This window comes from Sturnira hondurensis, unplaced genomic scaffold (genome assembly GCF_014824575.4).
Source record: "Sturnira hondurensis isolate 20B ecotype Veracruz unplaced genomic scaffold, ASM1482457v3 Scaffold0005279, whole genome shotgun sequence".
NCBI classification, from domain to species: domain Eukaryota; kingdom Metazoa; phylum Chordata; class Mammalia; order Chiroptera; family Phyllostomidae; genus Sturnira; species Sturnira hondurensis.
This window is the reverse complement of record NW_028077910.1, coordinates 9,470,425-9,542,513: the sequence shown is the minus strand read 5'-3', so window position 1 is coordinate 9,542,513 and position 72,089 is coordinate 9,470,425. Positions and strand designations below refer to the sequence as shown.

The 72,089-nt window shown below is 37.7% G+C and overlaps 1 protein-coding gene across 1 annotated transcript; it reads right to left on the bottom strand.

The window, feature by feature from the left end:
- Positions 1-44,930: 44,930 nt before the first annotated feature.
- On the bottom strand, positions 44,931-71,700 carry SERPINI2 (serpin family I member 2). The gene is made up of 8 exons (XM_037046602.1): positions 71,446-71,700; positions 66,215-66,445; positions 64,621-64,815; positions 64,349-64,541; positions 56,142-56,239; positions 52,218-52,304; positions 49,277-49,366; positions 44,931-45,137 (listed from the first exon to the last, which is right to left on the bottom strand). Exons 1-8 carry the CDS (start codon positions 71,690-71,692, stop codon positions 45,061-45,063), a joined length of 1,218 nt encoding a protein of 405 aa, XP_036902497.1. The 5' UTR covers positions 71,693-71,700; the 3' UTR covers positions 44,931-45,060.
- Positions 71,701-72,089: the final 389 nt, after the last annotated feature.

Genomic DNA, 72,089 nt, shown 5'->3' with positions numbered 1-72,089 from the left:
TTGTCCAACAAAAATGCAATTCAGAAGTAAGGACTAAATGAAGACATTTTTAAAAAGAAAAAGTCTAAATGAAGTTGCAAAAAAACCCTTATAATATTGACTTTGGTTAGAAGAAACACCCTTTATAAATGTCTTTCTTTTTTCTTACTGCACATAATTTTCAATAGGATGTTTACCAGGAAACTGGATAACTCCAAACTTTTCCCAGACTCCTTCCAATCCCCCTTAACCCTTTCCTTCCCAGGGGTACATCCCCCACGTGGTCCAGGCTGCTCAGTATTTATGCCTTGTGCCTGGCTCAGTGGGGGCAAGACCCCTGATGGGTGCACCCTCATCTCAGGAACAGGATTTACATATTTCTCCTTCTGCGCAGTTTCTCCTCAGTTTACAACACTGCCTCTCCTTCTGCTTGCTGCTCTTTAAATGTTTGTTTTTCAGGATTGTATCTATGCCCTTCTCTTTCTTTCTTCTTTATTAAATTTATTGGGGTGACATTGGTTAATAAAATCATACAGGTTTTATGTGGACAGTTCTACAATATGTCATCCATATATTTTATTGTGTGTTCACCACCCCAAGTCAAGTCTCCTTCCTTCACCATTAATCCCGCTATACCCTCTCCTTGAAGTTATTTTTGATATCAAGCCCTTCTCTCTGGAAGGGAGGTGGAACAGATAGAATACCAGCAATTCAATCTCCACTTCACTTCTTGGCTCCTCAGCCTCTTTTTATAGGCAGACGTTGGTGATCAGTTCACGACTGCAAAACTAGTTCTCTAGCTTCTCCTTTTTACAAGTCCTGAAATGCATCCTTCCTTTGAAATGGAACGTCTACATCCTTCATGCCTTGGCAGATACTAAATATCACATCCCATTACATATGTGTGGAATTTTCTAAATTGTCAAGAATAGCTGAGCTTTAGAGCCCACATAAAATTACAAAAAGATTTCTCAAAAACCTAAATTAGTATGATGTGAATATATTCAATTGTGTCTGAAGGGCTAAACTTAAAAGAAGGAAAAGAGAGAAACTCATAGTTAGGAGATGACATTGTCCTTTTGTAATATTTTTCAGCACTATAATTTCTGGCTGTCACCCATGACACAGAATTCTTCAGTAAGTAAATTTTCATAACATAAGGCAATTATTACTGATGTTTCACAAGTGTAGGAAAGTCTTCACATTATATGATAAATTTCTGCTTCCTACAGTGTGAAATTCTTTCTCAGTTGAAAAATAAATACACAGCCTTGTTGGATGGGCATAGTTTCACCTACTGAGGATCCATCCAACACTTGTTCTATCATAGACTCTGCCCTCAGATGGATACAGAGGAGAGCAAAGATTGGATATCTCGCCTTCAGGAACTCATTGTCTACTGAGGGAAGAGAGGGTGTAGAGAAACAAATTTAATATGTAACATAGCAAGTACAATATGTATTTAGAGTGTACAAGAGCCTGACGTGTGTGGCATGATCAGAATTTCTGTATGTTTCAAACCTATTATATGTGGCAGGGAGACAAGGATGGAAATTATGCCAGGGACACATTTAAAAGCACCTCAAACATTACACTGTTCACAAGAGAAACTCCAAAATTGTTTTAAAACAAAATATTCATCTCAATATGCTTATAGCAACATCTTTTAAAAGTGATTCTGGTGGCAATGTGAAGATGAGTAAAAGGAGAAGATGGAGACAAAGAAACAAGTTTAAAATATCTTGGTCCAAGTTAAAAATGATGAGTCTGGGATAAATCAAAGTAAAGGGCACAGACCCAGTGAAATAGATCCAAGGGGTTTCCTTGAACTCCAACAAGGCTTAAGACTGAAGAAATGTAATTGCTGAGAAACAGGAAACAGTTCACAGGCAGTGGGGATGAGGAGGTGACACAGAAATGAGTTCAGTTGTAAGATTTTGCTTAAAGATGGCAATAGGAGTGACACAAATAAAATGTGAGGCCTAGTTATTGGAGAAGTGACTGGTCATGCACATTAGTGTGTCATCAGCATATAGAGAGTAACCAAAGCTAAAAGGAGAATTGAAAATGTCCCAGAAGCCTTCAAAAATCTACAGAGGAGATGGTTTTGAGAGAGATATCCATCCGGCATTCCTAACGTAGACCAATATGAAAGCCACACCAGGTTTACTTTATCCAGCAATATTTATTGCAAGGTCCTCCCGAATGAGTTTGATGACATGAATAACTTTATTAACATGATCTTCAATTATTCCTTGTCATTCATACATTTACAGCCAAGAAACATGCACTGCATGCAGCAGTAATAAAATAACTGGCATCAGTCCCTAAAATATCTGTTGCCAATAGCAATTCACCCACGTACAATTACAGAGCAGGTCTAGAGTGGGTGAAGGTAGAACTCACCTGATGCGGTGTTTAGAAAGCTACTTTATTGAAACATCATGCTTTTGAGAGGTTTTCCCTAAATTCTCTAATTTAACATGAGGCTAGTATTTCTCAGTACCATCCAGAAATCGATAAACAACTATAATGGGCTCTGATAACCGGCCCTCCTACATCTCCCTTTTCCTGGAAACAGTTTGTGTGTCTTGGTAGCAATGTTCTCCTATATGACCCCGCCTACCCTTGCAATGGGTTATTGGACAGGAGTCCAAACTGAACCCACTGGATTCTCTCCTGTGAGAAGGGGGCATTGAGACCGATAGGTTCTTGGCTTAACAATACTCTGTCACATGGACAATCAGAAGAAAGAAAGGATGAGCAGAGGAGAAAAAGAGGAAAGGAGGAAATTTTATGAAGGTTTTCCTTTCTTGAGGACTAACTACATTCTACCCTTGGGTCCCAGGATACATCCCTGTATCCTTAAAATAAATCGGCTTTGTTTCTCAAACACGCATGACACGATTTCAGTTGTACAGAACAAAGAGTCTGGACTAAGAAGACTGCCAGAATTGTAATATAAAATAACTTCCTTTATAAGGCAAGTCCAAAGTGCACATTCCCAGCAAATTCTTTTAAACAACAGTAGAATTAATATGTTTCTCATAATTTGAAACTAATATCCCTACATATAAAAAGACAGGAAAGTTATCTGACATTTTTTGAAGCCATTCCCTCAAAAAAAACCTAACACCTTCTGTTTATTTTTTAATCAGTTTAATTTCTTAGTTTAAGTTTAGTGATGCCAGTTTTGCTAGTAGACAATTATTAATAATTGATGTAGCTTTAGGAGAAAGCTCATCATTTTTAAAAATCTAGCTTTTCAGAGAAAAAATCATTCATTTCTGATCCTTGCCAAGTTTTAATAAGTGAACCCAAGTGTCTCCTTGGGATTTATGCACGATTAGCTATACTTCAATTGGAAAATTTGCATTCTTCTCTCAAGCACTCAAGCTGGGAAGCACAAAACAAGAGTTACAAGGTTTGCTTGACATGAAATGTCTAACAGTAATTTACTTTCGTCAATTTTGTTTTCCCACAGTTCTGATTTCCAAAGAAAGATTTTTAATCAGATTTTGTGAAACACTTTATAATAACAGAGTTATCTTTGCAGAAATTGTTCCCAAAACGTTCAAAAAAAGCTGTCACAACTCTCTCCATTGCAGAACAAACTAGATTTTTCATTCTCTTGCCCACTGTGAGTCAACATGACCGTGTACCCATCTTCACATTAACTCAGAAAAGCATACACATCTAATGTAGCTAGCTTTCATGAAAGTGTGGACATTTACCAAGTAGTTATTGAAGACCTACTATGTTCCAAGTACTTCGATAGATAATGACTACAACCACAAACAAGACAGATTAATATTCTGTATTTTCTGGAAAATTAGGCTATATTGGAGATACAGATAGGAACTCAGTATATTAACTGTTAAAATTGTATGAGAACAGGACACTGTAAGAGCACAGAGAAAGAACACTAGCCCAACCCAACAGCTGAGGCTCAAGGAAAGCTTCTCAGCATAAACAACACCCTCTGTATTTAGCTCAGGTGGGTGAGCAGGAGTTCCAGAATAGTTTGGGGGTAGGAGAGTAAAATTAGGAAGTGTTTTGCATTTTTCAAAAAAGCATATGCAAACTTCCATACAGTGAGTTAGAATATGGCAAATTTAGAAAATCTAAAAATGTCCAGTCTAACTGAACATGAAAGGGACTTAGACATGGAGAAGTGGAAAGAAAAGAAGTGCAAATCACACAACCTTGGCAAAGAAGAGACTAATTAAGAGGATAGTGTCATAGTCTAGTAGGTACTAGAGTGGCCTAGGCCAAGATAGAGGAAGCAAGATTTATGTCAAGTAAAATAATTCAATATTTACATTGAAAAATTCATTAGTGGACTTGAAATTGATGAGAGGCTGAGGAATTTAGGATGTTCCCCAGCATTTTGGGAACTAAAAATAATATTGTTGCATCTTTGTTCAGGAGAGATATTGGTTTATAATTCTCTTATAATGTTTTGTCTGGTTTTGGTATTAGAGCAATGTGGCCTCATAAAATTAGTTAGTAAGTATCCCTTCTGCTTCTATATTATTTTTTTAAATATTTTATTTATTTATTTTTAGAGAAGGGGGAAGGGAAGAAGAAAGAAAGGGAAACATCAGTGTATGATTGTCTCTCTCACGCCCCCTACTGGAGACTCGGCCTGTAACCCAGGCATGTGCCCTGACTGGGAATTGAACTGGCAACCCTTTGGTTCACAGCCCATGCTCAATCCACCGAGCTACACCAGCCAGGGCTGCTTCTATATTCTGAAAGACATTGAACAGAATTTGTATAATTTCCTCCTTAAGTTTTTGGAGGAATTTACCATTTGGGCCTGGTACTTTCTGTTTTGGGAAGTTATTAATTATTGCTTGAATTTATTTAACAGACATATACCTATTTAGATAGTCCATTTTTGTGTGTTTTGGCAGATTGCATTATTTAAGAATTGTTCACATCATCTAGATTATCAGATTTGTGAACCTAGAATTACTCTTTTAATGTCTAAAACATCTGTAGATCATCCTCTTTCTGGGACTGGTAATTTGTGTCCTCTCTTTTCTTCGTGGGTAGCCTTGGTAGAGGCTTATTGATTTTATTGATTATTTCAAAGTACCAGGTATCCATTTCATTCATTCTTCTCTATTAATTTTATGTTTTCAACTTTATTGATTTTTTCTATTCTTCTTATTTTTTCTGCTTACTGTGTACTAAATTTGATTTTCTACCTTCCTAAGTTAAAAACTTACATGATTTATTTTAGATACATTTTTGAATGTATACATTTAATGCTATTAATCTCCCTCTAAGCACTACTTTCACTGTATTTCACAAACATTGATAAATTTTATCTTCTTTTTCATTTAATTCAATTTTTTAATTTGTTTGAGAGTTCTTCTTTGGCCAATGTATTATTTAGAAGTGTTTTTGTTTAATTTCTAAATATTTGAAGATTTTCCAGCTATTACTCTGTTATTGATTTCTAGTTTAGTTCCGTTGTGATTTTTTAAAAGATTTTATTTATTCATTTTTAGAGAGAGAGGAAGAGAGGAAGAAATATAGAGAGAAACATCAATGTGTGGTTGGCTCTCATATGGCCCCTTGGAGACCTGGCCCACAACCCAGGCATGTGCCTTGAGTGGGAATCAAACCAGCGACCCTTTGGTTCATACCCCGCACTCAATCCACTGAGCTACACAAGCCAGGGCTAGTTCCATTGTGATTTGAGAGCAGACATTGTATGATTTATATTCTTTTAATTTTGTTAAGGTGCGTTCTGTGACCTGGAATGTGGTCTATCTTGATGAAAATCCCATGAGAGCTTTAGAAGGATGTGTATCCTGCCATTGTTGGATAAAGTATCTATAGATGTCCTTTTATTCTTTCTTTCTTTAACTTTTCTTTATTTTTTTATTATAGTTGACATACAAAATTGTATGGTTTCAGGACTCCTACATAGTGATTAGACCTTTATATATCTTACAAAGTAATCTCCCCAGTAAGTCTAGTGCTCACCTGACACATATAGTTATTACAATATTATTAAATATATTCCCTATGCTGTACTTTACATCTTCATGACTATTTTTAATAACCAATAAGTTGTACTGACTAGAAATCTCTTATCGGGCATATAAACTGCTAATAGTTTCTTGGGGCAGTAGAATTGGGAAGATTTGGAGAAGGAAGCAGATCAGATTTTCGTTGCGTACATTGGATCTGTTTCACTGGTTAGTATTTCATCACTGAACTCTTCTGTCAACTACTTAATCTAGTTTTTGCTTATAATTGAAAAACCTAACACATATAGAAGTCCTTTACATCCAGTTTATTAATGGTGTTGATAAGTTCAACTGTGTCCTCACTGATATTGTGATTTAGGGATCTGTTTACTTCTGAAAGAAGGATGTTAAATTCTCCAACTATAACAGTGGATTCATGTACTATTTCTTGCAGTTCTATTAATACTTGTCCCACATATTTCGATATTCTGTTATTATGCACATAAATGTTAAAAATTATTGTTTTCTTAGAAAATTAACCTCTTTATCATTCTGAAATGACCCTCTTTATTCCTGATAGCTTTTCTTGCTCTGAAATCTGTTCTGTACAAAATTAATACAGCTACTCCTGTTTTTTTATTAGTATTAGCATGATTTACATTTATCCATTTATTTTCAATCTACATGTGTTTTTATATATAAAGTTAGTTTCTTTTATACAATATATAATTGGGTTTTGTTTTTGGATAGACTTTGTCACTCCTTTAATTGGTACACTTAGGTAATTGACATTCAAAGTGATTGTTGATATAGCTGCAATAATTTCTGCAACACTTTTTACTTTTTTATTTGTTGCTCTTGTTCTTTGTTTTTATTTTAGTCTTCCACTGGTTTTCTTCTTTGTGTGGTTTTAAATGAACATTTTATGTTATTTCATTTTCTCTTCTTCCTTGGCATATCAGTTACACCTTGAAAAATGTTTTTAGTGGTTGTTCTAATGTTTGTAGTATACATTTGCAACTAATCCAAGTCTACTTTCATATAATACTATGCTGCTTTATAGATAGTGTGAGTTCCCTGTAATAACAAAATAATCCTAATTCCTTCTTCATTTTCATTGTGTCATTTACTTTATTTATGTATAATATACATATGCTTACAAAATTGAACACATTGTTGCTATTTGAACAAACATTTTAGCTCAATTATGAATAAGAAAAGTAAAAGTCTTTCTTTTACCTTTACTTATTCCTTCTCTGGTGCTCTTTTTTTATGTTGGTCTATTTCTGATCTGTCTCTTTACATCTCTGTAAAGAACTTCTTTTAACATTTATTTTAAGGAAAGTCTGCTACAAACCAATGCCTCAATTTTGTTTGCCTGAAAAATTCTTAATTTTTTCTTTCCTCTTGAAGAATAGTTCTAGGTTAACTCTTAAACGTACAGAATTCTAAGTCAATGGGATTTTTTTCGACATTAAATATTTTACTCCATTGTTTTCTGGTTCACATTGTTTCTAAGGAAAAAATAATATAATTCGTACATTTGCTCCTCTCTAGGTAAGGCTTTTCTCTCTCTGGCTTCTTTTAATTTTTTTTTAATCTCTGATTTTCTAATATTTGAGAATGATATGCTCAGGTGTAATTTTAAGGCATTTATTCTGTTTGGTGTACTCTAAGCTTCCTAGGTCTATAGTTTAGCATCTGGCATTGATTTGCAGAAATGCACCGTCATTGTTTCAAATATTGTTTCTTTCTGTCTTCCTCCTTCTTCCGGTATTCCCATTACATGTATGTTGCACCTTTCTTTCTTTTCCCCACAGCACTCAGATATGCTGTTCTGGTTTATTTCCAGTCTTTTACCCACTTGTTTTTCAGTTTTGGAAGTTTTTATTGAGATATTGTCATGGTCAGAGATCTTTCCTCAGACATATGCACTCGCCCATGTAAACAGGCTCATCAAAAGCATTCTTCATTTCTTTCACCATTTTTTAATTTCTCGTGGAGATTTTTTTCTTAGAATGCCATCTCTGCTTACAATACCATTCTGTTTTTGCATGATGTGTATTTTATCCATTAAAGTTCTTAGTATATTAAATCATAATTGTTTTAAATTCCCATTCTGATAATTCCACATCCCTGCCATATTTAACTCTGATTCTTATACTTGTTTTGTTTCTTCACACTATGTTTTAGTTTTTGTTTTGTTTTGTTTTGTTTTGCCTTTTAGAACGTCTTGCAATTGTTTTTCTTGATGTGTGAATGTGATTAATGGGTGAAAGTGTTGCCAGACAGGGACAAGGACCAAGGAGGTTCTCAACACTGGTCTGAAAAATGGGTTTTGCAAAGTCACAAAAAAAGCATTTCAGAGACCCATGTGTGTCGAAAGTTATGAGGTGTAGCAGCAAGATTTAATGTCAAGACACACAAGGCATATGTGCCCCGGAAGAGGCCAGCACACTGCCTCATCCATGACCAGGTTGCTCAGCCCCGGACTAGCTGCAGAAGAAGTCCAGCTTCTGGAGCCACATGCCTAGGACAAGAGCCAGGCCCCAGAGCTGCCATTAGATTGGCATCTGGGCTCAAGCAGTCCAGCAGTCTCTGTTTCCATCCAGCCCACTTTCAGCTCTGCACTTCAGCCCAGGTGGCTGCCACACCCAGGCCCCTGAGAACTGCTAGCAAGAGAGAAGCCCCAAAGAACTCCACCTGTGTTAAGGTTTCACAACACTTCATTGGACTTGAGAGAGAGCATATTTTCTTTCAAAACTCACCAATCTTCTTCCTACCATTCCAAGACTTGTGCTGGACCCTCCCGGCCTTACTCTTTTCCTGGATCTTCTGGCTTCCATGCCCTTATCCTATCTGGTCTTTTCCCAAGATTTTCCCAGGCTAACCTCCTCCTCTTTATGGTCACCATTTTGGCTACTACTGCTCATGCCTCAGAGTTCTGCATCCTCATCTGGCTTCTACCTGCGTGCATCCACCAACAGAATTTCCCCTAATGGTTTTTTGCTTCCCACCACTCATAACTGGCCTGCTGGTCTCCAAGGAGATTGGAAAGCTGGTCCTTCTCACCTGCCTGCTCAGACCTGCCTGCTCTGGGATTAAGTTCCTTGGGCAGAGGATGTGGCTGTCCCTGGGGTGTCTGTGAAGCTGCAGCTTCCTAGTTAATCAGGCTTAATGTTTGATTCCATTTGCTCCCCTCCTTTGTTAAGAACCAACTAACTACCCGCCGTCATAAAATGAACTGCTATGTGTAGGACAGGCTTTTAGTGATATGGTAGAAAGTGTAGGAAGAAGGGAAACAGTCAAGTCCTACGATTAAATCTCAGTCCTTTAGTGAATCTGTACCCCTGGACTGTGACTGTCACTTATGCTTCTCAATCGTTTCACCCGCCATTTAGGTGGGACAACACGGCTAATATCAGTTGAAGTTGAGTATTCCCCTTCTCCTTCCAGCCTCTGAGAAAACCATGGCTTAGAATCTGGTTGAATAATTTCTCCAAAAGGTATACCTTCTGAAGAAACACAGAACGCTCTGGAGTATTTTTAAATAGTTTCTTTTCTCCTTCCACTGCAAGATGCAATTGGAGATTTTTCTTCATTATTTACAGTGAGAACATGGTAGAATTTCAGGAGGCAAAACTCACAAGCATGTGTGGTTCCTTTAAAGACTGGGTCCTTCTAGAGTTTTTAACTCTCTGAGTTGTCCACACTGTACTGCCAGCAATTCTTCGATTACAGTTCAAGTTTTCATACCCTGGCACCTGTTCCCACGGAAGATTCTGTCCCAGTAAGTTGTGACCCTCTGAATTTAGCTGTAGGTCCCTAGAATTGGGGAGCAATGGTTTGCCCAGTGACTTCACTTCTCTTATAGACATAAAAAACATTGTTGATTCTCAGTGTGTTCACCTTTTTACTTGTTGTTAGAATTGAATGGTAACTTCTAAACTTCTTACATGTCATACCAGGAACTGAAATCCTCTGTTTATTTCTTAAATAATTAATATGTGAAAATCATATTTTAAATTTGCATTTACTTTATTGTGACTTTGAACAATGGCCGTTTGCGTTTTTATTTCTGAGAACCGCTTCTTTTCTCTATGATTGATTTAATTGTTACCATTTAGTCTCTACTGTAATAAGGCAATCTTTTTTGACCCAGCTTTATTGAGGTACATATATAATATACATACATTAAATTGTATACATTTTTAGTTTACAGTCACTGAATTTTGCTAAGTGTTTATACACCTTTATAGCTACCACTAAAATCAAGATATATTTATGTATGTATATACATATATTTATGTATATATATATATATATATATATTCCCCCAAAAGTTTCTGCTCTGCTCGTCTACTTGTAGTTAATGCCCCCAGGCAACCACTGGTCCACTTTTTGCTACTATGGAATAATTTTTTTCTATTCTAGAATTTATTATATATATAAACATGCCACTTGCATTCTTTTGTGTAAAGGTCTTTTACTCAACACAATGTTTCATAAATTTTTCTATGCTGTGTTCTTTTTTGTCTTGGTAAGTATTTGATTGGATAGATATACCACAATTTGATTACACATTTCCCTTTCAATGGACACTTCATTGTCTCTATTCTTGCCTCTTATAAATAAAGCTGCTGTAAACATTTGTATGAAAGTAATATCGTTCTGTTTGTCCCCATTTCTCTTATGAGCATAACCTGTACATTGTACATGTGGCTTCAGTCTATAAATCCCATTAAACAGAGCTTGGTCATGTGACCACACCTGACTGTGAGGGAACATAGAAATATAGTCTGTAGCTGGGAGGCCTAGTGCCCATCTAAGCCTCAGGGCTTCTGTTACGAATGATGGGAAGACAAAATGGGAGTGTCAGGAATTGACTTCAGGCAAAGGAGAGAATTCAAACATGGTTTCTAGGTTTGGGGTGGATGTTGCTGCATTGAATGATTTAACATGTTGAATCTGAGATGTTGTACAGCCAAGTAGATGTGTAAGTAAACTGTTCACTATACCTTCCTGGTATATTTCCAGCAGGGATCAAAGATGGAGAGAGAAATCTAGGAATCATCAATATAGGCATGGAGTTTAAAGCCATGATATGAAATGAGATTACTACCTGGGGAGTAAATGTAGGATATGACTTCTTTGTGATGATACAATGATTTCGTGAACTGTTTGGAGAAACAGAACTATGTAGGAATATGACACACAAAATGCTAGTTAGCACAAAACAAAACAAATCAGAACACCTTTTTACCCCTTTTTCCTGGTAATACATTAGGCCCCTTAAAAATTATGCTCCCCAGCCTCTCTACAAGCTAGGTGTGGCTTCCTGACTAAATTCTTGCTGATGGAATATGAGTGCTATGGTCTCTCTACCCACCTGAATGCCTCTCTCCTGACAGAATCTTATATCAAAGGAAAAATTAATTTCTTTCTTATCTGAGCCACTATATTTGATTTCTTAGCAGATTAATCCTTATCTTAACATTCATGAAGCATATTTAATTATTTTTTATGCTCAACTAAGCTAATTTCCATTGCCACTTATTCATTTTTATTGATTTTATCACAATCTTGTTTATGTTTTTGCATTACTTATGTGGATATAGTTTTCAAAAGAATTAGGTCACTAGTACTTCTAAACTGCTCTGAGAAATAAAGTAATGATGTTATCTTGCAGAAAATTAATGAGTATTTTCTTCATATACTTGTGATTCTTTCCAGTCATTGCTTCAATTAATTCTTGATGGTAACATTTTAAAAAAAAACTGATGTAGTTGTCTTCATTTCACTGAAGAGGAAACCGAAGTAGAGATATTAAATTATTTGCCCATAATAGCAAACCAAGTTAGTGGAAAAGCTGAAAGTAAAATATAATTATCTCACTTCTGTTTTTATTGAACTATTGGGTTATATATAAGTCACAACCAATTAAGTCCATGATACAAGATCTAAGAAGCATAACCTTTTTATCATGTAGAAAGCCCCAAAAACTGCCTATCAGCACTTTTGTAAAATGTTTCTTAAGATTTTAAAAATTAACTTTATTGATAGTTGATGAAATTTATGTACAAAGACATAGACAGATAAATGAAAATGTGGAAAATATTTTTAAAGTAGAAAATGTGGTCACTCTATGTTTTCCACACATATCGAAAGTTCTCTCTCTATATATATTGACATATTTTCTGCCAGCCCTTTCTCTATTCATGTCACTAATCATTTAATTTTCACATATTTGTGATCAAATATAAATTCAGATGGCATCTAGTATATATAGTGTTTCTCAACACAAGTGAAATTCAACAGAAATCCATTGGGTGGAGTTGTACTATAACTTAACATTTCAAAGTGTTTTTCAACTTTCTGTTTTTAACCTTTTCTCAAGGCTTTATACAGGTTATGACTAAGCAATATCTGCTATGTGAATACCTTAAAAATATTGTATTCCCACTTTAAATTGTTTGGATATTTTGACTCAGACATTATTTTCTTTTCTGATTGCATCAAGTATAAGTCACATGCACATGAACACAATTTTAGCTTTAATAATCCTGTCAAAGAACATAGTTGCTTATTATTCAAAAATATGGAAGTTAAGAAGATTCAATAGAAAATAACAATAGACCTGGTAAAAATGCTCTTCTGTCCTTCCATCTCTCCAATTTGCGTTTTTTCTGCTGTCAAGAAGAGAAGTAAGCAGCTGATATTTTAATTCCTGTGAGACAAAATGCTACATGCCCAAAATAAGCAAGTCTTCATTAATGTTGATTCATTCTAATTGGTGCTACAGAAAGCTGCCGAAAGTTTGACATGTAATTGGGGAACTAGCATCTCAAAAAAATGTTTGTACTTGCATACGCAATCAGGTAGTCTCTTTCTGGCAGAGCTTCTGACTTACAAGTACACAAATGACTCAATCCTAGAAAATCTGATTTTGTCACTCTGAGATGGACCTCAAGAATCTTTACACTTCACAAGCACTTGTAATGCTCCAAGGATCATGTGTGGAAGCACAAACCTGAGTGAAGCAGGAAGAAAATGAGGACCTGCCATCAGAGAGTTCTCGGTCTTGACCCATAGAAGGAAAGAAAGGCACATTAAAACTAACCCATGGTTCAATTATCCCTGTAAGTCCAATTCATTTATCCTCTGAAAGGAGACGTAGAGTTTTCTTGTTTACTCCCTAGGGCTCATGTATCAACCCCCTCAAAAGTGCTCCAGTTACCAGTGCCACTTAGAACGCTGATGGCCAAGTCTGTGGTGAGACAACGATGAGTGTGAAGGTTTATGGACTGAACTAGATGGGTATTTTCTTTGGCTGACTAAGAATAACTAAATTCCTTCCTTAATAGGAGGTAATGTTCTTGAGTATTGCACTTTCGGTCTCAGGTTTTGTGTACAATAGTTATCAATTTTGGTATGAGCTGTTTTTACCTGCAATACTCATCTTTTTATGTGAGAATCAAGTTATTTTTTTCATTGGATGCACAATAAAAGCAGGTAGGACTACCAGTATTAGAAAAGCAGACTTGTACCATGGAAAGGTCATAAGGAATCTTGAGACCTGAAATTGAATCTTAATCCCATATATAATAGCTGAGTAAAAAAGTGAGTTTTTTATTATTATAGTGTTAAAGCACTATCATTGATAGTGCTTTAACAACTTTATCATGTTATGATGAGGTTCGCAAGAGAGCACACAGTAAAAATACTTTACAAACTGTGAAGCACCTTGAAAAGTACAATAACCTTGTTTCTGATGACACACTCTCACTCCCAAGTCACTATCCAAAACACCACTGGCTGTAAACTGCACACAAACTGAAGGCTGAGAATCTATCAGAATATTCACCAGCAATAAATTAAATTAATGCTGAACACCCTGTCTGTTCTTAGGGCAATGCTAACTCTGATAGAGTCACGAAAGATAGTTTCCTTTTGGTCCAGGTGATTACAATAGAATTATAGAATATCAGAGTGAAAAGACACCCTACAGGTATATTTCTTGATCATAAAACTCACTTTGGATACTTGTTAAAAACTCCAATATTTGGGCCCTACATATCCTGAATCAGGATCTCCAGGAGAACTGAGAATCTGTATTCCATAATAAATTAAAGAATGCTGTTATGATGAGAAAAAAATGGAAAACTTTCTAAGCTACTTCTTTTTCAAACTCCTCCACCATGTGCATATCATTCAGACAGTACCCGTTGATTCAGTTAAGCTCACTTTTACCAAAAGTATATTCTGCTATTGGTATTTCAGTCAATGCAGAGTTGGGAAGGCAAGATTACATACATGAAATAGCAGCAAGTGCTACAGCTGGTAGCGCTTTGGTAATGATACACACTAATGCTATGTCCTAGACACCTTTGTAAAGGTAATGTAGACAAAGATATACTTAAAAAATAAAAATATCCAATTCCATGATAATATTTGTTCTGGATAGCAACACATATCAATGTGTATCCATAATAATAAATATTGAGAAGCAAGCTTTTTATTTTCTTATTTTTACAACAACATCCAATTCACCCATGCATGGCATTTTAGAAGAACATACTTGTGCCAAACACCGTAGAAAGAAACAAGAACCATTATTGGAGGGTCTCCTCTATTTTCACGTGTCCCTGTGCTTCCTCAGAGCAGGCACTTTGACTCCCCTTTGTTCCCCTTTGCTCTGGCAAAGGTCTGCACCTCCTTTCTCAATCCCCACTGCGTAAGATGGACTCAGGCCATATTTTAAGAGGTTTTGAAAGGGCTAGACAGTCAACATTGTTCTTTGTGTGAACCCACCTCATCTGCTCTCTTCCACTCGGAGAGGCTGGACTGGGGAGAATGCCAGGGATTGCTCCCTGACCTGGTCTCCTTCTCTCTCCTTCCCCACGCGATCCCTAAGTCTAGCTGCGTTGGCCTGGCCTCAGGCTCACCGAAGAGGCAGCTAAAGGCAGCTTCGCCATATTGGGGGACATACTCCACTCACTTTTCTTTACATCTCTTTTTGATTCTGGCTCATTTCACCTTTTTGTCTACATATATCATAAGTTGTAAATTTAGAAGAATTAATACAAGAACATAAAATAAAGAGAGAAAGTCGCATGGTCTGCTTTGGTTTGAGGTTTGGAGTGCTTAGAATATAAGAAACCTTCATGGTTCACCCTCACTTATGAAAGTTCTGCTTTCAGACTTGAGTCCAAACCTTAGTTAAAGTAAATTATTCCTTCACTTTGCGTTGTCTCTTCATAGCTTACTCAGCAATTACTTGAGGATGAAGATAGCTTTATTCCAGAATTCTCATTTTCCTTGCACGGTTTCTCCTTAATAGAGTCAAATCTTTTTCATGCAAAAATAAAGCTCCTGAATTGATGTAAGCTCGTAAGCTGATCCTGGGCCTGTTTGCCCCCAATCCACCTTTGCTCTCTCTACTCTATTCTGTCGCTCAGTGGAGCTGATGACTGCAGGACGCTATTCCCTGGCTCTCTGTCAGTTGCCGCTAACTGCGTTCTGTTGTTGAATGCATAGTTGGTGCTTGAACTCATGGGGTTAAGTGCTCTGACATCCCACACCCACACAGTTGAAAAATCTGTGTATAACTTTTGACCCCCCAAAAATGTAACTACTAGGAGCTTCCTGGAAGCCTTGCTTCCAGCATAGGTGATTAATTCATATCTTGTATTATATGTATTATATTCTGTAGTCTTAGAAGCTAGAGAAAATAACTTATTAAGGAAATCATAAGGAAAAGAAAATAGATTTATAATATTTATTTTAAAAATCCACGAGTAAGTGGATCCATGCAAGGATCACCTGTATAAATTAGTAACTACAAAAAGGAGGTCAGACTGCTTGGTTGCAAGCCTGGGTGATGGAAAGGACTGACCCAAGTAATCCTGGGTCAGGATTACTACTGTGCTCAAATCCTGTGGACAACATTAACTTTGAAGTACACATTAACGGCGTGTAACTGAATTGTAACAACGTAGCTTATGTGGCCAAGTTCAAGGCCATAGGGCAGAAGTCTGTCAGCATTGGCAGACATAGAAATGAGAGAAAGAAGAACATGTTAAGTGTGGTGATGTTATACACAGAGTGGAGTAGTGGAAAGAACATTGGATTAAAATTGAGGGGAAAAATTTTAATACACAGGTGAGAGAAGGAAGTCATCAGAATGGATTAAAATCACGGAGGCAGAGCATATGTATCAAAATAGGACAGGGATAAGGTTGAACTAAGAGCAAGGCTAATGGTCAGAATTAGCAAGGGAAAACTAAGTGAAAAAAATCAGAAGTGGTGGGTGAATCAACTAATGCAATGCTTTGAAATCCAAGGAGTGGGTGGGGGGGGCAGCAACTATATCTAGTGGACAGGGACCAAAGTGGTCTGCTGCGGTTGAAAAATGAACGTGGGGCCTGGGCAGTAACTATTAGCGGGAGAGTTAAAGTTTTGTTAGGGGAAAGACCATGTGCTTGGCAAATTCTATTACAAATCCTTTTGCTCTAAAAAGCACTACAAGTGATAATAGGTTCCATGGGTTTATGATTGAGAGCAAGGACAATATTTAGGTTTGTCTGAAGGCAAAAGTTCTCAAACTTCTGGGTACATAAACACCTTCTGGGGACTTGTTAGAAATGCTGGTCCCTAAAAGCCATCTAAAAAAATTCAGATTATTTAGGACTTCCACCAATCTACTAATTCAGTGTGTGCTTTGAGCACAGTGTGAATTTGCAAACTGCTTGCTACCAGTAGTGGAAGAAAGAAATAAGATGATAAGGGGGAAAGGAGGGTGCAGACAGAAGGCAGAGCTGTGGTAAGCTTTGCTGACTGCCGGTCCCTAACAAGCCACAGACCCGAGGATTGGGTACCCCTGGTATAGAGCACAAAACAAAAAATTTCAGTCATCCACAGAGTAAGGGGAAAAAATAAGAACTTAATCACACACAGTTTTAAAAGCCTTGGTCTAAATAATTCTGGTGCAGATAATCCATGAACCAGGTAATCCGTGAACAAAACATGCAATTAAAAAGTTTCATAAAGATCTTAATTCAGTCACATTTGAATCCTTTCATTTTTATAACAAAGAAATGTTTATATATTTGTTTTGCTATAAGGTGATATTTGTTAAAAGATAAACAAACGGACATATTAAAAATGTTAAAAGTTTGCGTAAGCAGAGATGGATTTGAGTAGGGCAGCCTCCAATCAAGAAGAAAGTAAAGCTCTAGGAAGCTGTACAAGATGGACGACGTTCAGGAGAGCAGAGACGAGGAACTTTTGTACCAGGCAAAAAAAGCCGGTCAGTTATTGCAGGGTTAATTTCCTTTATGGGACGGCAGGGGTCTATCAGACAGAGAAGGTCACTAGTGCTGATCAGGAGTTTTCTGACTGACTGTCTCCATTCTAGGAGAGCAGAGACTGTCTCAGTTTAGAGGTGTGGGCTTAGCCCAATCAGCTCCATCTCTGGCCTGTTGTCCTGCTTTTAACATATTCTAATGGACTTGTATACAATTTCAACTAAGTGGGTAAAATCAGGGTTCACAACCTAGAGATTTTTGTTAAAGCCATTTTTATGCTCAGATCTGACTTCTGTTTAAGAAGTAGCAGCTCCTTGTGTATTTTGTTTTGTTTTGTTTTGATGAGACTAGTCATCAGTACCTGGGAATGCTGTACATATCTGTGGTTTGTGAATGAGAATGCTCAAGTGACAAAGTCCTTTAAAAATAAACACAATAATGATGGCACACTGACATCTTTGAGGTTGCATCATTTTAATTGGGAAAAATTACATTAGCAATTTTTCTTACCCTTTTGTTCCTAAGAGCAAGTGGTGATGAAGGCTGAGATGCAGCAACATTACTTTAGGGAATTTAAATGACCTGTCTCTGCCTTTCACAAGACTTAAATGAAATGAAATGCCACTAAAATGTCAGATCTGGTTACTGTTATTGGAGAGGAAAGACCAGAAAGAGAGTGTGCCCTACCCAGTCTCATATGACAAGCATTGCTCTGCTTACCTTTTCTTTTCCCTTTCCTAATCATTCAATACTCAAGTATCTCATTTATAAACATGAAATATTCAACCACTCACTTTCAGAACTGATGAGGTATTAGTTAAACACAGAGATTCTCAGGGAGAGAAAATCTGGCTTCTTTCTACAAACTCCTTCTACTTCTTACTTATCTTCTCTGGTCCCAATTTCTTTGCATTGTTTAGGTTTTGTTTGTTTGTTTGTTCAGCCACTGACTGAACTGCTGCTTTCTTTGAATAAGAAAAAATAACACTCTAGGTTCTGCCAAGATACAGAAATCACATCATATGCACCCTGTATGGCTGACCCACAATGCTCTTCTCAAAACTAATTACTTCTCATCCCAGTCCGACATATACATGCACACCATACACACATACTTTTCTCCACATCATCTTATGATGTGGATGTTTTTCCTTACTCTTTCTTCTTCCTTGAAACACTGCTTATTCTCCTATATTCATATCTCATTTCCAAATGTAACATGTCACAGTGGGGAGTTGTGTTGACTAGCAAGAAGTCAGAAGGTAAGAAATTTCCCTGATCCCAGAAAAAGTATTGTTAGCACAGCAGACAATAAATAAATAGGAAAGGCAGGAGGAAGCCTTTTATGCTGAGCGAAATGCAGACGATGACAAAACTTATAAGGCTAAGGAAAAACAAATCATCTTTAGGAGAACTTGCACTGGAAATGGCTTTGCCTTTCAAGAGGAAAAATGCCCTGCTGAATCAGCAGCGTTTGAGGAAGAAAAAAAGTCTTGTGTGGTTTTTGAAATGCTAAACTCAAATTCACTGGCAAAAAAGGGAAAAAAGGTTAAAAGGTTGTGTTTGCATGAAAATGAGAATGAGTTTAAGCTCAGAAAAATCACAAATTGCAGACATAGAAAAATCAAACAGAGGAGTTGGGAAGAAAAGAGACAAAGCACATCTGGGCTGGTAGCATCCCGATGTGCAAAAGAAAATCCACATAGTTGGTGACTTGCCCATTTCACCCCGCACTCTGTTTCACTGATATGCTCTAGGAAGGGGGGAAAATGAATGAGCTCTTATTTTCTTCACTCATACAGCTGTTCACTCAAGCAAGATAACAGATAATGAATCTCTACAACGGAAAATTGATTTGTGGGTTCTCAAATTCTTCATTTTGTTTATGTTTCAGAAATGTGTAGATATGACAGGTGTCTGTGGTTTTTTTTTCTTTTCAATATTTTATCACAGCAAAAAGAGATGACGATTGTAACTGTGAAATGCAAATTTATTTTATCTTGAAATGTCAGATACACTATTGTCAGCCTACAACAAACATAAAAAGGAATAAGATTCTCTGAAAGACCAGATAACATAGCCATTGTTATGCTTTTACTGTGAAAAACAAAAAAAATTCTTTGATTGTTCAGAAAATATTCAGTCTGGATTTTTACATAATTTAAATCTATGGGTCATAAATTGTAATATGTGTGTTGTATTAGTTGGAAAATATTTGCCATTCTTGATGAATTTATCATGTAAAATGTACATCAACTGTATGCAGATTTAATGAGTAACTATTATCATTACTGGTTGGTATATATTACAAACACTTATTCTTTTTTGTTTAAAGAATTATGATAGCACATAAAAGAAAGTTTAATTTTAGATAGCTAATGCTTGCAACCTTCAGCAAAATATGAGGACATGTGAGACATGAGAAGTAAATGGTTCTTGACAGAGTATTATCACAGGAAAACCTAGTACAGGAGGAGCTAATTAAGAGCCATTGTTAAATTGATAAGAACGAACAAATCTCAGATACAAGAGAAGAATAGTTTGCAAAGATAATCCAAGTAAAAAACCCAGCTATTGGTCATTCATTCATTCTCTCACTCACTCACTCATAAACTCAGTCATTCAACAAATATTTTGTGAATACTTTGTAATAACAGGTGTTTTATTGATTCTACACAACAATAACCACCACTTATAGAGACCAAAATGTGTCAGCCATTGCACATATGCAGTTTCAAAAAAAGGCAAGAAACTTGCTAAAAATTTCAAAACATAAAGTACAAACCCAATCCATTTAGACACCATTTCCTTTGCGGTGGAAGCCAATGTTTTTCCACCCACACTAAGCTCCTTCCCTTCTACTGTTTTCATAGTTCATACTCTAGTGCTAGAGTTTGGTCATAATTAAGATTACTATACAATGTGATAAGGGCTCTGGAAGTCTGACTAAAAGAAGGTTTACTGTCCTGGGTGTTGAAGTAGAAGCTCAAGATCATATGGTATTTGTCTCAGACAAGTGATCTCACCTTTAACAGGAACCTAAACAACAAAACAAACAAGCAAACAAAATATAACCAAAGACAATGAAATAGAGAACAGGCTGACAGGGATCAGAGGGGAGAGGGGAGGGAATTTCAGGGGAAAAGAGGAAGAAGGGTTTACAGGAACAAGTATAAAGGACCCATGGACAATAAGGAGGGTGGAAATGGGAGGGAGGTGGGAAGCACTGGGGAGTGAGCTTGGATGGGAGTAAAAGACAGAAAACTGTACTTGAACAACAATTTAAATAAATAAATAAATAAATAAATAAATAAATAGAAATAGGAGCAGAAGCTCGAGTTTCCCGGGAAAACAAAAGAAAGAAAATTGCATGCAGTTGGTTGGTGGTGCTGATACAGAGTACAGCCGGGGGGGGAGGGGGGGCAAAAAAAAAGATTTGGAATGGTGTCCAGAACTCAAAGTGTATAGGAATATTGGAGAGACATATAAGATGTCCTCACCCCTTCCCCCAAACAGGTGTGAGTTGGGGGAAGGGACACATAGACCAGGAACACGCAGGGCTGTTTTGTACAGCCACAGCCCTGCAGCTAATCCATGGCCTTGTCATTTAACATATCTATAACCTTTGGCAGGTCACTTGGATATGTTAAATGGCTGTGGCCAGGCTTGGAGCTAGGGGAATGAAGTCACTTCCCCCCAAGATGTGACTGGGAGGCAGATCCCCTGAGTTACAGCGCCTGCGTGGGGGCTTGGAGGAGATTGGCTCTAGGACATGGGGCCACACCTGCCCAGACTAACAATGGCAGCCCAGTAAACTTGTAATAGTACAGAAATACTGGCAGGTGTAACTGATTGTGGGAGGAGTCGGAAACAGGGGTACAGAGGAAGATGGGCACAGGGGTTTAAACCCAGACATGGTGGCCATTAGGGAGAGAGCCACGCAGTTTCAGCAGAGTTAGGACCCCCCTCTTGCAGTCATGAAAGAGAGAGTCATGTGGTTTTGGCAGAGTGCAGACCTTCTCTTTCCCAGGGGAAAGAGAAGACCACGCAGCTTTGCCAGAATGGAGATCCCTGTGGCCAGGTGAAGAAGAAAGACATGTGCTTTTGGTGGAGTGCGGACCCCTGCAGCTTTGGTAGAAGAGGCCCACGTGGCTTTGGGGTGCTCCCTTTGGCCGAGTGGCCTGGAAAGCAGAAGAGACTTTGAGTGGAACTTGGTACAAAGAACTCTTGCCAGTGGAAGGTGCCCCATGACTTTGGATTAATTGGAGATCTTGCCTGGACAAGCGACACAGCTCACAGTGCCAGCGACCTGAAAAACAGACATGTGCTCTTTTTCTGATTTACCGTACCAGAGTTGGGACAGTGGGAGAAGGGAGCGCTGTGTGTGTGTGTGTGTGTGTGGATGTATACCCTTAAAAACTTTGATATTTTAATGAAGGTATTAGGCCTGAATAGCATTAAATAAACATTTCATTTCCTTTTCACAAATCTCTGGCATTGAGATATCTCTTTCCAATTGAAGAGGGGACAGATGAGCCCAGTAGGTACTAGTACACTATCCTTGGGAGGGGCCCCNAGCAGGGGGGGGGGGGGCCAAAAAAAAAGATTTGGAATGGTGTCCAGAAATCAAAGTGTATAGGAATATTGGAGAGACATATAAGATGTCCTCACCCCTTCCCCCAAACAGGTGTGAGTTGGGGGGAAGGGACACATAGACCAGGAACACGCAGGGCTGTTTTGTACAGCCACAGCCCTGCAGCTAATCCATGGCCTGGTCATTTAACATATCTATAGCCTTTGGCAGGTCACTTGGATATGTTAAATGGCTGTGGCCATGCTTGGAGCTAGGGGAATGAAGTCACTTCCCCCCAAGATGTGACTGGGAGGCAGATCCCCTGAGTTACAGCGCCTGCGTGGGGGCTTGGAGGAGATTGGCTCTAGGACATATGACCATACCTGCCCAGACTAACAATGGCAGCCCAGTAAACTTGTAATAATATAGAAATACTGGCAGGTGTAACTGATTGTGGGAGGAGTTGGAAACAGGGGTACAGAGGAAGATGGGCACAGGGGTTTAAACCCAGACACGGTGGCCATTAGGGAGAGAGCCACGCGGTTTCAGCAGAGTTAGGACCCCCCTCTTGCAGTCATGAAAGAGAGAGTCATGTGGTTTTGGCAGAGTGCAGACCTTCTCTTTCCCAGGTGAAAGAGAAGACCATGCAGCTTTGCCAGAATGGAGATCCCTGTGGCCAGGTGAAGAAGACATGTGCTTTTGGTGGAGTGCGGACCCCTGCAGCTTTGGTAGAAGAGGCCCACGTGGCTTTGGGGTGCTCCCTTTGGCCGAGTGGCCTGGAAAGCAGAAGAGACTTTGAGTGGAACTTGGTACAAAGAACTCTTGCCAGTGGAAGGTGCCCCATGACTTTGGATTAATTGGAGATCTTGCCTGGACAAGCGACACAGCTCACAGTGCCAGCGACCTGAAAAACAGACATGTGCTCTTTTTCTGATTTACCGTACCAGAGTTGGGACAGTGGGAGAAGGGAGCGCTGTGTGTGTGTGTGTGTGTGTGGATGTATACCCTTAAAAACTTTGATATTTTAATGAAGGTATTAGGCCTGAATAGCATTAAATAAACATTTCATTTCCTTTTCACAAATCTCTGGCATTGAGATATCTCTTTCCAATTGAAGAGGGGACAGATGAGCCCAGTAGGTACTAGTACACTATCCTTGGGAGGGGCCCCTGTTGTTCTGTAACAGATTTTTGGCATCCCTCAGTGGGCCAAGTATTGCCCCCCCACACCCCTTTTTGGTAACAGTGCCAGTGTCAGCACGTGCAAAGTCAGGGAAGCACGAGAAAATACAATGTATTCAACAAGCATTCATTATGTATCAATTTTGAGACAGGATCTACACTCTGCACTGGTTGAATAAAATGTGGCCCTTGGACTCAAATATTTTATTATCTCATAGAAAGATAAATCCTATAAACAACTAAGTACTTGAACGTGTCACTGCTGACATTGTAGAATTGCATACAGGGGCTGCAACAGAACTACATTCAAATAAGAAGTTCAGTGAAAACTTCTAAGTAGCATTTTCAGAGTCTCAAAAAATACTTAAAAGTTCTATAGGCAGTATCTGCTTTCAATTAGAAGACAGAAGACCTCAATTCCCCTGTGAACACCTAAAACATCTAAATAATATAAAAATAATGCACAAATAATACACATAGATGGGACTATCAAAGGATAATGTATGCAAAAATGCTTGATGAACTGATTTGCAGCTGGAGGAGTCCTTCATAAGAGAGCAGTGAGTTCTGGACAGTCTGGGTGTCGGAGACCGAAGGCTGCCCCAGATACAGACCTTCGCTGCTGGAAGGAGACACCGCCACCTGAGCTCCTGGCCCTGGTGAGGATTACCATGGAATCTGAAAGATTACCATGTTTGGTAATAATTTCCTCAGCACGGCAATCATCTCCGTACTACTCTGAATTTGTTTGGAAAACTGAAGTACAAGCAGGACTGATGAACACAAAGAAAACATTCCACCTGACTCACCTCCACATTCTCTGCATAGCCGAAACTGTGAAATCTGAAGAGGTAATATGGGGTTCCAAATCAAATTCGGATGAAAGAAATGCCCTACCTTAGAAATCTGTGTGCTGGGAGATGGGCTGAGCTGAAGCTCAGTCCCGGTCAAATGAACCTTTGCTGAAACGTGAATAACCAATCATCTCCTCACTTTAGCCAACAGATGAGAGAAGAACTTGAAATTCCAGGAGGTAAAAATCAAGCATGTTTTCCATTCTCACTTGTTTTCTATACCTAAATGCTGGATGCAATAAAAAAAAAAAGAACTCTGAACCAAGGAAAAATACAAGACCACAAATGATGCAGTGCAAGAATTCACTGAAAATAATTTAAAATTTCACTTGTAAATAGGGAAAAATGGTAAGAATAGATGAATGAATGGGTAATTTCATCAGAGAAATGGAAACTGTAAAAAATAAATAAAAATTATTTATCTGAAAAATAAAATACATGGAAAAATGAATGGGTTTAACAGAAAAACCAACAAAATAATTAACTAATTAGTGACTTTGAAGGCAGATCACAAGAACTTACCCAAAATAAAGCCCAGAGAAGAAAGATAAAACAAAAATACATTAAGAGCATTTGTTGACCTGTGGATGGATTGATACTGAACAGTCAAATACACACGTCCTGGAGTCCCGGAAGGATAAGAAAGAAAGCATAAAGAGAAAAAAACTTTAAGAAATAAAGTTTTTATTTAAATTTATGAAAGTAAATAAAAAATAAAATAAAACTAATACATTTAATTAAAAAACCTATTTTATTAAAATAGTTTTTATTTTTAAAAAACTATGTTTTCTATGTTTAAAATACATTAATCTACGAACCTAAGAAGTTCAGTGAATGTCAAGTGGAATAAGTTCATGAAATACACACCTAGGCATATCACTGTTAATCTACTAAAATCCAAATGTAAAGAGAGTAATTCTAACAGAAGCCAGTAAAATGCATCATGTGTACGTGTGGTGGGGAGGGGGAGCCTGTTCATTAAAAGAAGTAATAACACAATGGATTGGCATCTCCCAGGTGCTACAAGAAACCCCCCCCAAAATAGTGTCAACCTAGTATCTTATATTCAGCAAAAATAGCCTGCGAAGATGAAGTGAAAAACATACGATATTAGATAAATGAACAAATAATAAATGAAAGTGAAGAGAATTTGTTGACATGGGATCTGTACTACAAAATACACTAAAAGAAATTCTTTAGCCCAAAAAGAAGTGACAGCATTTGGAAATGCAGATCTGCGGGAAGAAATGAAGAATGCTAAAAAGGCAAATGAGGCACCTCTGAATCTCTCTTTTTTTTCTTCTAATTCATTTGAAATACATTTAACTAATTGGAGAAAAAATAGCATTAGAAATGAAAGTGGTGGAGTTATAATTTGGTAAGTTTCCTACCTTATATGTGAAGCAGAATAATATTAATTCAAGGTAGAAAATGATAGATTAAGTGTGCATACTTTAGTCCCTAGAGCAACTACTTCAAAAAAGTAAAAAAAAAATCTAACAAGTTAGATAAAATAGATTAATTTAAAAGAAAACAAGAAAGTAAAGGAAAAACAAATAAAAAATAAAAATTACATGTCAAACTCCAAGCAAATTATATCGATAGTTACATTAAATGTAAGTGTAACAAACATGTCAAAGAAAAAGTAATTATTGTCAAATGGTATTAAAAATGATTACTAGTAGTAACTAGTAACAATTAAAAAACAATTACTATTGGCCTATGTATCTATTTTTATGAAACTAGACTACCTTATTACATCACACACAAGAATAAATTCAAAATGGATCAAAGACTTAAATGTTAGACTTGAAACCATAAAAAAGAGTAGGAGAAAATATAGACAGCAAAATCTCAGACATTGCTCATAGAACATTTTTATTAGATATATCTGTCCAGGAAGGATACAAAAGAAAAAAAAATAAACAAATGTGACTACACCAAACTAAAAAGTTTTTGCACAGCAAAGCATATTGTCAACAAAATAAAAAGATAACCCACAGAATAGGAGAACATATTCATTTATACATCTGATAAGAGGTTAACATACAAAATTTATAAAGAACTTACAAAACTCAACACCAAAAAAACCCCAACAACCTAATTTAAAAATGGGGTAGCTTGAATAGACACTTCTCCAAAGAGGACATACAGATGGCCAACAGACATATGAAAAGATGCTCAGTGTCACTATTCATCAGAGGAGCACAAATTAAAGCCACAATGCGATATTTCTCACACCTGTAAGAATGGCCATCACACCTGTCAGAATGGCCAGCAAAGCAACAAACAACAAGTGCTGGAGGAGATGTGCAGAAAGGAAACCCTAGTGCACTGTTGGTGGGAACGCAGACTGGTGCAGCCACCGTGGAAAACAGTATGGATGGAGATGCCTCAGAAAATTAAAAATGGATCTGCCTCTCTGGGATCTGGGATTTTCAGAAGCAATCCCACTTCTGGAAATATGTTCAAAGGAGCCCAGAACACTAATTCAAAAGAAAGTAAGCACCCTTATGTTCATTGCAGCATTATTTACAATTGCCAAGATATGGAAACAGCCCATGTGTCCATCAGTAGATGAGTAGATAAAGCAACTATGGGACAGTTACCCAATGGAGTACTTCTCAGCCTTTAAAAAAAATTTACATTTTGCAACAGTATGGATGGACCTAGAGAACATTATGCTAAGTGAAATAAGCTAGTCAGAGAAAGACAAATGCCATACAATTTCATTCATATGTGGAATTCAATGAATAAACTAAACTGACAAGGAAAATTGGGGCAAACTCATAGATGGAAAGCAGCACAACAGCTGGTGGGGGGAGAGGTGAGGGAGTGGTAGGATTGAGCCAGAAGAAAAAAGGACTCAGGACATGGAGAACAGTGTGGGATTGCTGGGGGAAGGGGCATATAAGGGGGCTAAATGGCAATGGAAAGAAATACAATAATGATTAAGTAAAAAAAAAACACAATTACTAGTAACATGATCTCTACAAGAATTGCAATTTAAATGTAGCGTAGATTGGTAGAAAAAGAATGGAAAGTATATACAATGCCAACCCAAACAAAGAGATCTGGTGTGGCTATAATAATATTTGACAATGTAGACTCCAAAATAGGGAGTATTTCTAGGAAGCAGGGGATATTCACAATGGCAAATAGGTTAATTCACCAAAAAGATATAAGTTTTCTCAAAATATGTGCTCCCAAGAATGAAACTTAAACACGAGGTAAAACTTCACACAAACAAAATATAGACAAACCCACAGACGACTTTACCACTATTGCAAAAACAAGTAGACAAACTTAGAATTGTAATAGTAGATTTCAACATATTTTCCGTCATTAACCAATAGGACAGCTTTTTGATATCGAAAGAATATGATCAGATTTGCATTTTTCAGTCTGGTGGAATTGTTGAAAGAGTATTGAAGAGAAAAGTGTGTATGTGTGGTGTGAGGGGGTAGGAGGCAGAGAAAGGGGGAGAGAGAAAGAGAAATTATTAATTAGCAGTCATTATAGTTATCTAATGAGAGACGGTGATGGCCTGAATTAATTTTTAAAAAACACTGAGCATAGAGACAAAGTAATTAACTGGAAATATATTCGATTTCTAAATATAAAAACTAGTCACTTCTTGGCTGTTTGGCGCAGGTGGGAGGTGACCATAGGGAGATTCATAGAATCTTCACGAGTTCTTTTTAAGAGACTGAGGGGTTGCTTTTCATCAAAATGGTGTGAAGGAGGAGGATCCCATCTGAGAAGAAAGGCACAGACTTCACTGTTAGATATTTTTATAACACATGTGAGGCATTGTTGGAAATGCCCAGTAGGCGACCGAAGATGTGGGTCTGGAAGACAGGGAAGACGTCAGGTTAAAGAGAGTTGCGGCGACTGAAGTCATTGGCAACATCGAAATAGCCCAGTAAGCACGGATAAAAGGCCACACACAGAAGGAACCCTTGGATTTTGACATAGAAAGGGTGGGTAGAGGAAGAGAAACCTGCAATGGAGACAAAACTGGAAAAGATGAAATATAATGATAACCAGAAAAAGTATGTCACAGAAATTTAAAAAGGATATTAATTTAAGGGAGCTTAGTACTGCACGAAAATGAGGACTGAAGTACATTCACTGAACTCGACAGATAGAAAATTTCTCCGGACATTAACAACAGATTTTGTGAAGAGGTGAACCGAATAAAAAACAAAGGTGAAGAAAGTTTAATGCAGACTATTTTTTTTCAGGTAGCTTGACCCTTAAATTGAATAGGAACCACCGCCCTGAAATTAGTAATGATAGGAGCCATTCTTGGTGGATTGGCAACACCAAAATTAAAAGGACCACTAAAAATCAAAAGAACGATGCAGGAGGCATTTTCTTCGACTTAAGTGACCAATAAATTCTTCCCCACTGGAGAGATTATCATAGTTTCTTTAATGTTATGTGCCTATTCAACCTAAATGACATCGTCAGGGTTAATTAGCCCTTAATAACTTCTCTTTACAGAAAGCCCTGTCTGGGTGAAGTTTCTAGGAAAGGTGTGCCTTTATAAAGAAGAATGCGAAAAACACTTTAACAGAGTTAAGTGTTTTTAAGGCAATTTGGGCAAAAGAACACTTTTATTTTGCGCAACAAACAGTGGAAAGGTTTAACACATCTTTCTTAGTAATTTATACAGTGGAGAGCATCTCTAGGGATCTCATGGGATTGAAGGGGTGTGTGGAAAAGATATAAATGTTAGAAAATCTAATTGATAATCCCATAAGTAAGATGTTTCTTCTTAGGATTATCTCTGATTTGAGCACCACGCATACATCTTAAGAAAATATCTTACAACTCAGACTTCACTGCAAGTTACTAAACTCTCTAGGCTCTCTACTGTGACCTCTGGGAATGAGGCAAAGGAAAAGAAAAGACTATGAAAAGTGGTAACGATGAGCCAGACGGTAACTTTATTCCTGAGAGGTAGATAGAAACGGGAGTTGTGCAAGGTAGAACATTTTAAATTTTGTGTGTAGGAATTGGCACTTGCAAAGTGATCGTCAAACTCAAAACATCAGTTTTCTCATCTTTGTAGTAGTTTCTGAATGGCCTGACTGCCTACTGTCAGGAAAGTGAGGACAGGCTGTTTTACTGGAAGCTCCACTCAGTCCACCTTTGGGGATACCTTCCAGCCAGCAGGCTGCCCTCTTCAGCCCTGTCTCTGAGGCCACAAAGTCGTTGTTTGCTTGGTCTGCTGGTGGCGCCAGATCATCGCGTAACTACAGAGTCCCAGGAGCCTCAAGCATTCAAAACATATAAATATAAATATACGTAGGACCCTCAGCATATATTTTGATTTTTTTCTTTAAAAATTCAAAGAAGGATACCAGAAAGTAGTATGAAATCTCTCAAGTATGTATACATTCATTTAAAATGATTTTTCTGCTATTAATGCTAAAACATTTTCATACGTACAAATGCCCAAAGGCATTTGGACATATGTCCAAAGGCGTTTACACCTAGGACTTTTCCAATCAGCGAGGCAAATATAGGTATAGTACGGTATACAAAAACAGCATGTGGTGGCAGACTGCTCTGGGGAGGTCTGGACCGAGTCGGACTACCACCTCAGTGTAGTATCTCCACCGTGCCCCCAGGTGATTCCCCATAGTGACTCCAAGTGGGTCTTTGGCTGCCACGCTCCTCTCCAGGCTTATCTTGGACAACTAGAGTCTCCACACCCAACTCACAGTCAGGCCCAATTAGCCTGCAAAGTGCTATTCACTGTCTCCTCATTAATAATATTGCTCTTTCATGCCTCATAACTTCAAGATTTTACGAAAGCAATAGCTACTTTATTGAGTAGACAATAAAGAAAGTGCTGATGCTTTGAATGCTTTTGGGGTGGAGACTGCTAGCTGTCTGTCAGAATCCGTATTCCTTTTCTTCGTAGTAATAAAGCCCAAAGCAGATGTGTGGCCACCGGGTGGGAGACTGTTTTCCAGACTCGTCTGCAGCTGTCTCTGAGATGTGACTCAGTTATCACCAAGAGGATATTAGTGAAAGTGATAAACACAATGCCTATCTCATTGGTGTAAGATAAAATTGTTTCCCTCGGTATCTGTTCCTTTCCCTTGAGTCAGTACCATGGGTACATCTGCAATTCGGCTTTCATCGCTGCCTGGGAACTGACAGATCTTTTAAAGCCTCTGTATTTGGAACACACTTTTTTTTGTAGCAACTTAACCTTTACCTAACTAATACGATGTTAATAGACCAGTGAGTTTTATCTCCCATGATTGCATTTTTAACACAGGCAGCGTAGAGACCCAGTTACTTAATGACAAGGAGCACCTCTATCTGCTACGGGAATTCTGCACATCTTGGCAAGCCAGCCATGTCTGCTACTTGCACAGCACTAATGACTACATCTTTCTAGCTCTAACATTTAACACGGGTTTTAGTACAATGACAAGTGCATAGTAATAGAAGTTAAAAATACTGGGAATAAGAAGGGTTTGCAGCCTCTCAAATCATGTCCCAAAGGCAGCCACCTAACCTGTTTATATGCAGAGTGAGCCCTACAAAGGTTAGGATTTATGAGCACTAACATTGCTGATAACTGGATATAATGTCAAGCCTGAATAAGACCGTATGGCTAATGCTTCCACATTCTGACCTGGCAGAAATCGTCAGTTCATCAGGAGATCAGCAGTGACTAATACTGACATCGCAAACTTTACTGACATCTGAACTGTGCTTTAATATTAGGTGTCATAAAACTGCATGGATGGTGAGATATCCACAGGCTTAATAAAAAACACTGCAGGATTAGTTTTCCAGATGAGGGTAATAAGAAATTTGAATCTCTAGCATTAATGCTGTTACTTGGATGCTGTGTAATAGCAATTCTGGTTCTCCCTGGAGCATCATTGAAAGCTGTGTTTGTGTATGTTAGGGCACACCTGGGCAGATGCTAACATCATTGAAGTGTTATTCACGGCTGAAGAGCATTTCTCAGGCTGCTCTACACACAGCAATCTTAGCCTCAGCTGTACATTTGGTCTGCTAATCTAAGTATCCATGTAACAACCCTTGAAAAGGGATTTTTATTTTGGGCTGGATCATAATAGCAAAATGAGTCACAGAAGAAAGTATTCAATCGATAATTCTTTAACCTGCTATATGCCCAAGAAATACAAATAATACCTTGCCAGTCACTGTCCCTTTCTTCACTAAGACATCATAGTCAAGTGTAGAGAAAATGTTTATCAAGACCCAGGGTAGTTTTCAGATACAAGAATAATAGAATAAATGGTTTTATTCCATTATCCTCTAAGTCTTAAAGTGAACCCTGTCTCCTCCACGCTCCTTTGCCCGGCCTTCCTTTGTTTTTGAATATTGAATATAAAGCAATGAAACGTAGCTCTGTGCTCGGGAAGGATGTAAACAAGCTGCTCTGCCTGGTTTGGTTCCAGTTTAAATTGTCTTATGATAAGCCAAAGGATTTTGTTTTTGTTTCTTTCTGTCCAGTTCAGCCTACAAAACAAATACTTTAGAGTTAGGGCAAAAGTCATGCATTCATAAAGCATTTGCTTTTTTTCTGGAAACTTCTCAGAATCTCAGTATGCCGACCTCTAATGTTTGTGGGTTCCTGAAAAGGGTACAAACGAAGGCCCACACACTACGTGTCTGAGTATTTAAAAGTTATGTATTGAGCCAAAACACTTTAAAAGTGTGTCTATCTGTAAATAAACTATTATAGTAACCAAAAAACCAGTTTGAATTTACAATTCTTCAATTTGTTGGGGTTCTGTAGCAAAACAGCAGCATGAGGAGAGACAGACCCCTGTCGTGTGAAGGAAGTCACCCGCTTCTTTCTCTCCCATCTCTGCCTCGGCCCCGCTCGCTGAAGGGCTTGGTGGCACACGCACCCCACTCCCTTCTGCTCCTGCAAACACCAGGCCTTTGGCCTTTCCTTGGGTCTTGAGGTAGGCCTTCTGGCTGTGCAGAGAGAACGGAGTCTAGTAACGCCTTACAGGCCTCAGGAGCAGGCTTAGGGCTGTTTGGAAAGTGAATTCCTGGACTTAAAACATGGGTCCAAAGAGAAGCTCAAGCTCTGGATAGACATACCTCTTGGTCACGTAGACGTTCAGCTCTGTGGACAGAGGACTTAGTCAGAGAAGGCTGTAACATGGGAGCCAAACTCTCTAGCCTGGGTCTGCCTGTGATACTGAATCTAGGGCAGCAGTGGGCAACGAGGAGATTTGGGATTCGGCTCTGGTCTTGCTTCCTGGTACTGCCACCTGATTTCAACCTCCAGGAAAGTATCCTTTTGAGTGCATCAATCGTTAACTATGTTACAGGATGGCAGAGAGATTGATAACATCAAATCAGGTCCCTAGGATCCATTAAAGGCAAGGAAGAAATGATTTCTGGGCATAGTCATGGTAAGCATTGAAATTGGAGATTTCAAATGAAGGTTTATAAAAAACATTATCACTGCAGCATTTGTCATATTGCCCTAGTTACCAAATTAGTCTAATTAAGATCCAACTTTCTAGTCTCAAGGGTGAAGCTATTGGAATTATTTTTCCTTTTTAATTAAGTGAGTACTCACATAGAGACACAAATAAGTCAGCACTGGTAAGATACAGGCAAGGCTGAGCATTTCCCCTTCAAATTGCTCCCATTAACCAGAGTAACAAAAGATACAGTGCCTGGCCAACAAAGACAGGGGGTGTTACATTTTCTCCGCATTCTAGGAGGACTGAAGGGGAGTAGGTTGCACTCCTTTAGGCAGGACCTATTGTCCCCTGTCAGCCAGATGGCGCCTGTCCTAGTGACTCAGGCTATAGGAAGGGGCAGCACCAGGTCTTCCATTTCATGCTCGCAATCCACTGTACTTCCAACATCACCAACAGAGATGCAGCATTCTGACAAGAGTATTCTGGACAGAGTACTTTAAGAATTGATCCCAATGAGAAAAGTCAACTTTATGCTTTCATTGCAGACCTACTCAAGTCCACAGTTACACTCTCAGGCTGCATCAGCCTCCCATTTATATAGGTTCTGATTAATTTAGGTGAGAGTCTGGTGCCCAAAGAAAGAAATATCTTTACAATATAGCAATCGCTTAGGAAGCCTCAAACTTCACAAAGAGAATTCTCCAGGGGATTTCTACCAAAATAGTTACCGACAATAATATGTAAAGAGAGTGTTTACACCAATTATTAAGTTGCAGTAACTAAGTGCTGCAGTGAAGATTGGCTGAGCCACTGGTTAAGATACTAAGTTATCCAGAGATTAGTAAAAATCTGTTGACTATATTTACATATCTCGTTTCTAGTGAAAGGCAGTATTTATCTAACTCACAAGGCACTTGTTTGAGGACTAACTCATTCCTTAATGAGCACAAGCTCCTAAATATCTCTGTGCAGAAACTGTCTTGATCAGGGCTAGACATAATCCTAATTGAGCCCACCAAATTATTTAAGCATTTGAAACTGGAATTCAGTGACGATAGCTGGCATCTCATGGTGGCTTGGCTTATAAACATGAAAATTTTGTGGGTCATATTTAACCATTCCATGAAGCAGCCAAAACACCAATCTATAGAAATAAATTATTAGGATCCTAGAGAGAAGCAAAGAGGAAATAATGTGTACCAAAAGGAAGGATGTAACTTAATAATATCTTGAAGACTTAATGTTAGTCACTTTCAGGTTCTGCCCCCTCCTGAAACTTTATTGCAGTTTCTTTTTTGGCAATCGTAATATCCCTGTGTCATTTAATAAATCATCTTTCCTGCTTCAGCATGAGGGTTTCTGTGTCCAAGAAGCCTCGACAAAATACTTCTTAGATTCTCATTTACCTTGTAAAGATCTCTGCAAATGCTGAGAAAATAAAATTGAGTTTTGCATACCTCCTAATGAGTGTTGTCCACAAAACAATCTGCATGATGCTATATTCCCTCAAGACAGAAACACACACATGCACACACATATATGAATATATGTAAATATATATAATGTTTTTTTAATTTACATTGATTCTCTGTGGCCCTTCCTGTAGCTATATTCTGCTCTGCAGTAATGCTCTGTAGTCCATCTGTCCTACCATCATGCCAGGATTTTATAGCTGTTCTGTTTTCTTTTCTGGTGTGAGAAAACGATGGAAGGGGGAGAGGAGCATTTAGTACTTGAGTGTGTTATGTATCTATGACTGTGATGTGCCTGTTTCACAGCACAATAGTCTTGGTTTCCCAGACTCATGCTTCTACTCTCCCTCCCATTACTTATTAACAATTTTTTGTGTATGGTTTGCCTCATGTCACCGCGGCCTATGTAAATACACTAGGGGTTCACAATTCGGTCTGTATCTCTTTCCGTACTTACAAATCATTGAGCATACTGAAGAGCTAGGCATTTGTCATATTAGAAAGTAAAACTAAATAATTAAAATGTATTTATATTCATTCACTTTAACATGGCAATAATAAACTTATTATATGCTAGCATAAATAATATATTTTGATTTAAAAAAAACTGTTTTCCAAATTTTAAAAAGTCACAGAGAAGAATAACACGACTTTATATTTTTCATATCCCTTTCATATCTTATTTAATAGAAGATAGCAATAAGCAACAGAATTATATCTGTCTTTGCATTCAGTCTGTTGCAATAGTACATAGCTTGTAGCCTATAGAGACTCCACTGTACACGCATGAAAAACTAAGGGTAAATGGATAATTTATGATATTATTGTGAAGGTAGTCTGACTTTATAGAGCTTCAGGCAGTTTAAGAAGTATTGCTATAAACTATATAATCATAAGCTTATCCTATCAAAAACCAAAGGAAATTCATTTTTGCACAATTAAAAAAATAAGAAATTAAATATTTTAACATGAAACATCTTGTTTTTGTGGCTTTTTTAAAATTAACTTTTAAAAATATTTTATTTATTTATCTTTAGAAGGGAAGGGAGGGAGAGAGGAAGGAAACATCAATGTATGGTTGCTTTCTGGTGCATCCCCTGCAGGGAACTGGCCCCTGCCGGAAACTGGCCTGCAACCCAAGCATGTGCCCTGACTGGGAATGGAACCGCGATCGTCTGGTTCGCAGGTCCGCGCTCAATCCACTGAGCTACACCAGCCAGGGCTGTTTTTGTGGCTTTTATTTGAGCTGACCAAATTCACATATTTGAGATATCTTAAACCAATATAACTTTTGAAGGAGAAATTACATTCTTATTCTAAATTTGCTAATACATTTTTTATTTAATTTTTAAATACAGTTTACATTTAATATTATTTTGTATTAGGCTCAGGTGTATAGCATAGTGATTAGATAATCATATACTTTTTAAAGTGTTCCTCCAATATTTTCAGTACCCACCTGGCACCATACACAGTTATTACACTATTTTTGATTATATTCCTTATGCTGTGCTTTACATCCCCATTTTGCAACTACCAATTTGTACTTCTAAATCCTTTCACCTTTTTGCCCAGTCCACCAGTCCCTTTTAATGCCAGTAATCGTCAGTGAAATGCAAATTAAAACCACAATGAAATATCACCTCACTCCTGCCAGAATGGCTATCATCAATAAATCAATAAACAAGTGTTGGTGAGGATGTGGAGAAAAGAAAACCCTCATGCATTGTTGGTGGGATGCAGATTGGTGCAATCCCTGTGGAAAACAGTATGAAAGATCCTCAAAAAATCAAGCATAGGACTGTTTTATGACCCAGTGATTCCATTTCTGAGCATAAATCTGAAGAAACCCCGAACACTAATTTGAAAGAATGTATGCACCCCATGTTCATTATAATGTTATTTACAATAGCCAAGGTATAGAAGCAACCCAAGTGCCCATCAATAGACAGGCGGTATATATGTATGTATACATGCATATATGTGTATACACACATGTATATGTATGTATTGTGTGTGCATATACACATGTGCTATATACCTGTGTGTCACACATTTGCAATCATTTTATCATTTACAACAGCATATCAACTTAGAGTACTGTGCTAAAAGAAATAAGCCAGTCAGAGAAAGACAAATTACCATATAAATTCACCTATGTGTGAAATTTGAAGAACAAAGTAAATGAACAAGGAAAATTAAGACAGACTCATAGGCAAAGAAAACAGACTATAAAATACTTTGGGGAAATTTAAGTTGGATCTGAAAAAGCTCATAAATCAATCCATATAGTGGACTAGTTTGTTAACATTTCATCATCACCTAGATGGAATGAATATATTAGTAATAGACTTTGCTTAAGTGTCTTAAACAAATGACATTCCTCTTTTTCCTTTGAACATATCCATGAATAGAAATGGACTATTCTAGCATTTTTCAGTTTTAGTATATTTTTTATCTTAACCTACTGGTATATTCAATATATTAAGAATTGAATATATTGGTCAAAATGAAGTTACAGAATTCTACAAATCTCTAAAAGAAGAGGAATGTATACTGTGGTTGATATATTTAGTGAAGCTCAAATACTCCAGCTTCCAAATTATCTTTTTTCAACAATCTCTAAATAATTTGACTGAATAAAATTTCCTCTCCCCATCTTTTGAGAATGTACCAGAGTAGAACTCAATTATACTAATCTGTCCTTAGACCATTGGTTCTATGCCAAAGTCAATGTTCACAGAGAAATGTAAGGTTGTCTCCTTCTTTTCTCCACCATGGGCATGCAGAGCACTTGAAGGTGACGTCAAGGGTAAAGAAATCAACTTAAGCAGGAGGCTATCTGGATTGCAGCCAATCATTGCACAAGACAAAGGTGGGACTATGTATCTATGTTTTCCCTTTTGAGTTCTGGAATTTTTGCTGCTCTCCTTCAAGGAGAGATGGCGAGGTGAAGACAAAGTGAGAACATGTGGATATAAAACTAAATAAGCAACTACTTTTATTAAACTTAACAATCAGCCTGGAAAGCAATTGGTTAGCAGTTTCTAGAACTTTTCTCAAGATTTAACCCAGTGTAAAGCAGAATTTTCTACCTTTGGCCTTCAAAAGATCAAGCAGATCTGCAAGTTATAGCTTTTTAAAAAGATTTTATTTATTTATTTTTGGAGGGAAAGGGAAGAAGGGAGGGAGAGAAACATCAATGTATGGTTGCCTCTCGTGAGTCCCCTGCTGGGAACTGTCCTGCAACCCAGGCATGTGCCCTGACTGGGAATCAAACTGCGATCGTGTGGTTCACAGGCCCGCACTCAATCTACTTAGCTACACCAGCTAGGGTAAGTTATAGCTTTTAAAATAAAATGCATGCGGGTAAAGGGCAGAAAACTGTTGTTCAATTTAACTGAACAACAATTTAATTTTTTTAATTAAAAAAACCTCAACCTCTTTTAAGGTCAGGCAAAAAAAATTCAGAATCACAGCAACATAATAATAATAACAATGCCCAGCATCCAATCAAAATACTATACATGCAAAGAGGCAGAAAATGTAATCTATAAATAAATGGAAAATCAATTAATTGAAAAATAGACCCCAAAATTTAACTGATAAGGGCTTCAAATAGCTATTATAAATATCAAGAATTTAAAGAAAACCTAGTTACAACTTGGGAAAAAATTGAAAATACTTTCTAAAATGAAATTTCAAGAGCTACGATATGTAATACATGAAATATGTAATCCAATATGTAAAACATGAAAGTTTCACTGGGTAGAATTCATTGAAGATTAGATCCTACACAAGAAACTGTTAATCACCCTGGCTGGTGTAGCTCAGTGGATTGAGCACGGGCCTGTGAAACAAACAGTTGCTAGTTCGATTCCCAGCCAGGGCACATGCCTGGGTTGCAGGCCAGGTCCCCAGTATGAGACACATGAGAGGCAACCACACATTGATGTCTCTCTCCCTTTCTTTCTCCTTCTCTTCCCCTCTCTCTAAAAAAAAAAACAAAAAAACATTAATGAACTTGAAAATATAATGGAAATTATGCAAACCAATGAATAGAGAAAAACAAATAAAAAAAGCTACATTGTCCCAGTGGAGTAATGCAACAGTCTACCATGTATGTACTTGAAGTCTAGGAGAGGTAGGGGAGGAAAGAAAAATGTGTGGAAAAATAATGGCCCAAATCATTCAAACCTGATGTTAACCACTAGCCCACAGACACAATAAGGACAGCAACCCCAAGCAGCATAAACACAATTACAGTGACACCAGAGCACATTTTAAACAAGTTAGTGTGAAGTCAGTAAAACACAGGGCCACATTACCTACAGAAGACACTTTGATTATGAATTTTTCAGCCTCCGGGACTGTTCGAATGAAATGTCCCTTTGTTTAATCCACAATCTATGGCATTGCGTTGTAGCAGTCTGAGCTCACTAAGACACTACACCACAGGGACAGGTTTACTGAGGGGACTGAGTCTATGATGAACACGGAACCCCTACATAAGCCCTAGAGTGACAACTTCTAGACTTGCCTCACTTCAAACAGAAGTACACTTTTGTCATCTTAAGTCATTCTTTTATGAGTCACGGCTACAGCTGAAACATATCTCATACTCTACAATTATCTACAACTTTAGGACCCTCTTCTACAGACTAATAAGGCAAACATATACCTGAAATGATAACTCTAAAAATATTTTTTCATTTTTATTCAATTTGGTGACTCCTCATTGAACATTTTATAAGACACAGTGGAGTCTTACGTTCACAGGAAATAGATCAGTAAGATCTCACTACAGTGTAATTTAAAAAACACAGTGTTCCCTTTGCCTGTTATTGTAAGAGCAGCTCAAACAAAGAACTATTATGAAATAGGGAAAGAGTGTTAGTGGGAAGAAGTTGAAATTGAGAGCACCTTGAATGGCTTTTTTTTTTTAGGAAAGAAAATATTTGAATGATGTCTTGAGCAAAATTGGAGCTTTGACAGATAGATTTTATTGAAGAGGAGAGGAAATCATTTCCAACAGAGGAAGCAGCATTGACAGCCACCACACAAGGTGAGAAATTGGGGACATACTGGATGCCCAAGCACCCATGAGCGAAGATTAGTCTAGAAATGCAGGGTTAAATGCAAGGCTTTGAATATTGGTTACAGTCTTTTATTCCTCATGCAATGAGGAATCTTCATCTTTATAACTTACCTCCTTCCATTTGAATTTTTGGTATACTTTTTAGTTACTATGGTATTCTGGAGCCTTTTTTTAATTTTGTTGATTTATTTGTTTATTTTGTCAGATCATTCTGAGCACAGCAAAGACCAATCACAGAAGAGCAGCAACGTACCCTATTGCAGTGCTTCTCACAGTATGGCTCCCAGACCGACAGCATCAGCAACACCGGGAAACTTGTTCAAAAGTCAAACACAGAGGACCCTGTCCGGACCCAAAACATTAGGTGGTGCCCAGTCATCTGTGTGTTAAAAAGCCCTGCAGGTGATTCAGATGCACATCCAAGTGTGAGAACTACTGGCTGGGTGATTAAGAGGTCAGATCTGGGGTAAGAGAACCAGAGTTCAAATACCAATTTCACCACTTACACTCCATGTGTGACCTTCACAAAAGTTCATTAACATTTTGGTTCCAATGTTCTCATTTTATAAGGAGCATGACAGAGGTGTGAGGGTTACATAAGATATGACATACGCATTACTCAGAGACAGTAAGATCTCTGTAAATATAAGCTATTATTAATTACAAAATAGGCAGTTACTTGCCAGAAATTTGTCCCTGTATTTTCATGAATAATGTAATATAAGGCAAAACAAGCCAAATAATTCAAACTTAGTGCATATATACAACCTAAAAGAAAAAATTGTTTTGGTGCCCACAAATGCCCATTGAGAACTTCTCAGATCAGCCTTTCCCTTTCATTTTCTGTGAAGCATTGATCACATGCTTTAAATATCATTAGCAAGGCCACACCTGCACTCCTTGTAAGTGGGCATAACATTATATTTTAGTCAAAAACCTGTTCAGAACAAATATTTAAAAAAGACATTCTCACACTCCCATTTCCACCACACAAACACACAGAGTAAGTAGGAGGTAAAGGGCAATTTTTTTAATAATCAAAGGACTCTCAATCAAGAGAACTGTGTGTTAGTTGGAGAGAAACCTCATTAGTGGGGCTTCTGGATTTTACATTCTTTTCTCTCTTTTGGTAAAGATGTATTTTTATTGTGGAGCTGAACAACTTGCATAGAAGAATACACTGGAAACATCATTCCTGAGCATCTTTCACAGAATTAGGCAAATTGAAATAGCATTCGGAAATATTTTTGTAACAGGTGTCAGACATTACGATGAGAAAACAATTACTATGGATTAATACATGAAAAACATGTATTAATAACCTAGTTATATTATTTTGGTGAGACCAGATACCCAGTTCCTATGGCCTGACACCATACGGTGTGTTTCCTGCATGCAGTAGAGTCCAGTGCAGGGATCCCTGGTCAGTGGTGAAGGAGGGAAAGGGTAGAATGGATGTGATCTAAGCAGGAGTCAAGATCCCAAACTGATGGAGCCTCTGCCACCTTCCAGGTGCCTTGAAGGCTTTTATGGACATTCTTAGTGTTAATACACAGCCAACAGAGTGAACAACAGAGAAAGAAAGTGGACAAACTCACTCCCTAACCACTGCAGCCAGAAGTGACACGCAGCATCTCAGTTCAACCTGTAGGAACAGGTTGAGCAGTCTACCAGTTCAAGAGAGATGTGAGATATAGTCTCTGAGTGGTTACCAGGCCAGTCCACACATGGTCTACTTTCCAAGTTATCAGAGACACCAATTTTACCAAATATCTCCACAGCTTAGCAAGCCCTCCTGCCTTCCAGCCTGCTATACTTGTGGTGGTGTTTTTGTTGTCTAACTTAAAGTTATGCCACATGCTTTGGGTTTTGTTATAGAAGCACCCCATTAAAGGTGCCAAATTAACACTCACTCTTGGCTCCAATAAATCCCTCAAATTCCAATGAATATATGCAAATCTTGCTCACACCACACTCCAGTGCCAGTGGGTAGTCTTGGTTGGCTTTGACCAAGACAGGAGAAAGGATCTACGGTGCACGTTGTGTTAAAGGAACCCAGGTCAACAGGGGCTGTCACCTTCTAGGCGCCTTTGAAGGCTTCCAGGGACACCTCCATCACTGGCATCTACCTGGTACAGGAGGAGAGAGCTCTTAGAGAGGGACACTGCCAAGCAATTGCTCTACACTGTGGAAGCCATGGCCAAAATCTTCACTAGGTAGACGTCTCTGCCGTAACAACAAAATTGTTTTATATGCACTCTGTTTTTAAAAATTTAATCTCAAACTTATAAAGAGATAGAGGTAAATAGTGGGGTAGGTATGTAATGGGCCTACATGCTAGTGAGAGGTATATCTTGAACTTTCTCTGTGGTGAAAAAAATGCTGTCTATCAACAATAATCATTCAAATGACATTATTCTAACGATGTGTTTTTGTTGAGAAGTTTTAACATTTATGAACATAGGACTGTGGCATAAAAACTTAACAGGATTTGTGTAATCCTTTACTATATAGGTGAGGAAACTGAAGCCCCAGAGAAATGAGGTAACAAGCCAAAAATATAACATTCCACAATGAAAAAGATTTACTTTCCTTTCCTTTACTTTCTTTACAGTGGTCACTTGAGGTATCAGAGAAAGAAACTAGATCTCATGCTTCAGATTTAGAGATGATCATAGAAGGAGCCAAAAAAAAAGGAGGGAAAGTCAGAAAAAAGAAGTCTTACAAGCAGGTAATAGCAGACTGGCTTTTACACCTTGTGCGAGGAGCCAGTGTCAGGGCCCACAGCTCAGGGGAGTAGCTGGCTCCGCATAGCGTGTCTCAATAATCCAAGGCCTTACTGTGGAAAAATACCTTATGCCCTGAGGTCCAAAGCACTGACTTCTAATAAAATCTGCCTAAACTTTTCTCTGTATCTTTTAAGGTTTCCACATCTTCATTATCTAATCAGGAGGATCCTATAAACCCCACCCCCAGGAAGTGACTGTTCATTGTTGCAGACCTCTGACCTCTCAGGTCCCATGGCCTGAGGTAGCAGATGCCTCTAAAATACATCACGAATTATAACTACGGGAAGTCAGTAAAACCCAATTTCGAGCCCCCCCACACTGCCAAATACTACCACTTTAATGGGCGTTTTGCCTCAAGGAGGGAAAATATATATATGCAATTTAGTAGACCTTTATTTGCTATTTTAATGATAATATTTTTATTTCAAAAATTATGCACTGTTGTGAATCCTAAAAATTTCATATCGTTTGGCAAAGAAAATTATTTCAGACTTATTCTATTTCACAATATATATGTTTTATAAATATACTTTAGGCACTTCTAACTTTTGTGATAGGGAGTTGTTACAAGTACTGAGTTAAGTGCAGCTGAAGGTAAAGATTAAAATTTTTCAACGTGGAAGTGCTTTGGGAACTATATTTCTAGAAGGTAGTAGAAGTGGAGGTTTTCGGTTGGAACCCACACGAGAAGGATATATTCTCTACTGTAAGATCTTAAACTTTCTTTCTCCTTTTATAACCAAAACGTAGGTTCAGCTGCCCACTACTATAAAAACCAATACCCGAGAGGCAGGTGCTGAAAGGAAAGCGACTTATTTTCATGTGCCTGCCACCTGGAAGGTGGGGGACTCTCATCTCAAAGCCCATCTCTACCTCTCAGTGCAGGCAGAGGTTTGTATAAGGAGGGAGAAGGGAAGCAGAGCAAACAGATCAAGGAAGGGGTTGAAGAGTTTTCTATGGCCAATGAGCACAGTCCACTCTGACAAGACAAGCGATGGTCCAGTGTGCAGCATCCTGGTTTAGTCATCTTGGATTCGTGTCAACACAGCTTCAGTAACCTGGATCCACGGTTGAAGGTCAGCAAATCTGGAGTTAGAGTGCCTGAAGGTCAGAGTCTGTATCTTTTGAAGTTAGTTCTTAGGATTTGTATACAAACGTGCTGTTTGTCTACAAGCTACATACTAGTCAGAGCTGGCACTTACAGAAACAATATCCAAAGAATGGTGGGGTGGGTTACAATTTTCCACGGTTACACCTTTTTTAAAGCAAGTAGCACCTTACAGACATAGAATATGAAATCAGTGAAAAAAAAAAACAATAGCCAAAACTACTCTCCAATCCAAAGTCAGCCTCCATAGTAGGGAACGTGAGGCAGACGTTTAGCAGATCTTACTGAAGAAAAGCAAAGACATCAAAAAAGCATTTAAAAATGTGCTTGAAGTGAAACTTGGGCAGTCATGTTACACTATTTTATTTTGTAAAATCTCTCTTATTTCTTCATCCTGTTTTCCTAGTCATTACTTTTCACCATTTGAAATTGATTTCTGTTTGCTGCTGTTCACTAGTTTACTGTATTTCTGCCACCAGCAAAATATCAGCCCCTTGAGAGACGAGACCGTGTCAGTTTTGCTCACTGGTTGATCCCTGGTATCTAGAATAGTGCCTTGAACGTGGTGGAAGCTCAGTTATAGTAAGTGGAAGGAATGAATGAATCTTCAGAGCAGACCGATTTGTTACATGGGGAAGATCATCTGAACTCAGGCAGTCCCAGTACCACAGGAGTCTGGAGGCCTCTATAAAACTACACTACTCTTAACTGACCTGCTGATTCTCTTCTTCCTGAGTAGAGGAAGCATATTTTTAAACCAAGTCCATGACAAAGAACAAACTTATGACATATCATTAACATGTAAATTAGCATTTGTTTTATTATTCCTAAGTAAGCTCAAGTTGATGGTCTAGGAAAATGAACATTTCTTTTAATATGTTATACTTTTAAGCAATCACAATTAATTCTAAAATTATTTTCATAATATCTTGAATATTGTCCTAGATTTCATCGTAGTTAGACACCTAGATTTAGGGGCCTAGACAGACGGTGGGTCAGCGGGGGACCTGTGCTGCCCTGAAGGACATAAGTAGAAGGAATTAGAACTCAGTAATCTTGGTCACAGGCTTCGAGGTCAGATAGCCTTGGGTTCTAACTTTGCAATATGGTCCAGACCATTGTATGAATTTGCTAAGTATTCTCAATTGAATTATATAACATCTTTGAGTCTCAGTTTCATCATCAGAAAGATGAGTAATAGAATCTCATCAGATTTTTTAGTACATTTCACATAATGTAAAGTGTTTACTTGAGTGCCTGACACATAATCAGGGTTCAGTAATGGGTAGCCATTATCATTAAGCCCTCTGCCAAGAATTGCAAAGACAAACAAACAAAAAGACACTTGACATCATTAACATGCAAATGGAAAAACTGTGAAACATGTTATATCAAGTTATTGGAACGAAGTATTATTTTGGATATTCCCATCTGACATTTCAGGGCATTCAGAGGAAGGGTTCTGCACTTAATCTTTATAGATTAAAATCTTCACTCTAACACTTTCTTAGCTCAGTGGTATAAAATCTCCGAAGGTCAGCCTCCTGAATCACACTAATTTAGCTGCCACTTTGCCACATAAGAAAGCTTTATAAAAGTTCGTATCATTTCTCCTTTCTAGACGTGTTGACAGCTTAAATCAGAACAGAAAAAAATGATGGGTCCTAACAGGTATTAAAGCAAGGCAAATGTTAAATGCAACACACAGAATATCTAATTAAGATTAGCAAAAAAGCTCAAAGCTTCTCCATTGTCATAGACCTCCACATCTTAAGTGGCACCCCAGACACACACACACACACACACACACACACACACACACACACACACACAACGTCCCCTCCATTAGCCCTGGCTTCCCAAGGGCCCAGCAGTGCTATTATGTCTGGGAGTAAACCAGCCCAGTGTTCTAGCAACACAGTGGCTTTCAAATCTGAGACAGAAATTTGAAATCTAAGTAAGAAATCTAAAATATCTTACACAGTATTGCTCGAATATGTTAATAGTAGTATCGACACAAGTTCACTGCTTTTGATTCATATAGACTTCATAAAACACACAAAAAGAATAGAAGCACTAAATCAATGTCCATTTCTTGATGATTTGATTTATTCATTAATACAGGTCTATGTTAATAAAGATTGACACAGGCACAGCTTAAAACAGAAAAAAGTACATAGAATATATTTGCAAGATGATGATATTGCCAATCAATAATTTTCTAGTAATCAATCACCTTATCATCTGTGCATTTTATTCAGAGTGAATCTAAATCTCTTCCCATCATGTTCTGGGTGTCAGGATTTGTTACCCGTCCCATAAATAAAACTGAATCTAGAAAAGAAAAAAATATTTTATGAATTTCTGGAAGGAAAAAAGTGAATAGTAATTAGTTTTTCTTAATAATTTAACAAATTAGTTAGACAAATAAGCAATGCCTAACAACAAAACCCTCTCCTTTGTCCAAAATAAATAATTATGTCATTATTAATTACTTTCTGGTAATTTATAAAGTAAATAAACACCCACAAAAACTTGTCATGAAAAATACATTAGTCCAGTTATTCATATAGGAAAGTAAAAATCAAGTGAGCTACAAGTGTTCTTCTAAATATAGAGACTCAGTTGGGCAAACACAGAATAATAAAATAGCGATGATGAGCATGATAGAGTTTTAAATTTAATGCATTAGCAGTCATCTTTTAATGCATGTAACATAGCCCTTAGGGTTAAAAGTACAGCTTCTCAAGATCGGCAGCTCTGAATCAAAGCTCACTGCTAAAGACAATATTTTTATATCTCCAGTGCTTTCAAAACCTCATGGAGGCGATACAGTACATATCACAAATGCAAACACCTATTTCCAGCCATTTTGCATTCACAGGTGAAAAGGAACTAAGAACTAGAGAACAAAACAGAAAGAAATGATGTGTTGAAAATCCACTCACCTTTTATTCAACCAGGGTAAGGAAAGCGGTTTGAATGAAACTATGTCATGTGCTTTAAGTTCTTTACAATCACATGGAATTAAGGTTAATTTCAAAAGTGATCAAATGAGTTCCATGAAATTTTAAAGCTGATGAAAATTATATTTTAATGTCTTTGCAATAACAGTGCTAGAGTCCTTTTTCGTAGGCTTTTGTATTGTTCAGCCTAACAAGTGACACACTCTTAGAAGAGCCAAAAGCGTAGAAATAGACGTAATCTCTAGCAGACATTTTCTTCTTTTTCTGAATAATTATAATCAATGCTAACTTCATGGAAAATTATAATCAACAGTAATTTAAAATCTCAAGATAGTTCTGGAAAAAGGAAAGAAAACTAATATTCCTATTTTTCAGATGGATAAGGATGCATAAGTAACTTCTCCCAGGATAGTTGGGATGATTCCTATTACAATAAGAATCATCAGTGACTCATATCTTTATAATTCTATGGTATCAAAATTCTTATGAGAATTATTTGTTCAGGAAGTTGTTAGAGTAACTTTTACAGAAATTCATAACTGAAGACAACAGTTGAAAATATTAAACGCTCGGAAGTATAGGATATTATACTAAAGGCACTGTCTCAGCCTTTGAGATTGGTTTCTTTGACCCAGGAGAGCCACTTTTTAAATTAAGTATCCATGCACTCACCCATCTACTGCCTACTACACTGAGAAGGTTAGTGAAATCTCTTCTGACATAATAGCAATTGATTTAGAGAAAGGAGGAAATAGAAATCATAACTGTTTTCATTTTTCTCTTCATGTTCCCTTCTTAAAGAGATACCCCATATTTAATTATCATATTTATGCACATCTATATAAGATGTAAACAACTTTTGCCTCTTAATATCAAAATATAATAGCATAACCAAAGCTAATGGCTTAAAACAAAAGATTTCTTAAGAAATATCCTGCAGTCTGTTTCTCCCTTCAATTCAAGACCTGAAAGATTTCAAACACAGTATTTTTTAATATGCATATGGTACTGTCAGTTTCAAAATCATGATTCACTACTTTCTCAGAAATGACACATTTCATGTAGCATCTTTCACAATTTTTCTCTGAAAGTCTCTAATGTTGGCCTATATCCTCAGCCCCCAAGCTCCCAGGCCCTTCATCCTAGAAGAATAAAAACCATTCTTTATCTCCCTGGAAGTTCAGCTTAGTAATAGCTTTGAAAGACTACACTAAAATATAAAACTAACCTGATAGAAAAATACAAATAAGCATGGATTTTACACAATAGAACTGTTTGACACAAAACAATTTTCAAATCTAGATAAAAATTGTTGCACTGAATCTGAAATAATTCATCTTCATACTTCTGAAACTGTCAAATGAATATATTTTATGTAGAGCATTAAGCCTCTTATTAGTCTACCATGCTAAGCAAAATCACCATCTTCATCAAACTAAATGATTTCTTGAGTTCATTTGCAAAAGAAAAATAAATAAATCTCTGAATGTGTGTTGTCTTAAGATAATAGCCCATTCTACATTTTATATGGCCACAATTTACAGCCCCCAATAAGTGGTTGAGCATTCATTTTAAATAACACTTTAAGGGAATAACCCTAGTTTAGAAAGTTACATTACAATTAAGGTCATGGAAGAGTAGAAATTGTCATTAAGATCTGGCAGTGAAGCCATATCACATATAAATAAATAAGTACTTTATTTTAGGTTTTGAATTTCACTGCCATTTAACCGATGACTATTGCATGGCCTTAGTCATCAACTTAGAAAATACAGAGTCAAGCATCGCTATTCTATATGCTGTTATTTTCTGTTTATCGATGCCCAATGTAGCTTCATTTCCTTCTTTTCTCCATATTCAGTAATTGCATACTAATTGTAAGAAATTAGAGTTATCCAAAGGTTAAGTATGTATGAATCAAATGACATACTCAGAATATCTTTAAACACTGACACATCTACTACTGGAATTGAAGTTGTGTTTACGTAATTTCAGCCAATATAAAAGTGTTCTGCTGTTCCTAAAGTATAGCTTTCAGGAGGGTCATTCAACATTAGTCTCGTGGAGTCTAAATAAAGAGACTGGCATATCCTTTTAGGGACCAATAACGTCAAAATCCATAGTTAATCTACCAGATTTAGATTTTGAAATTAATTATTTCTCCTTTCCATCTAAACCAATTTATACAGAGAAACTTTTTTTTATCATTTTCCTTTATGTATTCAGTTATTCACTCAATAATATTTATTGATTTGTTTATAGTAAACACTATGGGCTAGACACAGTTTTATAGACTTCGTACATTCTTGTATTTAATTTTATGGGATGAGCTATTATATTCACATAGGAGATAAGGAAAATATAATGTAGAAAGTGTAATTGTGTTAGAACTATTAGCTAATTGAGCTGGGACTTGAGCTCAGTTCTGACACTCAAGTCCACACTCTCAGTCTCTAGAGATACGGGTATCATGTACAAGGCACTCTGCCACATACTGGGCTGGATACACGAATAAATAAAAAATTATTTTTGCTCTCCTCTGGTTTATAACCTTCACATAGTCATTACAACTCTTAGAGTCCTGAATGTAAACTTAGAGAAACTTCTCTCACTGGATCACACTCCTGACCTCTCTTTTTCTTTTTTTTTTAAACATTTTATTTATTTATCTTAGAGGGGAAAGAAAGGAGAGAGAGAGAGAGAGAGAGAAACATCAATGTATGGTTGCCTCTCGTGCGTCCCCTGCCAGGAACCAGGAACTGGCCTGCAACCCAGGCATGTGCCCTGACTGGGAATCCAACCACGATCGGGTGGTTTGCAGGCCCACGCTCAATCCACTGAGCCACACCAGCCAGGGCATGACCTCCCTTTTTCATAAAAGAAAGTACAGAAACATCTACCCAGACAATATGCATTTTCACATGTTGGCATTGGTCAAATGCCAATTCAATCCACCACTATGACCTCTACCTTTTGTACCTAATTGCATCATCTTTCACCAAATGACCACATCAGAGATTTAGAATTATGTTAGGCCCCTCCCTCCCACTCAGAGTCTATACGTACTCACTTACTCTTTTGGAATATACCTCTGAAACTTTTCACAGCTCTACAGCTCTCAATTTGGACTCATTTTGTAGCATTGCAGACAGCTGACTGCAGAGACAAACACATCCTGTCTAGTGCCTCTCTCCCACTTAGACAAATTACATAACCTCTGTCAGAGCTTCTGTGTCTTTGTTAGTCAAATATCTAACCTGCCGAAATGATGTCAATTTAAAGATAATATTTTAAATGGTTTGCACATGTAATAGGTATGTGAGCAGCTATTATTACCACTGCCTTAGTTTAGGCCCTTGATATCTCTTAAAATAGGATGCCTAGTACGAAACAAGCACTCAACAAATATTCATTGCAAGGACAAGTGATTCAGATATGCAGATTGCAATTAGCAGCTAGGAGTCTGTTTAACCAAACAGCTTCCCTAGGGAACTCTCAAAAACGTACCTGTTGGGTTATTCTTCATAATAAAGAGAAACGGATGGTTTGCTGTAAATTGGTTTCTAGCCAGGCTCATGATCACAGGCATGTGTACTCCTATAAAATAGAGACACTGATTACAGATATTCACATTAAAATCCTGGTGAAGAAAATTTTTTTAAATTAGTAAAGAAAATATGTCCATCATGCTTTTTGTAGACAGGAAAGGTCATCTGGTTTGAGGAGTTAACATGTGGAAAAGTTATCATTTTCTAAATGCAGAGAAGTTTGGAATAAATTTGAAAACCAAAAAGCCGAAGAATAAATATTGGATCATTCATGGACTAATGCCAACTGCACATTTATGCTCAATGAAGAAGAAAGCCAGATATTAGATTCAATTTAGTGAAAGCAGTTGAAATATTTCATCTTTTAAATAGTGATTTTCTTCTCACTTTTTATTTACACCATGTGATTTATTCTTATAGTTTCAACTCTAATTTCTATGCAGATATGTTTGCACTTTATTTCTGTTCTTCAGGCTTGTGGTAATCACATCTGAGTTTAAATTCATTTTTTAACTTATCTTTCCAAAATTATTCTGTGAGTTCAGAGCTTTTAGGATTTGTGCTGTCAATGTCGGGGGGGGTGGGCGGTTATCATGAGACTAGAAGCTGAGATTTGCTGCTTTGGCAATTATTTACTATGATAATTTATGCCATGCTGCCCTGTGGTGTCATTTGTCAATATTTAGAGTGGGTAAATTTAAATGATTGAATTTTTTTCTAGATTTAATATCTCTACACTCAATTCAGATGTTTTATTTACTTATAATACAATGATTTCATACAAATTTTTAGACCCATGAAAAAAATAATTATTCAAAAATGTAACTTGTCTTCTCGGAATTGAACAACAATTGTACCAAAGGGGGGAAAAACTGTTCTTCTGCACTCTTTGTTTGGGGTGTGAAAATTAAACTGACAAAAATAGATGAACAGAAGACACCGCTTATTTTTCACCCAACAGGAGCTTCACAGAAAAGCAGTGAATTCCCAAAGAACTGATTAGGCTTGAGCACTTACATATACCATATGTACAAAGAGTGGTCAATCGTGGGGAAGTGAGTAAACCAAAGAAAAAGAGTTTGGACTTCTAGGAGTGGTACAATGGGGAAAGGTAAATATACAGGAAAATGAATGGTACATTAGGTTTATTCACAAAAGTTTGTCATGCAGACTCATTTCACTGCCAACTTCTTTCTCCTGTGATAAAGGTTCAAATGTATGCCCTGATTGAGGCAGGTAGGAGCAGGTGGAGAGCTCTTTTTGTGTCTCTTGTTTCTCAATTGCCTTCAGCTCAAAATAGCATTTCTGCCAAAAGTGACATATTTGGGGATGGCATGTTCTGATCCCTTTCACAAGAAAACATAAACTTAGTAATGTAAAATACTTAGCACTGTCCTATCTGGATTATCGGGGCTGTGTTACCCAAATTACCAATGAATACAGGCCCATGTCTGAATTAATAAGATGACTGGGAAAGCAACGTCAGTACGGCTCCCATTCTCATTGGGTGAGTACCAGAGCTCCTTGTTCTTGAGCAACCCCTGAGCACATGCCTGAAAGTTGAAATACGCTGACTATACTGCGGTGTAACAGATCACGGTCACCTCTGATCCCTTAAGGATGATACAGCCTCTTAGAGAACTTTAGACTTAAAGTGAGAGCCAGGGGACAATAGCAGAGAGAGGTCTGAACATGAAGTTAGGAAACTGATTCAGTTCAAACTCAGCTGTAAAGGAATAGTCTGACCCCAAGCAAGCCACTTCACACTGCTGGGTCTGTTTTGGGCCTGAGGTGGGTCTGAGATGATGGAATGAGAAAGTCCTGCGTGTCGCACACCCAGACGTCAAAATCCATTGGCACTACATTACAAATTAATCAAGAAATTCACGTCTATAAACTTGCAAGACTACCAATAAGACAGTTCAAATAATGCATATTATTGCATATTGGTTAGAATCTAAGTAGTCTAAAAAATTAAAGTAGACATAGGAGCGATTCATTAAAGTTGCTTTTTCATTTCTAATTAAATGTAAGGCTGTTCTCTAGTTATTATTGAAGTGTCTTATATGCAGCATGGCTACTATTCAAAATGCCATTTAATGTTCAAGGGAACACGTCACAGAGAAGTTGGCCTCAAACTGTGATGTGCACACAGGGCCCCAGGAGACCTCGTATTTCTCTGATCCAGCGGGTCCAAAGTTGGGCCTGCAGTTCCGCACGCCTAACCAGTTCCCAAGTGGTGCTCATGCAGCTGGTCTATGCCCTGCGCTTGCAGTAGCAAATACAGGCTGCCAGCCACTGCAGAGCACTGCTTCACAGCCCTGGAACCACAGCGGACATATTTAGGGAAACTTCAGAAAATGCTAGAGCCTAGATCTTATCTCCAAACAGATTTATCTCAATGATTATTTTGGGCTGTGTACCAGGCACAAGATTTTTAAAAGCTTTCCAGGTGTTTCTAATGTGCAGCTAAACTGGAGAACTATTACCATGGAGATAGTGGCAAGAATCGATGACAAAAGACTAACACGGTGTGATGGAAGAATGAAATTAACAATGACTTAACAGTGAGCATTTCTGAACAGTAATTTTTTTTTATTTAAGCTTAAAGTTTTCTCCACATCCCATCTGCTAAGTGACAGGTAATCCAATTTGCAAATAAGCGCTTATCAATAGACAGGCCCCAACCCCTAATCAAATTATTTCTCTTCTTTTTGCATTACACTATAGCTGCAAGATGCATAAGCACCTTATATAACCAATTTCTTTTTTTTTCTTCCTATAGAGGACTAGACAGCAGGCGTGAAAAGTGAGATCAGAGTACTGCAAAAAAGCAAGCACCCTAATGCTCGCTGCCCCCCAATCTTTCCCCCCTGCCGGTTGGGAATCACTCGTCCTACCAGTAGATGTTGCAGCTTCACTGCCGTCTTCATTTATCTCAAAGAAAACTTGCTGCATGACCTGGGAAACGTACACCTCTGAGGAATCTGTTGGAAAATATAAAAGTGTATTTAAGAGTTAAAATGCAGAGCCCTTACTTATTTGGTCCCAGGTTAATTACATTTTCAAATGAATGAAGAAAATGAACTAAAGAACCTCTTTCCAGGTTAGTTAATTTGAGAGAGATAAAAGGGGTTTAGGTTTAGCTTTTGTAGGGATGGTTTAGAGACAGGTACAGAGACACCAATATTAGCCCAGATACAAAAGGTAAAGACAGAAGAGTATGAGTCTCAAATCAGATCTCTCATTACGTGAACTATTTGAATTGTCAGCAGGTTTTGTCCCCTTTAGCCACTGTCTACAGAGAAGATGAGAGAGGCTTTATAGATTCGAATTAATCCCACCCTGTGCATTCAACCTCAAAGCCAACTTGCCTTTTAAATTCTGCATTCAGTTTTGATCTCAGTTTAAAACAAAACTTACTTTCCTTCAAGATTGGTGAAACAATGAAAGTCTAAAGAGCTTTTGTGGTATCAGTTATAAAATCACTTCAGAGCTAGACTTTCAAATGTCAAAGTTTTCAGTGTATGATGGCGTCATACAACGTTTTGTTCTGGTGGATACAAGCCAAGGGAGACGGCCTCTCTTCCCTCTTCAGTGGAGCAGATGTGTGTGTGTATGTGAATGCTGCCCACACAGTGGCCTGCGCGGATGGTTTCCGTGAGAAGGGGGAAGAGACACCTCACGTTCAGAAGTCATCAGCCTTCCCTGCTCTGGTAAAGTTCCACAAAGAGATAGCTAAAATGTGCTCATACACTCAGTGGGGAGGAGAGTGGAGAGGTAGATGGGCTTTGAAACTCGGGAAAAAAGGGAGAAAAAGGAGCTTCCTGCTTCTTGAGAGAGAAGCTGATGTGCTGTAGGTGGACTCCAGCCGAAGCACCACAAGTTGAAGGATTCAAAAAGAAATGCCTGAGCAAAAGAGAACCAGCTCTGCAAGCTTGCTGAAAAGTAAACGTCCTCAGGCAAGACAGAAGTCATTAAGGGACATTTGCATAAGAAACAGCCTCCCATCCCACTAAAAATAAACTCTGAATCACTTATGATGATTGTATTTGGGCTCTGATTACTTTTAGCCTCTTCTACCCGCCTATCTCCTTCATCCAGCTACAAAGTCAAGCATCAAGTCCTTAACCCTAGCTCTCCTGCTGCTTAGAACTTCTTTCTCCGATTAGCTCCCCTGTTATTCAGGATTCAGCAAAATGTCACTTCCTAATAGCAGTCCTCCCTCACCTAATTCTGACATACAAGATGGAGAAAAGTAGCCATCCGCCTCCTTGTGCAGATTAAGCAAAATACAGGAGAATGTCTTTAAGGGCAGGCAACAAGGCCCCTTCTTTCTCCAGGATCGCCAGGTACATGACAGGATTCACACAGAAAGCACACAGTAGATGGCCTAGAGGACCATCCCAAGGGCCAAGACCTAAAAGCAGGCTGAGGAGGAGTAGAGAACTTCACCCATTTTCACAATGCTACCAGACCAAGGGACTCTGGCTATGAGAATGAGCAACTTGGTCTTGTGTACTTCATCTTACCAAAGAGAGAGCCCAGTCTTGAGAAAAGAACGGGACATGGGAGGTAGTAGGCCAGAACAAGAAATCCTGACTCCATAAACTCACTCATTTAACCTTTGTTAAATGGTATCTCCATGGTAATACTTTCCTTAATTTTCTATGAAGATTCCACATATGTCTTTGTCAAATTAAAAAAACAAAAAACCTCATATAGTTGCTAGAAAATGTGCAAGTAAATATTAATGATCCATTTACCCCATTTTTAACTTAACATTTATTGAGTAACTACTATGTGCCAGATGTTGAACCAGGTGACTTACATACATCCTTTTATTTATTTCCAGCACCAGAATAATTATCTCATTTAAAAGATTTATACATTGATGCTCAGAAGGTTAAATATTGTACTAACAATGACATAAAAGGAATAACAACAGTCAAATCTTCATCTTAAATTTTTCACACTAACTCTCTGAAAATATTTCACCTAAAACTTTTGAATTGCCCTGGCTGGTGTGGCTCAGTGGGTTGAGCACCAGCTGGAATACCGAAAGGTTGCAGGTTTGATTCCTGTCAGGGCACATGCCTGGGTTGTGGGCCAGGTCACCAGAAGGGGTCGTGCAAGAAGCAAGCACTCAATGATGTTTCTCTCCCTCTCCCTCGCCCTCCTTTTCCTTCTCTCTCGAAATAAATAAATATATACATACATACAAAATTTTAAATTAAAATTAAATTAATTAAAAAAATAAAACTTCTGAACTGCATTAGTAAAAGATAATGTCTCTTTTGTGTAAATACTGCATAGCTCTAGTATCAGGCTGGGTCACAGTAGCCTTCAGTGAATGCTTATTACACAAACAAAAGGTAACAAAACAATAGCACTGAATTCACTTTTTTCCTAACCACCAGGAACAGTGCCGGCCTTGGCTGTGGTTGTTCTATTTAAGACAATAAGACAGAACTAAAATAGTTAAAACAAATCAAGTAGGTAATTCAAGAGAAAAAGAGCTGAAAATGTTGGATGTTTATTCTCTATTCAAGTCTATTCTCTTGCACAAATTATTTTATGAACCATTTTGAAAGTATTTTTCTTGACAAATCTGCCTATAAAGAGAGATTTTATACAATTCACAAATTGTTAGGAATTTGCAGAGTGAGTAACTGTCTGAAATTTCTGAAGTACAGCTAGTAAGTTTGCAAAGGCCAAAAAGAAGTTTAAGATGAAGAGGTGCTAGAAAAATGGCCTGGTTCATTCCCGTCGTCTGTGTTCCCAGGCACACTCAGCATCCTCTTGCAGTACTTAATGTTGACTGCCGCATTCCTGGTGCTGATGAAGCTGTCAAAGATATTAGATTGATCTGTCCGTGTGAGAACAAGTAGCTAAATCATGTGTGAAGGTGAAAATGAACATCTACATCACCTGCGTGCCCCACCCAAATCTTCCACCAGGAAAACGCATTCTGTTCATTTACCACCATAACTGATGAGTGAAAAAATTAATGAATACTTCTTAAAGCCCAGATATTTATATCATAATACACAAAATTTCCATGTTATACTGCAAAAGCCCATCAGATAGATAGGCTTGTATTATCAGGCCTAGTTTATAAAACAGAAGTCTGAATTTAAAAGAGGGTAAGTAACTTGGGACCAATTGGCCCTCCTTATCCATCTTTTCTCTTTAATTGTGTATTTTTGAACCAGTGGGTGCTGCCGGGAGGAGAAGAGATAAAAGACTGCCTTGAGTTTTGTTGTGCAAGTGAGCCTCCTAATGCTGCACAATTTCCCAGATTCCAGTTAGCATAAGAACACCTTCTCAGTTTTGTCATCGGTCCCAAGCTAAACCTACAGGCTGTAGCATTACAGTTTCTAGACTGTGTTCATCATCCAGCATGTTGTCAATGCCTATTTCATGGGCTCTGATATTACTGAATTAACATTTGCACATTGGTTTATAAGAGTTTTATTAGCTCTGCTTCGATGAGAGACTTAAAGTTGTAATTCCCATTGTTCAAATAAGAAAATCCAAATAGGGCCAAAACGAAAGCCCATAGGTCACTTTGCCTACATAGTTTCATTACAAGAATAGTTGGAAGGCTTACCTAACATTGGAGAATGCTTTCTGGCTTTCACTAAGGAAAAATACTTAAGTACAAAATAGAGTGCTGGTTTACGGACCGCTCAGACATTTATTCATCATCGAGTTGTATTTTCTGGGACTGAATGCTCTTTCAGTCTTAAGATCAGTCAGTTAACCTAGTTACTAAGAAAAATACATTAGCATGATACTATAAGAATTATTTATCATATTACCTGTTATTCCAGAAAGGTCACAACCACCACTAAATATTTCAGTGATGTTCAAAGAATACAAGGCTTCTTTGAAATCTAATTTTTGTTCTACTTTAAATCTGTTTAAAAAAAGAGAGAGATAAAATGTATTGAAACATTATATACATTTGCTACCAATTTTTTTTATCTATAAACTGGATGACTTGGAAGAGATTATCTTGTGAAATCTTTTGTTTTCATTGTTGCAATTACATTCCCTTACATTTCCACATACTCTATTTCTCCAGTTCCACTAAGTAGTTCTGGGTGGCTAATAACTTGATTTCCAGATAAAAGGTTGGTGGGAAGAAGGAGAGTATTCCATCTTCTGAAGTAAAAATTCCCCAACTAAACAGGGTGAGGGTTTTAAGTTTTCAATCACTTGGCTCCTTCTCTAGAAGTGTAAATGGTCCCCTCCAGCAACTATATACACTCAGTTTTTTTCATACCACCCGAGACTGTTTCTGGCAGATGTCCAAGATGCTATGAGAGCGGAACAGGAGCCGACAATCCTTGGGGGGAATTGTCGCCTACTGAAGTACAGAGAAGCATTAATAATCTATTTTCCTTCCCATCCACTGTCATAACTAATGTGACTTCCTTCAGTTTATGGGCACGCCTAGTATCTTTCCAATAGGCCCAGTAAAAGGGGAAAACCTCTGAAAAGGAGTTAAATAGCTTCCAAATGAAATAAAAGATAAAAATATCAGAGGAAAACAAAAATGTTCAGTACTTCTAGTGCGGGCAGCACTCAGGGAGGCCAAGAGAGGCCTCAACACAATCCAGGTCATTGTCACAGAACAAGAAGGAACTGAAGAGCCTGACAGACTGACTTAGCAAAGCACAGTGAATTTATTAAAGCAATAGTACTCACTCGAGAAGTGAGAGTGGGTGACTTCAAAGAAGGAACTTGCGGACGGGGGTCTAGGTGGAAGGCTTTTATTAAACATGGCCAAGGGGGTAGACAGGGTGGTCTTCTGCTTCTGACACTGGTGGGCTGTGGGGGCGACTTTCCTCACAAGTGCCCCTGTGTGCCACGGATGAGAGTAAATATTTTTGAGACATGATGTGATCTGCTTAGGCAGGAGAAGTGGCCATTTTCCCAGAGTGAAAAGGCTGTGGGCAGTGGCCAGTTTCTCTGGGGAAAAAGGCCTCAGGCCCCCTCCTCTAGGGCTTTTTAATGTGTTGTAATACACAGGAATACAGGGTGGCAAGGATCAAACAGTAGATAACATTTCAAAGAAATCTGAGGGCTTACTATGAGTCAGAATCTGTCAGGAACAGAGTTTTAGGGTTTCCTGCTTGAACCCTTAACATATGAATGAAAGCACTCTTAGCAGAGCAGATTTCACAAGTTTATCAGGAAGTCTTTGTGATGCCAGATTTTTCCCCAGGACATGCTCTAGCAAGGCAAGGAGCTGCACCTCTCCCCAACAGGTATTCAGGCTTAAGGGGATTAGATCCAGGAAGCAGTTCTCCCAAAGAACATGGGGACTGGGCTATGTCAAAGCTGGGGGTGGGGGTTGGGGTGGGGGTGGGGGGGTGAGAGTCCATTGCTCTTTGTTGCAGCCCCCTGAGTTCTTCCATGAAGGCCTCCCAAGTGATCGAGTCTGGCTTAGGTTGCCGTCCGCTGTGAGGGGTCTTACCCGTCATTGATTTCCCACCATGCTTTGGGAGCAGGGAGAGGAAACTGAGGCAGTGTTTGCTACTAGAGACAAGCTTTGTCTTCTGTGGCTCACATTCTATAGGTCATCCCTCGCCCTTAGCCACAAGGGGTCGAGACACAATTCCTAGAACCAGGCAGAGTGGTCTACAACAGTGGGCTCAACTTTGTCTCTCCTCTACAGTTGTTGATATTTTTTGGTCCTCCAAATTATGGGAAATTGGGGAAGGGGAAGTGGGGGAACAGGTGGTCAGTGGAGGTTGGCTCTCTGATGTCCCAGCAAGGACAGAGAAGGAAAGGAGAGGGAAGGGGTTGAGACTGAGGCATTTGTTTCCTGTTCTAACTTTCCTGCCTCACTTCCAAAGCAGGGCCTGTACAAATCAGGACTCCAGATTCAGCTCACCTCTCCAGACTAATATGAACAGGGACCTTACACAGGGAATCTCAAAGATTCCCCTAGGCACTGACTGAGCCTTGATTCCAAGTCAACAGCAATCACTGAAGCTTACTTTTTTCTATTTCAGTAATTAGTAATAATAATAATAATAATAAAGGCTAATCCTCACTGACTTTACAGATGTTTAAGGCATCATCTGCATTTGAAAACCATGTTGGAAACTTTGTTTATGAAAGAAAAGAGTGTAAAATCCTCAAGCAGGGGGCTATGTATATTCCTAGTCAGCCAAATTCCCAGGCAACTCCTGCCCTCTTGCTCTGCCTGTGCCTCGATGGGCACTTGCCTCTGTGTTCTCAGGTTTGGATGCACACACAGCTGCTCCAGCACCAGACCCTGGCTTAGCTAATGGGTAAGCCCACATCTAGGGCTAGAAATTAGCTTGGGCAATGGGTGTCATTAGATCACGGTTTTAATTGTCAAATACTAAACAAACAGCTTCTTTAATTTTTCAAAACAGTAAAAAAAGCCACGGCAGAAATGTACTGGGTTTAAATTATTTCAGGTAGAATGTTATGCACTTTTGGAAGATGTTAACGCATTCAAAACCCCAGTTAACTGGGAATGGGTACAACAAGAACATTCAAATCTACTGATAATAAAAATAACTTGCTTTATGCCAACTGTTTTCAACTTCCTGCTAAGAAAGATATTGGTGTTGAGGGTTTGTTCGTTTGCTTTTTTATTACCACCCTTTATTTTTAAACTCAATGAACTATGGCCTTCTAAAAAGTGGAAAATAAATGTCCCACTGATAAACTATTTTAAGGATAATAGCAAGAATACTCTAAGACTTATTACAACTTTTAATAATGCCTAATTGTTACCTGAGTCATTTAAGTAACAGTCCTGCACATAATACAGTCCAGTGAAACCTACAGCAACAGAATTCATTTAATGCAACTAAACAAGGTGAAAATTTAATAAAAATATAATCTACAATCGCTTTCTAATTATCCATAATTATTGGAGCCATGAATAACCATGTGTGAAGTAGCACTACCATATGGTAGGCACTTAATATAGATTATAGTTTTTAATCCTCACAAAACTCCAAGATATTAACATTGTTATTTCCTATTGGTATTCTTATTAACATGTAAAAAAAGTGGAGGTCTCAGGAGATTGATTTTCAGGTTAAAGGTCAAGATAGTAGACAGAGGTAGAATTCAAACCTAGGCCCATTCCAAGTCAAAGCTAATGCGCTAACTCCCATGGCCTTCCAATAAAAATATAACTCAAAATCACAAATATATACATATATAGTATGAATTATACACCTCTTTCAAATTTTGTCTTGATATTTATTCTAGATTTTGTTCACTTCTTTTTTCCTTGGCCTTCCTCTAAAATGGTCAAAGGAATATAGCAAAGTAAAAGAATGAGCAAAAGACTGGATAGACAATTAACAACTAACTAATCATGAAATTAATGTTTTAACATATATAAATATTATCTATTTTCTTGCAAGACAGAAATTGACTGCCAAATGTGACCATTGTGTTTAAAGGGGTCTTACGCACGTAAGAAAAATGAAACAAAGCAATTCAGAATTTCTGTTTTGAGATGAGTGTTTTGAGACATCTTTTCCTTTTTCTTTACAACAAAGACTCTGGTTTGATTGGAAAAAAAAAGTTTTGGTTGGGTCCCTTTGCCTTCCCCATCTTTATTGTTTGGAATCCCAGCTTTGATACACTAGACTTGAATAATCCTTGGAATGTTCAGCCCTAGAACCAACCAAACCAAATGTTGAAGTTGCATGCAAAGATAAAAATTTAACATAACCCTTGACAATGGTGAACCTGGACTATTATGTTAATGAATAGTAGTTTCTGGTCACTTTCTAACCAATTACCTCAAAATGTGTGTGTGTGTGTGTGTGTGTGTGTGTGTGTGTGTGACTCTGTTAGCATCGGGGTTAAACTAAAAAGGATTTATGTTATTAAATGCATATAAATGATACCTGCACAATGTTTAATGTGAATTTGGGATTCGAATTTGTATAGGGTCCAATAGGTTAAAGCAAAAGAATATTTTGCAATTACTGTTGCAGCTGGTCATGACATATCTATTCTCATATCCAGCCTCATTTTCCCTGAGTTCACCTTCTTTCACCTACACACCATTCACATTCATCCCCTTAGAGATTCACAGCTGGCCAAGCCTGGGATTGATTTCTAGCTCAGCAAGAATAGGATACTTCATGTCCTACAGCAGGAATTATCTTTTTTCAAAAGTCTCCTTGCACTGCTGCTCCACATCTTTCATCTTGCTGCTCATTCTCCCTCTGACCATTTGCTCTGTTCTCTGCTCTCCCTCTTGCTCGCCTCACACTGCACTGTTTTCTGACTCTTGCAATTTTGGTTCTACCATTTGTTAGCTATGTACCCACAGGCAAGGTATTTACTTGTCTTCACTTTATTTGTAAAGATGGATATCAAAATAGATCTTTACCAAATTTATTATGGGGAATGAATGAGATACAGTGAAAAGGAGAAGATTTGAGACTTCCGATCAAGGTGGTCGCATAGGCACACATGGCTTACCTCTTTGTACAACCACATAAAAATTACAACTAAAATATAGAATACCCATTGCTCAGAACCATCAAAAATACAGTTGAATGGAAGTCTGATGACTATTGTATTAAAGAAACCACATCCATCAAGGTTGGTAGGTGGCATCACCTACCAATAAGTCAAGTAGAAACTCATAACAATTTCACTCATACCTAGTTAATCACACACTCCAAAGTCTGTCTACGCCACCAGTTCCTTTAGACCACAGGTGGCAGACACAAGGCCTGTGGGCCAACCTTGTTTTATCCAGCCTGGCACTTTGTTTCTACCCAGTGGCAGCCCTAAAATTACATTGAGCCCTTTGAAGGCAAACGCGAGGTTAATGTGGCTCTTGGTTAAAATGAATTTGACACCCCTGCATTAGACAATTATTACCCAGTGCCAAATCATTGCAGTGGTTTTAACTGACCTTTTGAGCTTTAGTTTTTCCCTCTTTACCACATCCTAAATACAACTACTATTTAGATTAAAGTAACACATTTTCATTGAACAGCTACTATTTTGCAAATGCCTGCTTTGTGCTGGGGTCATAGAAAGGAAATATGCATAGCTCCTTTCCTCAAGAAGTTTACAGTCTAAACAAAGACAAGTAATTTTAATATAACTACTAGGGAGAAATAAACAAAAGGTATAAGGAGAACTTTTTCCATCAAGGAGAAAGGAAGATGTGGGATCTTGCATAAAAAGATAAAAAAACCTCTCTAAAATTCAAACCTTGTTTTATGGACCAATAGAAGTTATTCAGAAAAATGGTGGTGGGGGTAGAAGAGAGTTGGGAAAGAGTTTAGACAAGTTGTTCAGCATCAAATATTAATATATTATAAAACACTGCTTTAATCATTCCACTATCCTGCTTGGAAATTTTTAGTAACTCCCTATTGCATGCAGGACTAATCCATCTTGATTTTTTTGAAGCCCAGTTCAACTACTTCCTCTTTGATGAATGTTTTGTTTACAGTTCTAGTTCTGATGCTTCTCGTCCCCACTTCTCTCTCTTTTTTTCATATACCTTCTAGTACCAAATGGTTACACCATTTTTTGGTACTTACTGTGCATTGCTGCATAATGTTAGTAAAGTTCTTTTTTATTGATATTAAAGAGAGAGGAAGGAGGAGAGAGAGAGAGAAAGAGCAAGAGAAAGAAATAGACATCAATTTATTGTTCTAGTTATGTATGCATTCATTGGTTTCTTCTTGTGCGTCATTCACTGGTTTCCTCTTGTGCATCCTCTGACCAGAGATTGAACCCACAACCTTGAAGTATCAGGATGGTGCTCTAACCAACTGAACTGCTGGGCCAGGGCCTAGTAAATTTCTTCTGCAAATCCTATAACACTCCATCTAAGTGGTAATTGTCTTATTGATAGGCAACATGTATACAAGTTTGCACCTGTCCTAGTTCCTTGTTTTGAGGGCTGTCTGTCCAATTAATCTGTGTTTCTGAACAGGAGATACATTTTCTAATGAGTAGCAAACTAGTGACTGTAAGTCTGTAAGCCAATAGACATAAGAGCTTATCCTGTCTCTCAACACCTGGTTGAATGTCTAAGTGAATCCCCGTGGAGATTCCTAAAATGTCGAAGGCAAAATCCTATGATTCCTATTGTCAGTGGAGTTTGGCACTTTCACATCATTCTCTGGGTGTTTGCTATCCAGGCTGATGAAGCTGGGCATACCTTCAGTACAGTCATTGTTATCCCCATTTTATACTAATAAAACCACTCAAGACAGTCAAGTGACTCTCCTGAGACCTTACTGTTAGTCTATGGCAAGAAGACTTTTTGAACTCAGTTGGGGGAAGGGTTGGCCCCAAACAGTTGTCTTTCCAAAGGGGGGGGAGGGGAATGAAAAAGAGAGAGAGAAAGAAGTAAATTTGAAAAAGTTAATTTCAAAAGTTATTTCTACTATTAAAAAGTAAACTATAGGGCACATACATGATTAAATCCCCCATGGTTGGCACACACGCAGAAGTAGCTTTAAAAAAGTACTCTTTGAAAGCTTGAATAATCTCCAGGTAGAGATTATACAGGTGATGGGGGAAGACAGGTTGGAGAGAGAAAGTCAGATTTTAGAGACATGAATAATAAAGGACAAACTTTAAGAGAAGAGTAAAAAGAAAAAATTTTGAAGATAAAACTCTGGTGAACATTATTAGAAAAGCAAAATTAAAAAAGGCAAGCCAGGGAGCCAGAAAGTTTTACAGAAATTCTGCCACAGGGATTAAGAAAGATTTTCAAGAAAAATAGGATGGTTAATAATATTTGGATCAAGACCCCAGACTTACAATGAGAAAATCATAGGCTAGCTGTACAGGACACCAAAGAAGGGAGAAAAAAGATGACCAGCAAAAACATACATATTTTGAAGTGAAGGGTGGAGAGGTGAGTTTGCTTGACAACATTTTCTTTAAGGAACAAGAAGTTGAGATCCATGTTTCTTGTGAGAGAAAGCAACACAGAGTAGTGCATGGAGAATAGAGGTGAAGTTTTGGTGTGGGTGTGGGTTAGAAAAGAAGGTGATTTGAAGACAAACGTGGGAACCCAAGCTCCAGCTTTGGTGAGACCAGAAGTGACTGCTTTCTGGGTTTTGCTGAAGAAAATCAGTAGTTGAGGAGCTAGAGGGGTCTTATGAGTGGGGTTGAGGGTGGTTGGGAGAGATTAGGGGAAAGGACAAGGTGAAAAAAACAGTAAAAAAATTTGGTGAGAGGGGGGTTGAAAGGACTGACTGCATCTTGGCTAAGTGGAAAAGAAGGAAATGTCAAGAGGCTCAAGAGGGCAAGGATTCAGGAAGAGAGGCACGCAGATCACGCAGGCCTTGATGAGTTTGAAGAAAACATTGGCAATACAAAGACAGAATACAATCTATTAGACATCTTTAAAAATTCACATAGAGTGTGAATTGAGCTATTTGGGCACATCTTACTCTGAAATTTTTCCTGTCATCTAGCAGCATAATATCACAAAATCAGTGTTTAAAATGACTGAGTCGTGCCTTCACAGTTCCCATTTGGTACTGACTACGTAAAGCCAGTCCTGGGAGTCCACATCAAATGCAGTGACTGTTAGACCATTGTCTGTCAAAGGTGATTTCACCTGTCTTTTCATTGTGTGGGATCCTAAGTAGTTGGGGGTTTTATTCCCCTTAAACCTAATAGAAAATAAATATTCTAAATTTTAATCAAGGAAAAATAACCTTGTACGATAAAAAGAGTGATAATTTCTTTTAACTCTAGCATTCTAGTTTGCAGGGTTACATTTCCTCATCGTTATGACAGAATACCCGGCACTTCAACTCAGGCCTCCTCATTAGCAAAGCGAGGCTGACGACGTTCGGACCTGCTTTTTGGTCCGTACCATGGAGTAATACTTCCAAATGTATTTTCCTCTTCATTTTTGTCTATAGCCTTTCAATCATGCGTTATCATTCAGCTGACTATGCAAATCCCTCCATAAGTGAAAATGTAAGAACCAGAATAATCAAACGACATTACCAACCTAGGGAGGCTTATTTCCACTTCCTCTTCTTGCATCTCAGAGAACCATTTCAAGATTTGATGAGCGGTAATTCGTTTTTCCAGTTTTTCTATGTTCACCTCTTCTGCAGGAAGTATAATGAGTAAACTAAACTCGTCACCTTTGTAAGGTAATTCCAAAACCTGGTAGTTCATGGAGGATTCAGAAAAATAACCTGGAAAAGAGGAAACAAAATACTGAATACACCTGGCAATTCCCCAAGTCATGCTTTAGAGTGCGCTTTCTCATATTACCGTATTTTCTTCTCAAAAGAGCCTTCATCATTGGAACCTGGACTGCTGCGCCATCTTTCTTAGTGAAATTCATCAGCTGTGTGTCCTCTTTTCTGAATTTTTGTTTCCAATCCCCCTTGAAATAAATAGCATTCACCAGGACAAGCCGAGTCAGAGGGCCAAATTCTTTCCCTGAAAACATGTCTTTAATTTTTCCTGTGAAGGGGATAGAAGAGGAGGCAGGAAGAAATATGCGTTAGCTCAGTGGAAACACTTCAATAGAATTTTTAAAAAATTTCTTTTTGCAGATCACTTATAAACAGAGTGTTTCATCACCTACACATACCAATTTTGAGGGTAAAGGGCAGCACTATTAAATATTTTACTTAGAAAGAGATACAAACAGGATTTACCTAGGAAACAGCAGAGACAAGATGTCATAAGCAAATTTGAACTGACCTAGGAATGAACTCTCTTTAGTAAGACTATTTTCTATAAATTGTTCTTCAGACAGAAAAAAAAGTTTCTTCCTGTGCATTTATTGGCATTTTTCGAATGTTATTTCAAGGTGCTCCCGTAGGTCAATCAGAATGAATAAATTAATGGGACACTCAGTCTTCTACTCGCAGCTGCAGCTGCTGACCATTGGAAGAGAGAGATGGAGCTGCTAGTAGGACTCTTCTTCCAAGAGTACAGTCTCCCAGATCAATGTCCAATGAATATTTCAAAGTTAGGAGGCAAAGGCATGAATGGGTGCCATGGAGCTGCTGAGGGATGTTCTCATTTTGGATACTATTAATCCGACTTCCCTATGAACACAACTCACAACACCCACTTCATGTTTTTAACTGACAGTTTCCTGTATGAGGCTTCCCATAAAGAATATAGCAGCATCTTACACCACCACCATTTTTTTGTAGTAAAATCAATAAGCAAATAAACAGACCACTGTTTATTGGGGACCAGACACATGCTTGTCACTTCACATACATCATTGTTACACTTTTTTAAAATCCTGAAATTTAATAATATCCTCATTTTAATTGAGGCATAGCTTAGACTATGTTAAAATCTGAATTCATCTGTATGACTTTAAGCTTGTGTTCTTCCTGCTATGTCATTCTATAGTCCTTTTGGGATTTTTGCTAGCTTGTACTGAATTTCAAGTTAAGATTACCATGTTTATAATAGCATGTTATCAACATTTATTATTAAACATTAACACGTCCAACTAAGATGTGATAATTATTTACAGTATTTGTGGGGGAAAAACCATTTGGGACTGACTGATCTCATTTTTATCTGGCCAAAGATATTATTCCTACTGCCATATTTTAAAAATCTATACAATAACAAAAATTACTAATAAAATTCTTCCAGTAAGAATTCCACAAATAGGTGTTTCTCAAAAAAGAAAAAGAACTTGTGTTCTTTTCAAAGCAGTTCACAGTTTCTCTCAGTTTTGTTTTAGTTTAAATTCAAATAGCAGGGAAGAGAAATAAGAGATTTATCACTATAAGCCAGTTTGGTAGGGAAAGGTTTAACCATTCTTTATGATATTAAAAACTATGAATACCATGTCAAATAATGATTTTATGAAAATGGGAAACTTTACCATCTGTTTTGCTTTCTACCCAGGCACTTATTGTCTCTGCACAAGCTTTCGCATCCTGGAAATTCACCACTTTTATGGCACTCTGAAAAAATTTCTTGTTGCCATGGAGATACTGTTCTTTCACAGTGAATCCTTCTTGAAGGTAGAGGGCATTGGCAAGATTAAATGTAAATTCTTGTTTTTTCTCTGAGACGGCAGAGAAAAATGACTTCAGCATAGAAAATTCTTCTCCTAAAAAATAATTATAATATATACTGACATATTGAAAACATAAAAACAATAGCTTTCGGCTTTCCTTCTAAACAATCTAATTCTTATCATGGCTATTTGCACCCCGAGGTGTAGTTAATAATCCCTTCTAATTTAGTATAAATATTTAAGCATTTATCTCCCATAGAATATTTATTTCCTAAAGAAATCAGCTCTTATATAGGAACAAAAGTATCCATATAAACTTGAAATGTGTCAATAACAAACTAAACAGTGTGAGGGAAACTCCCTCTTAACAGTCAAATTTAGCTAATGCTAGTTGTTGGAAATTTATCATTAGAATGTTGTTCTTTGCATAACATGCAGTATTTATACAAGGGTAATGGTAATATGGATGCAGGTGGGACCTGTGACAGTGACTGGTAATTCTTTTCAACATTACTTTTATTTCCGTTTAAGAAAGAATTACTGTCTTATGAGCAACTGCACCTGTCCAAAATTTGAAGTTTACAAGGCAATCCCCATAATCATTTCTAGAGATGCATAAGAATTAGAATTGCCTATTTCTTCAGGTTTGTGAATCTACATACTTTGGTTGTCTACATGAACAATAAAAATCTTTAATCATCCCACTATAGCCACTAGCTATAGCCACTAACTATAGCTATTAGCCAGATGAGTCCATCAGAGTCAGCTAAGAACTGCTATTGGCCTATTACATTTGTTTATCACTGGATCATTCTGAACACAGTGTTGTCAGAAAGAGATATGTGCCTATGAGAGAATTCTATGATCTTTCTCAGTGGCTTCCTATTACTCACCAAATGGCACCAATGTTTTTCATCCCTTTTGGCTTCATCCTGGAACTCAATCATTTAGTCTGGGAACTACATTTCACATCAAAAGTTTATTCAGGGCCTTCATCATATTTGCAGTTAAATAGTGAAAATACCACTTTTATAACTTTAAAGGTGATTAAATGCAATAAATTTCTATTGAAGAAACATAAATGGCTTATCATTGTAAGATGCCCATTACATAAAGGTATTTAAAATATTACTGAGATAAATTAAATTCTCAGTATCTACCGAATATAAGCATGTGTGCATGTTTGTGTGTGTATGTTAACAGTTTACCAGCCCAAACAGTGTCTTTGTGCAAACAAGAACACATACGTTCGATGGGGTGCTGTAACCTCATGGCCTCACATCTTGTCCAGCCGAGGAGAAGCTACATTTCGGTCCCTAATTCCCCCTTTGTCCTGGCACTCTTATGTAGGTACAGCCTACACAATCACACAGGAGGCTCTGGGAAGTATGGTATATTGCACACTATAAGTCCCCATATATGGAACATAGACACAGACCGAAAAGATGTTAGATATGGAAATTCATCTGAAGCATTTGGGTAATTCTTCACAATCCTATAAATCCTTACATAAGGAAGGGGCGAAAGTTAATCTGTTTTACTTGTTTATGGGGTGATTTCAGATGCAATCGTTTCCTGCAGTTTGAGGCAAAGAAAGATGTCTCAAGAGCTGGGAGGCTACAAAGAAGACTTCTTGGGGAAGACAGTGAGCTTCTCTAAAAGAATTAATTAAGGTCAGAAGTAAAGTGGCAAAATGTGAAACCAGTTTGCAGGAACTTGTAACTCATGAACATCCTTAAAGGAAAGGAGACAAAAAGGAGAGCGGGAGAAAAAAATAGCTCGAACTCATTTATCAAAGCAAATAGATTTGTGTCATGTACTTAAAGGTCTAAGACTGTGTGACAGACAATCAGCTGCCCTTTGATAGATCGCTGGACTCAGAAGTCAATAAAAAAATGTCAGCAAGTTGTACAGATCTGGAGGAAAATGTAAAGCTATCATCAGGCTTACAAAGCTGATTTAATTTATAGATGAACAACTTCTCTTAGCATAGATAAAAAACAATACCAACACACGGCTTATAAAAAGCTATGAAAATAACTTTATTTAATTTCCTAAAATACAGCTAGGAAAAACCTACTGGTCATGAGGTGAATATGACCTTTGGTTCAATTGTACCAAACCTCCACAAAATGTTCTGAAGTCTAGTATGTGTTTACTTCTCTTGCTGAATGCCCAAAAGCCAATTGTGAATGCATTGTGAGAGACTCAATGATGAAAACAAAGATGGTCATAAGATTAGAGATTATTTTTGCCAAATGGTCTATATAAATCATCTCATCCAAACTCATCTTTTTATAGTGCAGAATCTAAACTCCAGAAAGATACATGCAGTAACCTGAAAGATGACAAATCACAAGGTCATTTGATTGCAGAGCTGAGTCAAGAATTTGTGCCCAGCTCTCCATAACGCCCTTAGAGTGAAGAAGCACCTTCATGTGAATTTTTTATTAGTAAGCAAAATTATTAGAAGAAAAGAAAAATGGAGCATTATCAGAGGTTCAGTACACTGGAAAAGGCAAATTGTGAACAGATGTTTTGGCACTGGGGGAAAAAGGAGAACCGAGCCCCAGAGCCCCAGTGGGGCAGGGTGCCAGGAGTCACGTGCTCATCTCTAGAATAAGCCTGATGTTCATGTGAAACTGATTCGGTGCAGAAAAAGTAAACCCTCGACTGATTCAGCAGAGTGCACCTTTCGATGATCATCAGGAACCGAAGGCAGGGCTAGGACTAAGATGAGTCAGTGAAGACACTTATCTTGGGAGTAAAATTTAAGGAGATGGCAATGAATTCAGTAATCAAATCAAATAACCTTTTACTGCAGCATATTTTTAAAAAATCAGTATTCATTTCAATACATTTTAATGAACAAAACATACAAATTTTAAAGAAAGACAGGATCATGAGTACTGATGCTTCTTTCTGTCCTGGGTCCCAGTCTGGCTCTCCCAGTCACTGCCTTCCTGTCTGTCACAGTCTCCTCCCACCCTTAGTGCCCCACACTCTTCTCGCTCCAGACATCCTGGGCATTTATCCTTCTTCTAGTCTCCCCTTCTTAATTCTGTCTCTTTTTTCCTTATTCTTGCATTTCCTCTCTTTTGTATTTTTCAAATCTTCTCCCTTTTCCATGTTCTGTTCTTTTCTTTTCGTAGTTTTCCTTTATCTGTGCCCCCATCTCCCTTCAGAGAGCATACTAGAGAGCAGATTTGGTATATCTAGTCGTATGTGCTGAAATGTTTGTGTTTAATTGTCTGTATATATTCTTCCAAGGAAAAGATAAAGATTTTCATTATTGTTCACTGAATTTTCATTATTCATCACTGAATCACTTTTGGAATTAGTTCTAGGAAAGTCACTTAACGTTTCTTTGCTTTGGTGACCTCGTCTGTCCATCAGTGACATGTGTACCTCACAGAGTAATTCAGAAAATTAAATGAGATCATGTATATCAAGCATATGAAACAGTTACTGCTAATATATGCCTGTATCTATACATATTTGATACTATCATCATTATTACTATGATTATTATTACATTCACAGTCCGGAGTTGTTAAGACATCTGTGTTTCTCTGTAAGATTTAATTCATTTAAAGTAATTTAGATTTTAGAGGCTCTAATTTGCTAGTTTATCATGGAATCAACTTTACGTATTTTCATAAATGTACTATTACTGTTCAAACTGCACCATGTGATTTAAATGTTTCTGGGACTTTGCAGTGGGATTTGCTGAAATTAATATAGACAAGACTGACTCTGGAACATAGTGGCTTCCTCTTCCATTATTCACACAGGAAAATGTTTGCAATTAACTTCACTCTCATCAACTTTTTTTAACATAAAATTGCTTTGTTTAAAATGATGCAAATAAAACCTTGTAAAGGAGAAAAACACATTTCTAAATATAACTATGCTGTGCTAAGACAAATATATTGAAATTAGTTATAGTAAATAAATTCCCAAATCAGAAACCTGGATTTTCTTTTAATGTTCAGGACTTGTGATCTGACACATATGTAAAAGTTTAAAATTTGAGTTATTGTGGAAATTGATAGTATAGGAGAGCCAGAAAAATGGGCAGTGGCCCCTTCAAATGGGATGCCAGGAGAATCCAAAACAACCACCACTCACGTGTAAAAAGGCCTCTGAAATGTTCATTTTTCCAAATTTTCTTTAAAGGCTAATAACCAAATAAGCTTTTAAAATGTATATGTTAATGCTCCATTGTCTCATTTAAGTGAAAAGCTTTAATTTTACTTAGAAAGCTAGTTTTTAAAAGCTAATGGATTCAACACAAAGATTTCTGGGTGAGGGTGCTCAGGAGAATATTTTTATTTTTATTTTTTTTTAAGATTTTATTTATTTATTTATATTTAGAGGGGAAGGAGAGAGGGAGAGAAACATCAATGTATGGTTGCCTTTCGTGCGTCCCCTGCTGGTAGTTGGCCTGCAAGGAACCAGCCTGCAACCCAGGCATGTGCCCTGACTGGGAATCGAACCGCCATCCTCTGGTTCGCAGGCCCGCGCTCAGTCCACTGAGCTACACCAGCCAGGGCAGGAGAATATTTTTATAAAAGAAGTATTGGAAATGATCTAAGGAGGAAGAGCTAAGTAAGTAGCGCTGTTTCTCTAAGAGTCAATAAAAGGCAACAATTAATATTTATATTCTGAAAGCAGTTGCATGCTATGAGAAAATGATCACAACACAGCAAGGGATAGTGGAAGAAATGTGTATAAAAGCATATATGAGTATATATATGCATATGCACAAACATACATATACACAACGCTTAATCTCAATTAATAAAAAAATCTGAAACAGATCAGAATAAGATATACAGATACACTCATAATTTCATATCTGTATAGAATTAATTTCCTAATAAATTATTTTGGTAACACTTTAATTAGGAAATAATTATAAATGAATGGGTATCATTTGTATTACAATTCTCTAATCAATTATAATTTTATACTTTTTGGTAATTTTTTTATTGATTAAAGTCCTGTGACCCTGAATTTATCTCTAATATTTTAAAAATAAACTTGGTCAGATAGCATCCAGTACACATAATCATGTATAAAACTCTTACCAGTTGAGGTTTCCTGGAATTTTAATGTTTGTCTTATCTGCTGCTGTGCTTTTCCTTTTGCTCCCAGTTGTACCATTCCAAGAGCCAACACCATTCCAAGCGGAGAAAATATAATGTTGTTCTCATGAGATGAACAAATAGCTCGATAGAGATCCACTGCGAATTCAGTATTTCTTTGAGCCATGTGTCGTGAGGCTTGACTTCCAGAGAAAGTCAACAGAAGACTCCACAACGAGACCTTAAACATTTTGACCTCTGCAGTAATTCAAAGTTTGTCATTCAATACTCAAAAGAAAACTTTCTACCTGTTAGAATTTTCTGTCTTCTTAGGACAAATTACCACAAAAAATATCCTAATGTCAGTGTTCAGACTAAGCATCATCTATTAAGAGAAATAGGCCATGTGTTCATGGTAGTTTTTTATATTCCTTAAAAAACTAGTTCAAAATATATAGTAGTTTCTTAAAAATTAAAAGAGAAATTATAATTCTGGGCCATTATTAATAGTAATACTGTCACTAAATGGCTATACGATACATTTTTCTGTCTTTTCCCATGGCTTTAAATGGAATATCTGAAACTCTGATATCAGTGGAATTCTCTCTCCAGACTACTCTCAAATGGTTTACAGATCAAAAAAATAC

Excerpts from the sequence above, each read along its gene's own strand:
- SERPINI2 (XM_037046602.1), bottom strand. The coding sequence starts at position 71,692 with ATGTTTAAGGTCTCGTTGTGGAGTCTTCTGTTGACTTTCTCTGGAAGT. Across the intron at positions 52,305-56,141 it reads TGACCTTTCTGGAATAACAG|ATTCCTCAGAGGTGTACGTT; the intron begins GTAATATGATAA and ends ATTTTCCAACAG. Across the intron at positions 49,367-52,217 it reads TGAAGCTGCAACATCTACTG|GAGTACACATGCCTGTGATC; the intron begins GTAGGACGAGTG and ends TCTATTTTATAG.